Source organism: Narcine bancroftii, chromosome 3, assembly GCF_036971445.1.
Source record: "Narcine bancroftii isolate sNarBan1 chromosome 3, sNarBan1.hap1, whole genome shotgun sequence".
Taxonomy (NCBI): domain Eukaryota; kingdom Metazoa; phylum Chordata; class Chondrichthyes; order Torpediniformes; family Narcinidae; genus Narcine; species Narcine bancroftii.
Window position 1 is genome coordinate 225,342,654 of NC_091471.1, and position 72,089 is coordinate 225,414,742.

Genomic DNA, 72,089 nt, shown 5'->3' on the forward strand with positions numbered 1-72,089 from the left:
AGGTCCAAGAGAGAAGTTTCAAGGAACAACTTAACAGAGATGATTGCTGGCAAAGAAATTTGGAGTAGCTAATTCCCAGCAATTGGGTCAAAGTAGCCAGGTGTAGCCATCTAGAAACGAAAGGTACGTGGGAGGGAAGAGGGTTGGAGAAGTGAAAAGAGTTTGTGAAGCTGGAAGAATTTAGAATTTTTCAGAGCCAAGGGCGTGTGAGAACATGGAGTAATTTGAATGCAAGTCAGGAACATTGTTGCCTAGTCAAATGATAAAGTAAGCCAGGAACAAAGGGGGAAAGAGGCGGGCGGGTAAGGTGATATGAAAAAAGGACCGTCATAGATAAATTTTAAGTTTGGTTTAAGTAAATGTTTTTTTACCTTGGTGTTTTGTCAAAGTGGGGATAAATAATGTGATAAAAGATGGCCAAATATACCTGAAATCTTCTTCCATAATTTCTACTTCCTCGTTAATGAAGCCACCTCATTATACATCTGCTCTTCAAGGATTATTTATTGTCATGTAATGGTACAAAACATGTAATTTTACACAAAATTTCCATCTGCCCGTCATAAGACAGGCAGAGTCAACATTAGCCCAGAGCCCCTCACAGAGAAGAGAAAAATAAGCAAAAAACTGTCCCTTCACAGTCGCAGAGTGTCTGTGGATTTGCCTCCTGCAGCCTTGGCCCCTCAATTGGCTTTATCCATTTTCCCTGATTAAAATCAGCCAAACTCAACTGGAAATCAGCAACAGTTGGGCAATTCCCTGACCCAAACGTTAACACTCTTGCATAGCAGCAAAAAATTAGGAATAACATGAGGGGGAGCTTCTTCACTCAGAGTGGTGGCTGTGTGGAACGAGCTTCGGGAGAAGTAGTGGCGGCAGGGTCCATTTGGTCATTTAAGGAAAAACTGAATAGGTATATTGGTGGGAGGGGAGTGGAGCCTTATGGGCAAGGTTCAGGTAGGTGGGACCAGAGGAGAGTACTTGGTTCATTCGATCCGGACTAGAAAGTTCGAAATGGCCTCCTTCCATAATGTATTTATTATATGGTTATAGAAAAGTGTTCACAGTAAAACCACACTGCACGTTTTCCGCACTTACTCTTGATCCCTTGCTCCTTGCTACAGACATCGACTGGTGAACTATTTCATGAAAAGACTGGCATATATTTCTAATATATGTCACAGAACATAAAAATGCCTGCAATCGTTTATTTTGTCTGATTTTTTGGGGGGATTGCAATTCCTATGAGATCAAACTGGAGAATATGTTTTGTATTCTAGCAGAATCAGTTGAATATTGTGTGGAGAAAGCAACGCTCTTAATCCACGGGCTACAAATACTGCATAACTTGTCTATTGCAAACATGTCATTTCACATCCCCTTGGCTTTCTGGTTCAAGGATCAACATGTAACTAATTGTAGTACACTGGCAGTCCAATTCTTTATTTAGAATTGTGGCACTGTCTGAATTATTAGCTTGATCTTTCATGCAGAAATGGCATTTTTCAGGAAATATATTTTACAGTACACATAAACATAAACACTGGTAAGTTTCTAGGCTCAAGTTCATAGGGCAAGTGTCCTTTACTGCCTGACCAAGCTGCTTTTCAAATTTAACTTTTTAAAATAATTTATGCTAGAAGCTGATTCCAGCCATTGAAACCTGTGCCACCCAATTACACCTAATTAATCTACCAAACGTGTACTTTCTTGGAGAGTGGGAGAAAATCAGGACAGCTGGGGAAAATTCATGCAGGCACAGAGAAGAACGTACAAACTCCTTACAGACAGCTTCGGTGGTTCGGTGCACCAAGTTGCTGGTGTTGTAATACCATTACACTAACTGCTACGCTAACCACGCTGTCCATACTGTTGGGGGCCGGCACAGTTGACGTAGCAGTCAGCACAACGCCTTTGCAGCACCAGCGATCGGGATTGGACTCACGCTGCCTGTAAAGCGTTTGTACTTTCTCCCCGCATCTGGCGGGTTTTCCCCAGGGGCTCTGGTTGCCTCCCACCTTTCAAAACATACCAGGGGTGTAGTTAATTGGGTTCAAATTGGGCGGCATGGACTTGTGGGCCAAAATGGCCTGTTACCACGCTGTATGCTAAATAATGAATTATTTAAAAATGATAATGTGATACATTATCCAGCTGTATGCCACACCTGGATTCCCTAAAGAAGAAGTCTGGACCCAATTTAAGGAATTAGGTTGTAAAGTCACCAATCCTACGTCATCACATGAATATCATGCTTAAAAGGAAGGTCAGTCAATGGTAAGGACTTCCCATTGTCTCTTTTTCCCACTGAGTACTCTGCCAGGGAGTTTTTCTTTGAAAGGCACTAGAGCTGTTTGGCCTACACCGTTGAATGAGGTGACACCCTCATGGAGGCAGAAAGAGAGCAGCTCATAATTCTGACAACCTAATTTCAATGCCGTCAGCTTAACGTGAAGACAGTAAGCCGAATTTACAATTCATAAATATGTTAAAAAGGAGTCAGTAGATTGCTGCAATGCACGTAAAGAAGGAGGGAGGATTCAGTCCACAACAAAAGAATTTCCGAGTCAAGATCCAGTCCTAATAAAAGTAACACTGAAATCTACAACTGATCCCTTTTATATTATAACAGTGTTTATCAGTCAAAAATCTCTCCGAATAAATCTGACTCGCAAAAATATTCAAGTATTACTTGTTACACTTCTGGATAATTTTACCATGTAAACGGGTTTAAGAAGTAGGGAATTTCTTAGTTATTTTTCTTCCTAGATGTTAAAGGTGAAAAGAATTTCTGTAACAGCCTGCTGGAATTCCAATCGGACGATGACAGGAAAATGGAAAAAAAATGTCTCAGATCTCAAACTGTGAGTCTCCTATCTAATTAGATTTACGGACAAAGGAAAAGGCAACAGAATAACAAATAATGGAGATGAAAGGTGACGTAGAATGACGTAATTTCCATGAAAAATAGAGGGCAAGATTATATTGTGTGTGTGTGTGTGTGTGTGTGTGTGTGTGTGTGTGTGTGTGTGTGTGTGTGTGTGTGTGTGTGTGTGTGTGTGTGTGTGTGTGTGTGCTTGTGTGGTTGTGTGTGAGTGGGTGTGGACATGCATGCACTTGCAAGCATGTGTGCACATGTGTAAGTGCACTTGTATGCATGCAGGTGTGTACGTGTGTGTGTGTGTGTGTGTGTGTGTGTGGGGGGGGGTGGGTGCTTGTGTGCATATACATGTATGAATGTGTGTTGTGTGCTTTAGAGTAAGACAGTGCAACAAGAGGACAGAAAAATCTTTTTATTAGTCTAAAACTATCAATTTAGTACATTTAAATTCTGTAGGAAAACACCGGTACATACAACTCCATTAAAAACATCTTTAAGAGGCGGTGCCTCAGAAAGCAGCTTCTAACCTTAAGGACCCTCACCACCCAGGCCGCACTCTTTTCTCCCTGAAGATGCACACCCAATGTTATAAAAACAGCGTCTTTCTTTCTGCCATCAGGTTTCTGAATGGACAATGAACCTATGGACACTAACTCACTTTTTTTCTCTTTATCACACTAAATATTTATTTTTAAATATCTTTTATTTACAAAATTGTAATTCATAGTAATTTTACACCTTGCGGCAAAACAACAAATTTCACGACACATGTTCGTGACAATAAACTTGATTCTGATATGTTGAGAGTCAAAAGATTTAGAGATTTCATTTCTGGATCGAAAAAATTGACTGAAGTGTTCCATTTCAGGGCCAGAAAGACTGAATGAAATCACATTCATATTTTTACTTTGTAGAGAGGTACTATTGCTCTCAAGTTTGGTTTGTTCCATTACTGAGAACGAAAGATAATAATAGAAGGAAATTTGATGATGAAGAGATAAGATTGGATAGAATTTAATTTTTGCAGCCAGTGTTTATGACCTACAAGCAATAAACAAAACATTAACAATGACTGTCAAGAGAGAATTGGATAACTACAGGAAGTCAAAGAAGCTGCAAGACTGAGAAAGGTCAGAGAAACTGGACTAATTGGTCTGATGGGCTTAGTGCAGTGGTACTCAGCCTTTTTCTTTCCAATCACATCCCACTTTAAGTAATCCCTCTGCCATCGGTGCTCTGTGATTAGTAAGGTGGTGTGTGAGTGGGAAGGGAAGGTTGAGAACCACTGTTCTAGACCCAATTGTTGCTGAAATATTTGGCTTGAGAAAAATTGTCGTGGGCCCATTTCCTTTGGAGTTATGAAACTGTTCACATAACGAGTCAATGAGTTACGATTAAAACAGTGGTTTTCAAACTTTTTCTTTCACCCACATACCACCTTAAGCAATCCCTTACTAATCACAGAGCCCCTGGGATGTGAGTGGAAAGAAAAAGGTTGAGAACCACTGTCTTCATGCCTTCCCTTCAGTCTTTGACTCAATGCAGCCAAAAATGGTAACAGAACTGAGGGAGAATTTCAAAGCTAATATTTTCAAAGTTGAAAATCATGGAAACATGGCATGGAGGCAGGATAGTTGGTCTATCAGTCCACCTCAGTTTAGATATCAAAGGTATCATATCCACTAGAAGTGCAGTATACAGAAGTACTGGAGTAACTCAGCAGGCCACACAGCCTCTAATGGGAAGTAAAGAGTAGCCAATATTTTGGGCCTGAGCCCTTCATCAAGGTACGTGCAAAAGGCAGGCAGACACCGAAAGAAGAAAGTGGGGAGTAGAGAGGAGGAAAGAAGGGGCAGGCGGTGGGGGAGGAGCACAGCCCAACAGGCAAGAGGTCAGAGGTGGATATGGGTGGAAGGGAAGAAGATCAAAAGCTAAGGTGATAGGAGGAGAGGGTAGCTCCAGAATTCCAGGCATTATTCCTACATCATGGTCATGAACGGGCATTAATTTTTATTGATTGTTCTGGACATTGGCATGATCTGGTAAGGACAGCATGTATTGCCCATCACTAATTGCCGTTAACTGTGGTAATGAGCCACCGCCTTAAACTGATGTAGATCTCTGCTGAAAGCATTCCCAGAGTGTTGTATCCTTCCATGTGTACTTGCTGTTCTTGTCTTTCTTGATGGGGAAGTTGTGGGGAAGAATGGCCAACATGCACAACTGCAGTGCCTTTTGCAAATGGCAGGTACAACAGCCAAAGTGCAAAGCCCTTAGTGGTGGGTGGGCTGGCTGATCTTGCATGGAATTTTTTTAGCTTCTGGAGGGTTTCTGGAGATGAACTCATCCTGCCAAGTGAAGATTACTACATCAAGCTCTCATTCCCCAGATCCATTTAAACACAAACTGAGCTAACGTGAAAAATCCCAACTGACAAGAAGAGTACAGGTAGCTGCATTGACATTAAGGTTAATTACTCATTAACCTTGCTGGGCGCAAATGGGTCACCACGTAAATGTCTATAAAGGCAATGTGCATGAGGCTTGCTTTGAGCAATGATGGGAGGCTGTGCTCATGGGTTCTACCTGCAAAACAAAATCTCAGCTGAGTATGTAATGGCCAGCTTGTAAGTGTTTACCAAGCGACAAAGAATTGTCCTGAGAAAATAAAGGTTGTTGAATCAATACAAATCCTTTTTTTCCCCCCTTAAACCATAAAATGGGGAGGACCTGGCAATAGTAATTACCACTGATCAGCAAGCCTTGGATAGATTGTGCATGTTAAATTTTCAACCGTTAATCAAGAGGTAATAAGAATCAGAAACTGTAGGAGTGAAAGGGCGACATAGAGAGCTGGCTTGCCTTGGCATTACTAAGATGAAATTCTGGATTTCATTAGATTTAATCAGTAGACAGCATCAACCACAAGCACAGCTCTTCTCATAGCTGCCTTTTACATGCACCTCCCACTGTTTGGAAGTGTAACTATTTGCAAAACATTGCATGTACAGTATCTGTCAGATTTAGCTATTGGAGCCATGTGGCATAATTTAATCCTATATTATCTGCCAATTGCAGTGAAAGTAGAAGCAGTCTCATTTCCATCAGTATAATTGTACTTATCCAAGTGATATAATTATATATTGACATCACCTAAGAATTAGCAAACTTAGACCGTTAAGCTTGTAGAATAGAGAGGTTGTTGTCTACTAATAACCTGATGGATATAAGTAAAAATTATAAGCAAATAACCTTTCACATGCCTAAATATCTCATGTCATTAATGTGCATTTTTTCCACCTCATTAGATATGCAGCTATAGTAGGTTATGTCAGGAAAAGTAATCAATTAAAATTTCAGCGGCTTGATATGTTGGAACACAAAAGCAAGGCTTGTAGTTGCATTATTTTTTAGGCCACATCTGTCTTTGGATCAGCTTCAGGAAACAATGCTTGATTTTTTCTAATTAACTATAAGTTTTTAGTTTGCTTTTTTTAAAAAATAATGTAAATGGCCATCACATTCAGGTTCCTCCACTGAAATGTGCATCATGGGGTGAAATAAGCAAGATGTTAACTAATTTTTTTTTTAAATCTCTCTCCGCTGCTGAGCGTGTCACTCAAGCATCACATCTTCTGAAATTTCCTCGCCTTGTTCATGGAAACATATTGGAGCAGCATTTGCCAGCTGTCAGCTTCCTGTGCCTTCTGCTGCCATTATCCTGAGGCACCACCCCACCTTCTGGCTTGCGAGGCTGCAAAGAGATCATAGCAAAGGGGAGGGAAGAAAGAAAGGTGCCTCTTTGTAGATCTGGCTGTCTTCTCGTGATTTGTATGCACTGATGAATGAACCTGCTTGCCTTAAAGCTCAGTGGTGCAAAGAGAAAAGAATAATTCCCCAGTCGTGTGCCTTGTTCTCCTGTGAAGTGCTGATGTTCAGTGCTAATGAGTGGATGAATCAAACTGTGCTCCTTTATGATATCATTAGGCCATTTTTTTCCTCTTCCCAAAGTTTATTACAAGTAGCCCATAACTTTAATCCTGGAGTATACAGTTGATCACTGTTAAATAAGTATCACTTGGTGGGGTTTTACATTGGCTCACTTACCAACTAAAGGATTTTTCAATCCCAAACATTAATTCCTGTTAGGAGAACATCTTTTTCAATCTTCTTTACAAGATCCTGTTTTTTTTCATGATTGGTTTAGATTAGATATTGAATGTTTCAAAGATCTTAGTTTTGCATCATTTGAACAGCTTTCTAAAAAGTTCAATTTGCCATTTTTTTCAGATACTTGCAAATTAGACATTTCCTTAAATCTCAGATACGGGATTTTCCTCGAGCACCACCTGATGTGAACATTATTGATGTGACATTTTCGCACAGGTTTAATATCCATTCTTTATGATAAGCTGGTGGGTTTGAGACATGCCCCTCCAGTTAAAATTAAAAATGCCTGGGAACAAGCATCTTGTATGATAAATCTTGTATGATCAGATGAAGTTTGGGATCTAACTTTTAAGCTGGTTAATACTACATCTTTATGTGCCCGTCATTGCTTTTTACACTTTAAAGTTGTACATATGGCTCATAGGTCTAAAATTAAATTATCACATATTTATTCAGATGTAAATCCTAATTGTGATAAATGCAAGCGGGAAGAGGCTTCTGTAATTCATATGTTTTGGATATGTCCTAGCCTTGAAAAATACTGGAGGGAGTTATTTCAAACCCTATTCTTAATTTTAAATGTAAATTTGGAATCTAATCCTCTGGTTGCTCTTTCTTGGCACAACTGGAGAAGATGACGTTCCTCTAACTCCAATTAAGTGTCATGCTCTGCCATTTGCATCTCGCCTGGCCAGACGTGCAATACTGTTTAGATGGAGGGATGCTGCCCCACCCATTCATGCTCAACGGCTCAGGGACATCATGTCCTGTTTAAATTGAGAAATGATGCGTTATTCAATTAATAATTCAAATATAAAGTTTCAAATGTTTTGTGGACCATTCCTGAATCACTTTCATAACCTCAAAATATGACTATTTTTTAAATGTTTGTACTTGCTGTTTTATTCTATGACTGAAGAACATACTTTCTTTAAGGTTACGAATAGAGTTAGAATCACGCTGTACATGGAAAAAAATGTTATTTCTCTCTTTCAGTTATAATTTTGAATTATGGTTATATGTGCTTTATAGCTTGTTGAGTTATCAAGTTTTTTATTAATATTATATATCCCATAAATGTTTGGCATATGCATGATTATATTTGAAACTAATTAAAATATTTGAAAAGGAAAATTGTAGGTAAAGATTTCTTAAAGATAAAATGCAAAAAAGGTGTGTTCGTGACTTGTAACATGTAGTCGTGTATTTACGTTGATATAACACAGTTTGCGATTCACATTAATTTAAAAGTGCTGATACAGTTTGAGAGTTGAGATGTCCATCAAAGCCTAGCACCTCCATTCTCAACCTATTGTTGTGGCTGTGACCCCCTTTGGGACTCTGCTCAAGGTTTATGGGCCCCTTCCCCATGAAGCAGTCAAGTTTAGTTGGCTCTTACTGACTACTTTATATTTGAGAATGGCTGACGTAGAGCACTCGTAAGTGATAGCTCTGAAGCCACTTCCAGTAGAGAGTGTCATGCTGCCAGGGTTCAGACTGGCTATAACATGCTGCCTCCTCTTATATAACCCCAGCTTCAAAGTAAGCAAGCAACCCACAGCCATATATGTGGATTTAACTAACATTCTTCACAATATTTCTGATCTTAGCAGAGAGTTTTTACATGTTAAAAAAAAAGTATTAAATCAACCTTGGAATTCAAATCCATACATCCCTCAAGGTCGCAACAGAGGTTGGTAGGATAGTTAAGAAGCCCTATGGGATGCTGGGATTCATTAATGGGGGATTGAATTCAGGAGTAGAGAGGTCATGCCGCAACTCTACAAATCTCTGGTAAGACCACACTTGAAGAGTATTGTGTTCATTTCTGGTCACCTCATTATAGGAAGGATGTAGAAGCTATGGAGAAGGTGTGGAGGAGATTTACCAGGGTGTGTTGCAGGGAACTTCTTCACTCAGACAGTGGTGGCTGAGGGGAATAACCTTCCAGAAGAGGTAGGTGAAGCAAGGTCAATTCTGTCATTTAAGGAAAAGTTGGATAGGTGCGTGGATGTGAGGGGATTGGAGGGTTATGGGCAGAGTGCAGGTAAGTGGAACTAGAAGAGATCACTTAAATTGGTGCAGACTAGAGGAGCCGTACTGTAATTGTTGTATGGTTATATGGATTGGAAAACAAGTCTTATAAGGCCAGATTAGAAGAGCTGGGAGTTTTCTCTTTGGAAGGATGAGAGGAGACTTGACAGAGGTCCACAAGATTATGAGAGGCATAGCCAGCACCTGCTTCCCAGAGCAGGATCAACAAACACAAATCTACAAAGTGGAGGGAGGGAAGTTTAGGGGAGAAATCAGGGGTAAGGTTTTTTTACACAGAATTGTGAGTTTCTGGAATACCTTGTTGGAGGCTGAAACATTAGGGCCATTTAAGAGACTCTTAGCCAGGCACGTGGATGAAAGAAAAATAGGGGGTTACGGGGTAGGGAGGGTTATATATATGGGTTGGCACAACATCGAGGGCTGAAGGGCCTGCACTATGTTCAAGATTCAGATTTAAACATAAATATTCATCTGCTGAACTTGCTAAAAGATGATGATACATGGTAACATAGTTTGGAGCTTCACTGGTAAGAAGATAGGTGGAAGATAGGTGTATTGTTTTGATGAAGATGGAGAACGCTGTTACGTACTCCAGGTGGAAAGTCTCCCTGTTGGCAGAATGACTTTATGACAATAGACCCTCACAATATCTAATCAGCAGCATGGCTGAGTAGGTGAAAATCTCAGACCATATCTGTCCTCATAATTACCCATTTCCACCATTAATAATGGGCATTTTGTAAACGGCACATTAAAATATATTGCATTTTACCAGTGCTCTCCCAATGGAAACAGCCATGATACTTGCTGTCTGATCAGAACAAAAAGAACCTGCTCTGTAACTGCTGATGTCAGAAGATTTGCAAGGCCTAAAATTGCTGAACTTGCACAACCTTATGTAGAAAAGAAAGATGTGATTGTCATCTTATTTTGCTTTCTTAAAACTATAATGTCAAAATAATAAATTAGAAGCAGTAAGTTCATTCAATTGGTGCCCATTGTGTATTGCCCACTTACTCTGGGATCCTAAAATTTCCCAGAAATTCTGGAGGTCTTCTGCCCGAGCTGTGGTAGTACAGTGTAGGAATTCTGGGAATTCAATATGCAGCCAATTACTGAAGACAGAGAGAAGTCCCACGAAAATTCCTGCCTGACTAACTCTCTTTGCATTGACATGCAGCTCCTTAATCTAGGGCTCTCAAATGGTAGATAAACTCATCTGGGTGATGCAGGATTTCATAAACCATCTTTTATACGTAGATTAAAAAAAAGCTTAATTTGTTCCCAACCCTATTTATCTCTTGTTCTCTTTTTTTTATTTTTCATTCATATCTCCCATTCTAAATCCCAATGGTCCCATCTATAAGGGATTTAATTTGACTTTAGTCTAAACATGTGCATTGTTTGCCCTTTTTCAGTGCTCTTCAAAGTTGAAAATAATAGTTAATTTAAATTGAGCATTTTTGTTCATTTGCTTTCTTGCTAATCCTTGTTAAAACTCCAACGGAATTAACAAATATGTTATCAAATGGCATCTGTGAGATAGTATGGGATTCTATCACCACTGTATATATTTGTATATATTTGCATATAGTGATAATGATTGGCTGAGAGCTGTAGCCACGCCTACTGGCCAGGTCATAAAGGGCTTCACCTAACCAGACCCAGGTCAGTCTGGACTGGTCGACCTCGATGTACTATGCTCTAGTCTTTTGTTCATAAAAGCCTTGGTTTGAGTCCACAAGTCTTTGAGTCATTCGACACGCTACAATCTGTATGTCTTCTACCATGTAAGACATAAAAGAATATTCATACAATTTCAACTTAGAAACTTTTATTTATATGGTTATTACAAATTAAAATTTTACTTAATTTTAATGTATTACAATGTATCTATTCAGCACTGAAAACCTATTAAAATAGTTGTTTGGGTCTTTAAACTGCTCTGAAATGGAAATAGTTTTTTTTAATTGGTTACAAAAGATTCACTGTTTTCTGATTGGCATCTTTTTCTGCACCAAGTGAGCTATTTGGTTAAAAGACATTTTTCATCAAGCTGGCACAGAAGAATGAAGGAAAGAAAATCATAGGGAGATGGGGAGATTTTAAGTTCTACGAGCAGCTGGGTAGCGCAGTAAGTGAGAAACAAAATCTGCCAAAACAGTTAGTGGGTCGGAAATGAAATACAATCGCCAACTATGCGATTTAACCTGAGCATCTCAAGCAGCGACGGGGAACCCTCTGTGGGAATCAAAGTAAATTACAGCACTGAAACAGGCCAGTTGGGTCACCATGTCAGCAGTGGTCAAAAATTAGCAACCTTGGCTAATCTCCTGAGTCAGCTACATCAGTATGTTTATTACAGCACAGTGAAACCCCGTTATCACGCGATCGTTTGGGTACAAAAAAATCTCATCGCGAAAAATGCGGGATCATGCTTGATGCATGATCAATTACATAAAGGCTGAAGTTACTGGAACTGGAGGCTTTTATTAGCAAGAGATGGACAGCATCCCTTGTGTTGCCAGTTCACACTGACCCGGGCTCGAACTGGGGGCAGGGTTGTAGCATGACAGCCAGTGAGAGCAAGGACCAAATATAAAAGGTCATGTCATTTACATATAATAGTGGTTTCACCACGTTCACCTCCTCTTTTAACGAGAAATCCCAGATGCGGTCAGCCGATCTCATATGTTCTGTCTGTCCTTTGGCATTACCTGATCCATTTTGGTTGGTCCGGCTGGGGTACTTAGTTGCGTCGGGAGGATGGGTGCGTGTGTGACAATTGCCAGGTTGGCCGGGATGATGGGGTTAGGGAACTGAGGCCCTGGAGAGCTGGGGATGGGTGGGGGGGGAGGGGGGGCATGGGCGTACCTGTCAGCTGGTTTTGGGAGAGGGGTCCAGATGCTCTCGCATGTGCCGGGTCCTGAATGGATACCGTGTCTTCGCGTCTGTCCGGGAATGCCACGTAGGCATACTGTAGGTTAGCGTGGAGCAGCTGGACCCTCTCGACCAGAGGGTCAGACTTATGCATCCCCATGTACCTGCGAAATAGGACCAGATCAGGGAATGTCAGCCAGGTAGGTAAGCTAGGGGAATGTAAAGAGAGTTTCATGAGGTGTCTTGTTGGTGTCCATACATAGGAGGAACCGGACAGCGTGGAGGGCCTCTGAGAGAACTTCTTGCCAGTATGGGATGGGGAGGCCCTTGGACTTTAAGGCCAGTAGTACTGCCTTCCAGACCATCCCATTCTCCTGCTCCACCTGGCCATTCCCTTTGGGGTTATAGCTGGTGGTCCGGCTAGAGGCGATGCCCTTAAGCAGCAAATATTAATGGAGCTCATCACTCATGAAAGATGAACCCTTATCACTGTGGACATAGCAGGGGTATCCGAAAATGGTGAACAGATTGTTCAGAGGCTTTATGACAGTAGCTGTGGTCATGCCCGGTCAGGGGATGGCAAAGGGGGTCTGTGAGTACTCATCGATGATGTTGATGAAGTACACGTTGCAGTTCGAGGAGGGTTGGGGTCCTTTGAAGTCATGCTTAGATGTTCAAAGAGGCAAGTGGCCTTGATCAGGTGTTACTGGTTAGGCTAGTAGAAGCACGGTTTGCACTCCGTGCAGACCCGGCAATTTTTGGTCAGCGTTCTGATGTCCTCAGTTGAGTAGGGGAGATAATGGGACTTGATGAAGTGAAAAAAACAGGTGATCCCAAGGTGGCAAAGGCCATCGTGCAGTGCCTGCAGGCGATCCATCTGCGCACCGGCACAAGTCCCCCAAGACACGGCATCTGAGGGCTTGTTGAGCCCTCTGGGCCATTACAGTATGTTGTAATTGTAAGTGGAGAGCTCAATTCTCCACGTCAGGATTTCGTTGTTCTTGATTTTACCCCACTGCTGATTATAAACATAAAGGCGACTGCCTGTTGGTCAGTCAGCCTGGTAAAATGCTTAATGGTGAGATAATGTCTCCAGTGCCATACTGCTTGAACGATAGCCTGGAGGAGTACCAGATCTCTGGGCCTTGGAGGGTGTACAAAAGGAACCCCACATGCCTGGCCACCTGGTTAAGTGTGGCGGCCAGGGCAAAGTCTGATGCTCCGCTCTCTACTTGGAATTGGATGGATTCGTCCACTGCATGCATTGCGGCCTTTGCGATGTCAGCTTTGATATAGTCAAATGCCTCACGGGCTTTTGCTAACGGGGGAAAATGGTGGCCTTGATGAGGGGTTGGACCTTCTCCGCATAGCTGGGGACCCAATGAGTGTAATAAGAGAAAAAGCCCAGGCACCTTTTCAAGACCAGATAGTGGGGATGGGGTGGGGGGAGGGAAGGATGTTTCGGAAGTTCTAATGGGGGGGGGGACATGCAGTCGGGGTTGGGGTTAATGACACCATTGTCTACAACGCTGCCTAGTATAGCCAGGCAATGTGTGATGAAGACACAATTTCCTGTGTTATACATGAAGTTGAGGCATTTCACAATGTGGAGGAATTTTTGGAGGTTCCTATCATGGTCCTGCTGACTATGGCCACAGATGGTGACATTTTTGAGGTATGGGAAAGTGGCCCGCAGCCCATGTTCATCCACCATCCAATCCATCTTCCAAAAGTCTCCAAAAGGGACTCTCAGGAAATAGTCGAGCTGGTTATCCACCTTGAAGGTAGTGTTCTGGCAGTAATAAGGGTGTATGGAGAGCTGGTGATAAGCAGACTTAGGTCTATGATTGACAAAATCCTGTATTGAGCAATCTTGCTCACCACATCGGCTATGCAGGGTAGGGGGTATGCGTCAAGCCAGGTGAACCTGTTGAAGGTCTGGGATTAATCTATGACCATCAGGTGTTTTTCCCCACTCTTCACCACCTCAACCTGGACCCTCCAGAGGCTCATACTCTGCTCTATCATTCCCTCAGCAAGGATGCATCTCACCACTGACATAATAAATGCATTGTCCCTGGTGACAGGCTTACAGTCAGATTACAGTGTGATTAGCGAACAGGTACAGGGGCTGGGATCCGGAGCATGGAGAGGCTGCATGTTGGATGCGATGATTGGGTTTGGAGCTGTTGGTTGGCCCCGTGGGTTTGAGGCTGCTGGTCGGCCACGTGGTGAGGGAGGTTTAAAACCTGATAGTTACAGACCATGAAGGAAGGGTGGGGCCTGTTGTACTCCATGGTGATGCTCTAACCCCAGTAGGATGGGTGCACATAACTGTGGCAGTACGAGGAGTGTAAAGGTATGGTAGACCGTGCCTTGGACAGTCAGATTTACTGTACAACTGCCATGAACCTTTGCTGAGTGGGATTGGGACTCTAAGAAGACACTGCGCTTCATGGGAGTAGTGCTGTACAGTATCTGGGTGAATGAGGCTCTCATCACTTCTACTGTCAAATAGGCAAGTGGTGAGTTGACCATTTGCCTGGACGTCCATCATGGCCATGGAGAGTTGATGTGATCTGCATTGATTCATGGTTACCAATGCCAGCATCAGCTCATCATCCAAGGAGTTCTGTTGGTGTCCAGTGATCCGGTAAGATGGCAGTTAAGATGGCAGCCCCATGGCGCGCATGAGGCCCTATCATCATTTGTCGGAAAAGAGGGAGAAGACAGAAGTGATGTCATCATGGTCGGTGATCTCCATGGTGGACATGATGGTGGAAGTGACTGCATCAAAGATGGTGGCCCACACTTGCATGCAGTGTTGCTGGGCTTGGGGGTTGGCTTGGACTTACAGACCTTTGCGCAGTGTCCCTTCTTCCCGAAGTTGGAGCAGACAGCATCCCTGGCAGGACAGCATTTCCTCGGATGCTTGCCCTGTCCGCAGAAATAGCACATCGGTTGGTCGCTAACAGCAGTGGAGGTCAGCTCAGGATGGGAGCGGGTTTGTGGTCCCGTCCCCCAAGATGGCAGCGCCTGTGTCCCCCATGAGCCAGCCGCATGTTTGCTAGAGAATGATTCTGCATTGTGGATGGCTACTTCCAGAGTGTTTGCCAGTTCGATTATTTGAGGTAGGCTCAGTCTTTTCTGCTCAAGCAACCTCTGCCTCATTTAATCGGAGCGGGCGTGTGCTATACAGGCATCTCTGATCAACAGCTGAGTGCTGTTGTGCACTCACAGCCTAGCAGTTGCAGTCCCTTGCAAGCTCCTGCAGGGCCTTGACAAAATTAATTGAAGGTTTCCCCAGGTCGCTGCCTGCGCAAGTGGAGTATGTGCTGTGCACAGACTTCATTCACCTGTACCTTGAACTGGTCTTTCAGGATGTCCATGGCTTCTCTGTAGGTCTGGCAGTCCCAGACCATCCGGTAGACTCGGTGCCCGATGTACAAAAATAGCAGGTGGAGCTTGTCTTCATCGTCCTCGATCGCAGCTGCAGAGGCCGCGAGGAATCTTTCGAAACAGCGGCTCCAGACCGTGAATTTGGTGGCTGCTTTGGGTTCTCTTGGTTCGATTTCTACGCAGTCCAGCTTCATGTATTTGTTCATGTTCCGAGGAAAACAAAGTCCTGCCAATAAAATTGATGCACCATCAATTACGCAAAGACTGAAGTTACTTGAACTGAAGGCTTTTATTAATAAGAGATGGACACATCCTTGGGTTGCTGGCTCAAACTGACTTGGGCTCAAACTGGGGGCAGGGTTGTGGCAAGACAGCATTTATGGGGGATAAAGGGGAGGAGTCACGAGCCATCCAATGAGAGCAAGGTCAAACATAAAAGGTCATGTCATTTGCATATACAATAGTGGTTTCACCACAACTCTAAATCTTACATATATATATACTTGTTCAAACTGCCTCTCAGCCTCTTTATCGCTGAATCCCTGTCCTACCTGCACAACCTGGCCACACTCTGGCTGCATTACCTGGGCAACAGCTCCCTGCCGGAGCAGAACCTTCGGCAGCTGTACAAGCTGAGGGAGCTGGCCACAGTGGAAAGAGCGCGCTGCCCCCGGTCGTGCTGTGCCTGGACAACAGCCCTCTGTGCTGAGACTGTCGCCTGCACTGACTGCTGCAGACCAGCCCAGCTCTCAGCTTGGACCAGTGGCCACCAGTGACTTCGGGTGTCAGCAGCCGAGAACCAGACGGTGTACTTCAGGCACCGGGCAGACGGTGCAGACTAATCAGCAGGTCCAATAGCTCGGGTGAGGGTTGGACTAAGGTGACAATGTAGTTTTATCATCACCACTGAAGTTCAATAGGTATCTTCCTGATTGACACAGCTCATAAGCTTCATTGTGTTTGCTCTTTCCTTACCGAAGGCCCCAAACAATGGCCTGCAAGCCAAACCTAATCCATCTGGGAAAGTGCTCACAGGGAAGGTGACAGGAAGGGATGTTCAAGCAGATGACACTAAGTGCATTGAAGGGAGGGCAAAAGAGGAACATAGACAGACAATCATGTGAGGCAGCCGATGTATCAGTGGTGATCTCCAAGAGAAATGGATTATAGCCTCCTTATACGAGCACCTTTTCATGCAGATATATCTGACCAACGTAATAATGATCTACTAAGCCCAAGCTCTAGGGTGCCAGTCTATTCTTTTGACCCTGCCCACCTGTTGACAGTGGGCGTCCCCAAGCCTTGAGCAGGAACCCTTCCTCATGCACGGTGCAAGTCAGAGGATGAGCTGGCTGGACAACCACAGGATCAGCAGTAGTGTCCTGTTCACTCCTCTGCACTGCAGAGTGGAGATATCAGAGACTGCTCCATACACCCTGGAGCCCTACTGCCTCGATACAGTGCAAGCTGTGCCTCAGGGATTGGCAGATCCAGGCACGTTCTCTGCATGCAGACTGCTTCCTTGGGATTTACCGGGCACCACCTGCCTGCAGATGTCAATGTGTTCAAAGGCTTCCCCAAATAATGTTCAATTTATGCAAGAAATTATTCAGGTAAGCCACACTTACCTCATCTGCGGGAGCTGCCTTGTATCATGGAGATTGCCATCTGAAATGGAAGTGTCTCTGACCTGGTTGCTCCATCTGGATTGCTGAAGGTGCCCGAGATAATGGACTGCACAGATGACAAGAGCAGCTTGAGGTGTTCCCAGGCCAGGAAGAAATTCCCTTCATTGGTGTTCAGCTCATCTGAGAAATACTTTTGGAGATATGTGTGAGACATTAGGGCAGTTACCCTGCCCCCTTCTTTGTAAGGGTTTCCACCTCTGCCAACCATCTCAATCCTCTGAAGTGATGTGGAGATTTAACTGTTAGCGATGGACCTCTAACGGTAAACCTGATTTATGAGCCAGTGAGAATGCCTCTGAGCAACATCCCAGTTGAAGCTTTCCTACCACATGGAAATGCAGCTAAGCAAGCCATTGAGATGCTGAATTGAGAGTGTTTGTACTGGGAGATGGAGGGTCTGGCAGCTTCCTTCGATGTTGTCCTCTGTGGTGATTTTTTCTGGATGAATGAAAGCCCAGTAGGAGACAGAAGATGTAAATTAGAACTGGGGAAATCAAAGATATTCTTGCTTTTGCTTGCACCTCTGATCATTTTTCACCCACTGATGTTTTGTATGCAACTGTCTTGATGAGACGAAATTCCACCAAAACCCTCAACTTTCATGGCCCGCAGACATTCGTTATCCATCTCCTTGGGCCATCTTTTCAGCAGAGCTCAACTGGTTCCCAGCTGGAGTCACACCTCCAGTAATTATCCTGCACCATAGAGAGGGACCTTCATGTTTTTTTTTAAATTTAGACCTACAGCACAATTAAAGGACCTTAGGCCCACAAACCCATGCCGCCTAATTACACCCAATTAACCCACAGCCCCCAGTACATTTCGAATGGTGAGAGGAAACTGGAACCCCCCGAGGAAAAATGCATACAGACAAGGGGAGAACATACAAACTCCTTACAGACAGCTGGGATTCCGACCCCTGTACCGATTGCTGGCACTGTAACAGCATTGTGCTAACCGCTACGCCAACTGTGCCATCCCACGGTATTTTGGTCTTTTGGGTCTTTGCCTCTCCCTGGTGTTTTGTGTTCTCTTCACTTTTGGGGGAGAAAAACCATGAAATAACACTGAGGATGCTGAAAGGCCCACTCCATTTAAAATTAAATTAAATTAATGGATTTACAACATGACAGAAGACCATTGAAAACCCAAGCCTCCCAATTGCATTCGATTAACCTACCCACACCATGCGTTATTGGAAATTGGGAGGAAACCGGAGCACCTGGGGAAATGCCACACTGGTCACAAGGAGAATGTACAAGGTCGTGACAGACAATGTTGGATTCGAAGCCAGATCGCTGGTGCTATAATGTCGTTGCGCATAAAACTGTGCTGTTTCGACTGAAATTAGGTTGGGTCATAAGGGAATATCAACATTTTAACCGCAGTAGTTCTTCAATGATAACGAGTTTATTGTCATGCACATTATACAATGTACATACTGTTTGCACTGAAATATCTTACTTGTTTCAGCGAACAGTTACTTGTTCAGAAAAGCTATAATAGTAAAGTAATTGAATTAAGTTAAAAGGGACAATCAGAGACAGGCAATAAATATTCATTGTAATCCCAGTGCCATAAAAAGTCACTTGCATTAGGGGGCACCCCATGATTAAGGGGCCGTTCAAGAGTCTGATAAGTGTTGAAACAAAACTGCTCTTGGAAGTGGACATGTTGGTTTTCGGGCTTCTATACCTTCTGTCCGAAGGTAGCTGTGAAGTGATGCTGCAGTGCAATGGCACCGAACCTCCATTAAATGTACTTCTCACTTCAGCCAGTGGAATGCCACATCTTCCTAGAACCTGGCTAGAACAAGTAGGTGCAGCAGCCGGCAATTGCAGTGCTCGGCAAAAGCACCCACCTCAAAAACAAATTGAAGATGTGTGAACTGTTGGAGTATTCAGACGAACATGATTTTGCATAGTCCAATTCAGAAATGTCCTTTGCAAACTGAATGATAAACCCTGCGCAAATAAAAAAAACTATTAAAATAATGATCATCTACCAATAGAGTAGTGGGCTCTGACATGCAGTTCTGCACTTTGCAACGCAAATCCGGCAGGGTGGATCAGGCTCACACAGCATATCCTCATTAGGGTATGGGCTAGCCTCACTTTGCTGCTATCAAAGATGATCTTTGTTGTTTTATTCCAATCCAGCCCCAAGAAAGAATTCATAAAGTAGAACCCCTACAGGGTTCGAGAATAATCCAGGCTTCAGTGAACTCTCAGTTTAGGCTGCCCAGCCTTTTTTTTTGCTTTGTTTGTTTTGGTAGGTTAGACAGGGTTTTAACATTATATTTTTCTCTTTTGAATATTCAAAATTGAGGAGAAACGGACAATATTGTTCAATACGTTATAATGCTAGACATATTATGTACTACCATATATTGACCATTCTGATTTTACTGTTCGATTCTGCATTCTATTGTTTACGATAATACGTTTAAATAAAATGATTGAAAAATAAAGAATAATCCACACTCCTATCTGACTTCCAAAAATTATCCCTTTTGATCAGTCGAGTGGGAGTTATCAGTCTGAAAGAAATAACTACGAACGTTGAATCATGCAACCAAATTTCTCTATTATTGAAACTATTAGCATGGAACGTGTTACCACTTTGCACAGCGCTATTGAAATGCTCATTAATTATCATAAATAGGTAACTGCGAGTTATCACACCACAGTCAAGCTTGACCTCACTCACTCCCTGCTTGATTCGATGCCTTTCTTAGCTTTTATTTTTAAGTTAAAATCATCCTGCTACTCAATAGAAAGCCTCAAAGATTGTAATCAACTGTTGAGTGACTTCTGCATTTTTCACTACTTTTCTTTAACATCATTTTCAAGATTTAATGGTTCCATGTTGCCTGTAACATGTCTCCAATGCTTAATGTTACTGATGTCTATTACTCTCATGTCAGGTCAACTCACTCCACATCTGTAGTGTATGGAAGGGTTCGTGGGGAAAGCAAGGTGCAAGATTCAAATCACAATCGCCAATGGTCTATTAAATAACCAGTTGAACAATAAAATTGACTCTCCCATTCACGCACTCATACAAGCACTCACAGACTGACACTGACGCACCCAACCATGGAACCTGTGAGGGAAGGAAGGGGCTTGGGGAAGGAGGGAAGAGTGGAGGGTTTACTGAGTGTTCGACCCCAAGGGAAAATGTGCCCTTGCATCAGGGCTACCCATGGGGAATACACAGTCTCCCACCCTAAAGAATATGTAGGACTGTTGCTCTGCTCCAGTATCTCTGTGCACCGGGATACCCTGGCTAGCCTTAGGGAGCACAGTGCCTCATTATCTGTGGTCCTCATGGACAGCATCCACCGTAGCGACCATAATCCGGCAGGGAGCAGGAGCATCACCACGTGGAGGAAGAAAAGAGGGTGAGAAAGAGCCCACTCAGACTTAAATATGAGAAGGGGCCAGTTACCAGGGCCAGACAATGGCAGCGCGTGCTCAGGCTTGTGGGCGGGTATGCACCTGATTGGCTGGTTGCTGGACAGCACGGTGCAGCTTTTGATGAAAGGAGATTGCTGATTGGCCAGCGGTACAGCACCCATGACTGGCACAATTCCAATGCTATCTACAAATTTGCTGGATGACACCTTTCAATGATATAATGCATTTATAATCTTCGATGACCCAAATCAATTTACCACCATTTTAAATTGTAGTCAATGTTGTAATTCTCTGAACATTAAAAGTAGTCAATTTCCACATTCCAAGTTCCCAGAAACAGAGACGTGACAATGACTGGATCATTTACTTCAATTAGATTAATTGAGGCATGTATTTTGACTAGAGGACAAGGGATCATTTTATTTCTCTTCAGAATCACAGGTGGCAATGAGGAAGCATACAGGAGGGAGAAAGATTAGCTAGTTGAATGGTGTCATAACAACAACTGAATGTTAGCAAAACAAGGAGATGATTGTGGATTTCAGGAGGACATTAGGAGAACATGAACCAGCCCTCATCGAGAGGTCATTAGTGGAGAGGTTCAACAACTTCAGAAAGAAATTCCCTGGTGTTAACATCTCCATGGATCTGTCCTGGAGCCTCCCTATCGATACAATCACGAAAGTGAGGAGTTTGAGGAGATTTGGTAGGTCACCGAAGATTCCTAAAAACTTCTTCAAGTGTATCGTGAAGAGCATATTGGATGTTTACATCACTGTCTGGTACGGAGGCGCGCAATGCTCAGGACATGATTAAACTCCAGAGGATGCCTGTGGCATCATGGGCATCAGTCTTCACACCCTTGAGGACACCTACAAGAGGTGGTGTCTTAAGAAAGCAGCCTCTATGCTCAAGGACCCCACCACCTAGGCCATGCCTTCTTCACTCTGCTACAATCAGGAAATAGGTACAGAAGACTGAAGACAAGCTCTCAGCAACACAAGGACAGCTTCTTCCCCACTGCCTTTAGATTCTTGAATGATCAATGAACCAAAGGCACGGCCTTGCTTTGACTTTTTCTTTTTTCTTGCACTCTTTTTATTTATTTTGTACAGTGGTGTTATGTTGAGAAGAGTATTAGCTTCTGTGGGTTCACAGAGAGACAAGTCTGGACACAAGGATTTGTAATTACATGTAGCTGTTATTAACTCAACAATTTATAGAAGAGCATTGGAAAATCATAACAGAAATAAAACACGCACAATTTATAAAAGAGTGTGGGAAAATATTGAACAGTACACAATTACTAATTCACACAGGTGGTGCCGATATACACACATGATGATCAGGGGTTCTACACTCCCTCCCTGACCTCTGATCGTCGGGAGGCAGCTCTAGTACATACTGTACATGCAGGGGTATACACACACTCCCGGATGCCTGATTGTTGGGAGGTGCAGCTCTATTGATCTATAGCAACACTATGGCCCAGCTTCAATGCAGTGCACACCCTACCCATGACCCTTCCAAGCTATGCCCACAGTAGCAACCATAGCATGATGTCCAGGGCTTGGACCATGGGGCAGAGAAAGCAAAATGTGCTCTGTGCTGGTGCGAAATGCAATGCTAATCTATGTGTCTAACCAATGTTGATGCTGAGTAATTGGAATTAGTCCATTGCAAGGTCTGCAATAATTAATGGCCAGAGCCCAACCTTGACTGATGGGTGATGTGACTTATGAATAAGTTCCGGATGAGGAAGTCGTGGCCACCAGCAATACACACACTCCAGGCAGATAGGGAGTCCATGTTTCCTGCACAAACAACAGGTGGTTTAAATGAACCTTGGCACTGTGATGCTGCCACAAAGCCACAAATTTTGTGACATGTTCAGAACAATAAATTCTGATTCTGATTCTGAGGAAGAGATCTGAGCATTAAAATAGCCATCGGGACAAGTTTGGGAAGATAAATAGATCAAGGACAGAGAAATAACTGACCAAATTGTTACAAGTCCAGAGGACCCCAAAACCCAGCAGCAATAGATATACACCATGACAAATGGTTACTTAAACAAAAGTTGCTTTTAATTATCTTTGAACATGAAAATAGAATCAAACTTTAACATCTCTATTGACTCGCTTAACCCCCCTCTAATTCTAAGTGCACGTGTGTGTGTGTGTGTGTGTGTGTGTGTGTGTGTGTGTGTGTGTGTGTGTGTGTGTGTGTGTGTGTGTGTGTGTGTAAGTTCAACAGAGTTCTTTGATTCACAATCCAATTTCACTGGTTGCAGGCAATGCTTATACTGTGCACAGAAGTTAACATTAGTAAAGTTCACCAGGCTTTGGTGCTTAACAGGTAAATGGTTGCACTCAGAAAGGTTCTTGTTGGTTTTCGGAGAGAGAGTTTTTCTTGTTCCAGGACATCCACATTCCATGTTAACCTTTTTAATCAGCCACTCTCGTGCCTTTCCTCTGAAACTTGCCCCCTTCATGGTTCTCCAGATGATAACCTCTTTCTTTCAGGTCACCACAGAGTTCCTTTCTGTTTCTCCTATTCCAAGGGAAACATCGGACAGCCAGTCCTTTCCTTTGACCAGGCTGTCTTCCAAAACTTGCTAGCTTGCCCCTCTTTCTCTCTCACTTCCAACTCTGAGAGCAAAGCCAGTTTTTTCTCCACTCTCTCTGCCTGCAATGATCACATGACCTTCTAGACAGTACATTCTGTTTTCCAGACAAAGCTGCTACTGCCTGTTGTTACATTTGATCCCTTTTTGCAAATGACCATCCATCACGAGTCTCTCACAAAAGCTGCTCCAAATATTTTGTGTTTTAAAATGTTTGTGTGTGACCTGCTCTAACAAACCTTTTCCCAATTTATCTATATACTCTGTCACAATATCAACAGGTGATAAAAAAAATACTTTCAATGATATAACGCATTTATAATCTCAGATGCCCCAAAGCAATATACCCCCATTTAATATGTAGTTAAGGTTGTAATTTTCTGAAAATGGATGCATTCGATTTCCACATTCCAAGTTCCCATAAACAGTGAATTAGATTAATTGATGCATGCATTTTGACTAGAGTAGAAGGAATAATTTTTTTGCTCTTCAAAATAGAAGTTTTAGATCAATCAGACGGCACTGGCAGGACCATGATATATCTGAAAAAGTGAACTACATGACAGTGCAGTGCACAGAAAGTGTGGAGAATTTCAGCAGGTCATGCAGTGGCCAAAGAAAGTAAAAACATTTCAGGCCTGACACCTTCTTCCAGCGTCTGCCTGCTATTCAGCATTCATGAAGCAAAAGGGCTCAGGCCTGAAACGTCAACTGCCTTTTACTTTCTGTAACTATTGCACGACCTGCTGGATTTCTCCAGCACATTTGTGCACTGCATTAGAATCCGCCCTCTGCGGGTTTTATTGTTTAGCTACCTGACGGTGCATTCCCCACGTGCTGCATTAGGACATCACTCCAGATTTCTGGCTAAAACCTCCAGAACCCTTCTGACCTGCAGGTGAGAATGCCACCAATTGAGAGTTGGCTGATGGAAGACACATTAAATGGAAGGAGTGGTCAAATGGAGATTATGTTTAGGATGTTAACCTCTGAAATAAAGGAGACAAATCTGACTAAAACCTTCCAGATTATGTTGATAACTGACAAATAATGAAGTTTAAAAAAATGTAAAACACTGAAGATATTCAGTAGGTTAGGCCATACCTGTAAGAGGAGGAAATTGACTTAATGCTTCATGTTGGAGACCCTTTGCCAGATCTGAAATGGCGTCAAAAGAAGCAGGTGAAGAGAGGGAGAACATCTCTGACAGGATGGGAGATCATGCAATAAGCTGTAAACCAGGTTATCAACCAGGTTACCCATGAGTGAACGCAATCAGGTAGAAGGGTGAGAACTTAGACGAAGTATGTAAGAGTCGCAAAATGCCCAGGAAGAGGAGAAGGTGCCCAGAAGTTCAGACGGGACACACCTTCCTCTCTCAGAGAGAGGAAAAAAGGAAGGCTAAAAAAAGGAACAAGCTGAGTTACTATTACAGATGTAGGGCTGATGTAGACTGAGGAATCATGTTACCGGAAGTTGTGGAAGTGCAGAAGGCAGAAGATGAAGTGTTGGTCTCACTGAGACGAGTTGCTGATAATCATCTCAAACATTCACCTGTCCTGCATGATGTGGTTGCTTGAGGAAACGCACATGGTAATAAGATGTCAAGCAACTTGCTCATTCCTTGTTTCTGTAAAATAAACTGTGTTGCTAAGTCATTGCCATATCTTAGCATCTCTGCAATCTCCCTTGTTCTCTATGGAGGGATTTAATCGCAATGATCTTTAGTGACACATGCTAATAGTGTGTCCATTCTGTTCTCCTATAGGAGTATCGGTGAAACCTCTCCAGTCCAGTCCAATCACCCTTCCTTAATTTGTCTTCAATGCTGCTTCGGTATGCTAGCATTTGATACAACTGCAAGATCATTGCTCCAAGGCCGTTCTCTGAGGCACCCACCAATCGGATCAGCTCCATTAGTCATCAAAATACTGCAGAGCAGAAATTATGTTAGCGGAAGTTGTGGAATTCGACCTTAAGGAGCAGAAGGCTGCAATGTGCCCAGACTGAAGATTAAGTGCTGTTGCTACAACCAGCATCTTAATTAATTTGAATCTTTGTTCTTCCAATTAACCACGTCCCATCTTCTCCTATGGTATAGCTGTCCCATGGCTCACACATCTCGGTCAGAGCAGCAGAGGATTGGTAAAATAGTTAATCCTGAGAAAATTTAGAACAGTAGTTTCCAACCTTTTTCTTTCCACTCTCGTACCACTTTAAGTATTCCCTATGCCATAGATGCTCTGTGATTAGTAAGGGATTGTTTGAGGTGGTATGTGAGTGTGACAAAATATTATTTTTTATTGAGAATTACTGTGGCGGAGTTTGGAAACAGGGAAACACAAAGAAATACAGAGAACATTACATCATTTTAAAGCAGACGCTGAGACTCCATCAAGTGGGAGATGAAGAACTTATCCTTGTTCAGTTGAAAGCTGTAAACAGCCATAAACGACTTATGACTGTTCTCCATTGAAATCCTGAGACAATTAATTTTTGCTAAGAAGAACACCTGTTCAAAACAACAGCCATTCACTTCATGACCTGTGTAGACAAGTCGGACACCACTGCCATGAGTTGTGTTTTTAGACAAAGAGCCAGTGATGAGCAAAACAAGTCATGTGATTAAAGACATTTGAAATGCTGCATTTTAAGTGTTCAACCAAATTCATCTGAAGTCATAAATGCAGTAACACTCTGTGAGAAAAGAACTGCTACTGTATTCTCCTTGTCTAGGGAGGAATACAGAATCAAAGTGGCTTTGGGAAAAGAAAATGGTCCTTCAACTGTATTTCTTTGTGAAAAGAGAGAGCAGTGTTACTCTTTGGCTTGGCTTCGCGGACGAAGATTTAAGGAGGGGGTAAATGTCCACGTCAGCTGCAGGCTCGTTTGTGGCTGACAAGTCCGATGCGGGACAGGCAGACACGGTTGCAGCGGTTGCAGGGGAAAATTGGTGGGTTGGGGTTGGGTGTTGGGTTTTTCCTCCTTTGCCTTTTGTCAGTGAGGTGGGCTCTGCGGTCTTCTTCAAAGGAGGTTGCTGCCCGCCAAACTGTGAGGCGCCAAGATGCACAGTTTGAGGCGATATCAGCCCACTGGTGGTGGTCAATGTGGCAGGCACCAAGAGATTTCTTTAGGCAGTCCTTGTACCTTTTCTTTGGTGCACCTCTGTCACGGTGGCCAGTGGAGAGCTCGCCATATAACACGATCTTGCGAAGGCGATGGTCCTCCATTCTGGAGACGTGACCCACCCAGCGCAGCTGGATCTTCAGCAGTGTGGACTCGATGCTGTCGACCTCTGCCATCTCGAGTACTTCGACGTTAGGGATGTAAGCGGTCCAATGAATATTGAGGATGGAGCGGAGACAACGCTGGTGGAAGCGTTCTAGGAGCCGTAGGTGATGCCGGTAGAGGACCCATGATTCGGAGCCGAACAGGAGTGTGGGTATGACAACGGCTCTGTATACGCTTATCTTTGTGAGGTTTTTCAGTTGGTTGTTTTTCCAGACTCTTTTGTGTAGTCTTCCAAAGGCGCTATTTGCCTTGGCGAGTCTGTTGTCTATCTCATTGTCAATCCTTGCATCTGATGAAATGGTGCAGCCGAGATAGGTAAACTGGTTGACCGTTTTGAGTTTTGTGTGCCCGATGGAGATGTGTGTTACTAGGGCCATTTGTAATGGTCATTTTTGTCTATCACCCTTACCTGGGTTTGTGAGTTCTGTAAGGTCCATGCAAGAGAAGAGAATTGTGAAAAACATCATTCGTATGAAGAAATAGTTCTCTGAAAACAACTCGACAAGAATTCATGAGTTTTGAGAAGCCTCAACTACATAATTACTTTTGAACAACAGTTTCAAAACTCTAAGCTTCAACACAAAAGATTTCTAAGACTAAACTTCAAATTTGAATTATCTCTTCAGAATTGTGCCTAAATTATAATAATTTGGAAACTGCCACACACACAACAGAGAGAGAGAGAGAAAGAGAGAGAGAGAGAGAGAGAGAGAGAGAGAGAGAGAGAGAGAGAGAGAGAGAGAGAGAGAGAGAGAGAGAGAGATACACTTGCGTATAGTCAGGTAAAGTTTAGAGTTAAGTTAGAAATGTTATATTATTAAGAGTTATTAATAAAAATTATTGTTTTGAGGATACCATTGTCTTGGTGAATTGTACCTCATTGACTTGTTATGTGCATGGTTTCATAACTCCAAAGGAAATGGGCCAAGGACAACTTTTCCAAAGCAAAATATTTCAGTAACAGTTGGATCTAAAGCAGTGATTCTCAACCTTATCTTCCCACTCACATACCACCTTAAGTAACCCCTTACTAATCACAGAGCACCAATGGCATAGAGAATACTTAAATTGGTATGTGAGTGGAAAGAAACAAGTTTAAAAACCACTGGTTTAGAACAATCATTAAATACTGCATCTCCTTTCCTGCCTTGTTAGATCTCTGGTGATCACTATAAATTTACTTGTGCAACTGTAGTTATTTTTCCCTGTATCTTTCTTCTGAGAGCACATCCCAGGGAGTTTCAGCTATCTTGTTATATATAAACAACAGGCAATTTTCTGATTTTAATGGCTTGAAATGAATGGCTTACTTCAAGATAATATGCCTCATTGTTTCAGGAGATAAGCTGAAATGTCACTGGTAGTCCTTGCAACTTCGTGTAGATATATCTTGTATGTGTTTCTTCTTCAAAGTGACCTAATTTTTTTTAAATTACCATATATGTCAGCATATAAAACAGCATTTGAATCTTAAAAATGTCACCCCAGGCATAAAATCTTATACACCAGGCATAAAATCCAAACCTTAACAGCAAGCATCCATCCATCCAGTCCGACTGTACAGGAGCTGTCGGTGGTTTAAAATATGGGAATAAAATCTAAACGTTTACTGGGTAATTTGCTTTTAAAATATTGCGACACCCTCATTCCTCTCACTTTTGGTGTTTTTGTCTATATGCACTGTTTTAAAAAAAGTATTTTCCAATCCACATTGCACACATCTTTTTCCATACCGTGACATTCCTTTTTTTTTATTTTGCCACCCACAATACCATCAAAATGTAGGCAACACCATCTGCACTTCCTTTTATCACATCCTTCACTTCTGTTGGCCAAACATGGCTTTGCATAGATCCATAGATTTTCATGCCTGGAAGCAATTTCCTTGCATTAACTCTGCCTCATAGAAAAGCCTCTCCTCAGAATGGATTCCCAAAATCCACAAATATAGTAAAACCCCTGGTATCCGGCACCTATGGGGATTGGTAGATGCCAGATAAGCAAATTTTCCAGTTGCTTTTGACTTATTCTTACAATGCCTAACTCATAAACCTGCATTAGGAATAAACAATTTAAAAGACAAAAAATACTCTACCTACACTGAGCAAACTTCACTGAGGTGAAAACATTTCACTGTTGCTGAATCTGCAGGTTCCTCCCCCTCAATGGAGCTGCCCAAAAGATGAGTGACATTATACATAATTAGCCCTCCCCCCTCCCCCAGGTTTACAGTTAAAGCCTCTGACCAGGGTGACTCTTTCTAAGCAGGGATAAGGAAACCCTTTGAGGAGTCACCCCAATGCCGAGCAGCATCAACCAACTCTTCATCCTGGGTGACGCCACAGCTTCCACAAGCAAAGCATGACCGAGACTCTCCGCTGGCTGAATATTTGTTCCCTTCTTCACCAAAGGTTTACATGTTACTTCAGAGAACATTTACTTTTACAATTTTAAACACGTTTTTTACTTATTATTTAATTCTTTTTTTTTTCTAGTTGCTTGAATTCTGGATACCAGGGGTTTTAGAGTTATTCCATCACCAAAAAGTAAGGCTTTCAAGTAGTCCATATTGCAATTGGAAACACGTTAAGTCTACTGAGAAAGTGTCAATGGATACTCCATGTGTCCAGTTACAAGGACTGATTATGGGTAAAGAGTATTACTTCAAGGTGGTTTGAATTCTCCAGGGTTTCCTTTGTGCACTTTATGGATTAGTGCAATTATCTGCCCTTGCAGCCATGAGATTTACTGGTATAGCATCCTTTTGTCTATTTTGAATTATTATAAATAGAAAGATCAATGAATTGCAAGATGGTGCGTCTCCACCATCTCCATGTTGACAGTTACGCCTCACTAGCAGCAATTGAGAGATGCATAAATAGATGGGTTACGTTTAACACAAAATTTATTAACAAAATAACAATAATAGAATAACTACAATAAACTTAACCTCCCGAACATAACCCTTTATGGCAACTTCTACATTAATAACAGGAAAAAAAACCCAGACCATTACAGTCCAAGCCCAAAATGCCCCAAAAGAAAAATCCCAAGTCAGTCACATCGAGTCCGTCAGTCAAAAAGGAGACGCTCGCAGAGTCTGGTCTCCAGGCTTGGGATTCTTAGTTTCATTGCACGGTGGTCTTTTTGTTGGATGTGGAGACTGATGGCCATGATCACTCCAGAATTACGACTTTCCTGAGTTTTGAAGGTCGCAATAACCATCTTTAATTTCTTCACATGGGAATTTTCACCCAGTGACCTCTTAATCATTATACAAGGTTCACACCTCCAATGCGCACCTTTGGGTTAACAAGTGACCTTCTGTCATAAAAGGTCTTCCCCTCTAAACACCCTGTCTTGGGTTGTCCTGTCGCACGAAGTCCTCCTTTTGGAAGGGGATTGGGGAAGCCCAAGTCAGTCATACACACACTCTGAGTATCTAAGAGTGGCGCAAACTGTTGTCAGGACAACAGTGCTGGCACCCGCAAAGTAGCCAGTCTCCTTTCTCCCACTGGAACTACTGGGTGAACACACTGACAGTCTGACTTACTGCCCTCCAACACCCAACCAAATGACAACAGTTCAAAAATTGTCCAAGCTCATTGGAAAATACAGATATGGGTGGCATTGAAAAAAGGCCATATGGTAATTTGACATTGGACATTTCTATGCTATTTGATGTGTTGCCTTTTAGATTTGCATTGTGGTCAAGCGATGACCAGCAGCAGAGGGAAGATGAGGTGGGGAACTGTTGATAAATGGGGCATCGGAGGATCTTTCCTGGACTAGTGCACTAATGGCATCGTGAAGAAAGCACATCAGCACCTCTACTTCCTCAGGAGTTTGTAGAGACTTGATATGACATTGGAAACCTTGGCAAATTTCTACAGAGGTGTGGTGGGAAGTGTGCTGACCAGCAGCATCACGGTCTGATATGGGGACATCAATGCCCCTGAGCATAAAGTCCTGCAGACAGTAGTGGACACAGCCCAGGGCATCACATGCAAAACCCTCCCCACTACTGAGCCAATCTACAGGGAGCGTTGCTGACAGAGAGCAGCAGGGATCATCAAGGATTCACACCACCAAGCACACGCTCTGTTCTCGCTGCTACCATCAGGAAAGAGGTATAAGTGCCACAAGACACGGACCACCAGGTTCAGGAAGAGCTGCTACCCCTCCACCATCAGACTCCTCAACGGCAAACTCAATCAAAGACTCGTTTAAGGACACTTACTTGTGCAGTTTGTAGATTTTTTTTCTCTCTGCATTGCACAATCAGTTTGTTTGCATTTCTTTATTTGTTTACATGTGTAGGTTTTTTTTTGCACTACCAATAAGTGGTAATTCTGCCACGCCCGCAGGAAAAAAAAGAATCTCAGGGTTGAATGTGATGTCATGTGTGTTCTTTGACAGTAAATCTGAAATCTGACTCTGGACTCTGAAATCATGTGGAGTTATCAGAAAAAAATGTGTCCATAAAGGGGACCATCAATGTGGCCTCCTTTCTTCGCTCCCCTCCTTCTCCATTTCTCAGCCGCTTGCCGTGCCCTATCTGGCAATGTCAGAAACCTCATGAAAGTAAATTGTGCAGCCCATGGCAGATGATCATGAATCTCGACATTTGCTGTGCAAAACACTGAAGGACTCCTCCAGACTGGCACAGGCAGCCAAATTATGGTTCAAACACAGCAATCACACTTTATGTGGCAGTGGTGTGTGTGTGTGTGTGTGTGTGTGTGTGCGGAATAGACAAGGACTGTGAGAGCAGTGGATTAATTTGTTGCCCAACCAACAACTGGAACCAACCACTGCAACAGCAAGAACCTCCAAGTGACCAATTGATTCAATTCCATACACCATTGCCACATTGACATGTGCCCATGCCCTCATGACTGCCAAGCTGGGGCCAGCCACAAACTGAAGGAATCACACCTGATAATGAATCCCAGCAGTCTCCAAAGGGTTTCAGCATCAATGTTGGCTTCACCAATTTCCATTATTCCCATTCCCCAATCCCTTTCTTTCTCTCATCCCTATGTCTCCCTTCCTCCAGCTCTGGCCCCATCTTTCCTACCCTCTCCTATAGAGAGCTGTCTTTGTCAGCCTTCTGCCCTCTCCCCTACTACTTACTTCTCAGCTTCCTTCCCTTCTATCCTCCCAACTGTATCCACTTCTTACCTGTGCTCCTCCCCTTTCTCAGCCCCACTTTCCCCCTTCCCACACCTTCATCTGCCCGGAGTTTCAGCGCTCCTGAAGGAGAGCTCAGGCCCAAGCCGTCGACAGCCTTTTTACTTTCCATAGATGCTAGGTGACCTCACTGAGTTTCTCCAGCATTTTTACATACTGATCTTTGGTCTGTAGCAGAGACTGAATTTTAGATGTCACAGTGGCCTGCTGCAAAATAAATGCCCCGGCAGGTCACTGATCCATATGGTGAGTTGTGATTTGTCATGCAGCAACTCATCATTAAGGAAGTGGAATCTCTTCTACTGCAGTACATATGGAATTGACATGTGCTGCCTGCAAAGTGACATCCTTGAGGCAAATGATCAGTTGTATCTTGCAGTGAACTCTAATTCTCTCAAACCCACGTGGCAAAAGACAGAAAAATATGGTTTACTTCTCTGTGGATAGAAAGTGCCGATGATTTTCCTCATTTGTCAGTGAATATTGTTACAAGTCCAGAGGACTCCAAACCCCAGCAGCAATAGATATACAGCACAACAGAGGGTTACTTCAACAAAAGTTGCTTTTAATTATCTTTGAGCATGAAAACAGAATCAAACTTTAACTTAACTCTATTGCCTCACTTAACCCCCTTCTAATTCTAAGTGCACATGTGTGTAATGTGTAGATAAGTTTAGAAAAGTTCTTTGGTTCACAGTCCAATCTCACTGGTTGCAGGCAATTCTTGTACTTGCACAAGAACTTCTGTTAGCATTAATAAAGTTCACCAGGCTTTGGTGCTTAACAGGTAAATGGTTACCACGAGGAGGATACTTGTTGGTTTTCAGAGAGAGAGTTTTCTCATTCCAGGACAGCCACTCCAGTGTCTTGTGGATGAAACTTGCCCCCTTCAGGGTTCTCCAGATGATAACCTCTTTCTTTCAGGTCACCACAGAGTTCCTTTCTGTTTCATCTATTCCAAGGGAAGCACCAGACAGCCTGTCCTCTCCTTTGACCAGGCCGTCCAAAGCTTGCCAACTTGTCCCCCTGGAACTGAAGTCTCTGTCTCTCCTCTCTCTCACTCCCTCCCACTCTGAGAGCAAAGCTGTTCTGCTTCTGCTTGACAAGCGTTCCAGCATGAGTCTGTGAGCACTCTGCAAAACTCCTGCAAAAATTCTATGTTTTAAAGTGTTTGTGTGTGACCTGCTTTAACAAAACTTTCCCAATTTATCTCCCAAACCCCTCTATATACTCTGTCACAGTATAAAGGTTGCAACTAGCCCAGAAGGAAGCACATGGTTATACTGGTCTTGACAGTCCTTGGGAAACTATCCATTGTTTTGCTGTGAAACTGAAATTCTGCTGGATCAGATGGCAGCTTCCGGCCAGAATATATTTGTGGAACATTCCATTTGATGCAAATGGAATTCCCTGTGATTATTACCACGTTCTACTGCTGCTATAGATTTTAGATCAACAAGTGATGGCAACAAGAATTGGAATATCTCACACCTGTGGGATCCCGGCATCAACATTCATCAGACCCTTTGACATGATGGAGGAGGATGCGCATGCATTATTATTCATGGTGGGTCTTTTATCCTGATCAATCACCTTGTCTGCATTACGATTCGATTTAGTTTAATGCAAGGGTATTTTGAATTGTTTCTAGCATTTTCTCCATTAAAAACATGTGGACGTCTGCACAGTTTGACAAAAGCTAGTCAATAAAAATGTTTCCAAAGAAAACATCATTTTAAAAGAACTGACACATTTCCAAATGGAATTCAGGCAGCATCTAGCATTTCCCTTATGTTCATTTCTTTACAGCTGTTAGTTCTAAACAAATTTATGCAAAGGCCATTGGCCACTACCAAATGAGCTATTTTCCAAGATTTTACTGTCACCATTTGCTTATCTGATGAAAAATGATTTTGTCAGAATGCTCCATGATCTGTTTTATCCATGTGTAAGATATGTGGCACAAAATAGTGTTATTGGAGCAAGATCAACCTGCAGATGCAAAAGCACATTGACGTTATAGCTTTGCAGAACTGGAAATCTGTACCTGGCGAGATATCGAAAAAGCTGGATATAAAATAGAACTCTTATTAAAGAATTCTACAGCTGGATTTGCAATAATATGAAATTAATAAAAAATCCAATTTATTCAGGGTTTCAACTCAATCTGGTGATTTTTCTATTCCACATGGAATATGTTTAAATGAATTTTAAAACCATGTGGCATTTTTCCAACAACTCTCGCTTCCAAAATCGGTAATGATATTTGAGTACATCCCTGCTGAAGTGATTGTCTTGAAATCATTAAGGAATAGAATATTTCATATCTATTTGAGCTCAACTAATCTCTTCTTAACAGATAAACTGGTACATTCAATGAATAATCATCTAATGCTCTATTGTCTATAAACATAGAAAATGTGCATATAATATTGATTAAACCATATGAGTGTAACAAAACACAGTATGTTAAGCCCCACACATAATGATAGGCTAAATATAAACAGTGACAATTATGGTTCTAAAATCAAGGCATGAAATAATGTAACAGTCTGCCATCTGTCATTGGCACATTCATTTTTGCTAATTGTCATCCCAAGCTCAAATTGGGCTTTTGCTTTTAGCAGAGAAATTTTAAGCACTCCCTGGAACCCAGCAATTCTTTTTCATAGTCCTGACTCAATGCACCTCAGTACTTACAGTGGAATGAATGCTCTGTTCATTTGAGGGCCTTTGTTTCGACCAGTTCCTCTGGCTGATCATCAGTTTTCATTATTTATTTCAGAGTTAACATGAGCAGCTGGAGATAATTGGGGTCCTTAAAAAGAGTTTTGGATACTATTTCAACAGATTGTATTACGCCATCTTTTACCACACAGACCTGAATAAAACAGCCAACTATTCATAATTCTTCAATTGTGCATGCTCGTAACTTGCTATCACGGTCAGCGTCTCTGTGGAAGTGCTGCGTCAGCCCAGTTAGAGGTAGTTATTTGAACGCCAGAAACAATGCGGAGATCGTCCAAGGTATTGCCATGGATGAGGCAGTGAGGTAGCAAGGAAAGCAGAAAGCAAATGAAGAATGGAAAATTTGAAAGGACATGGCACCCCTCATTGGTTGTTCCAATATCCTTCATCAACCATTGATTCATTGTTTGGTGGACAAGCACGCAGAGCAGGTTGTTGCAGTATCATAGTGGTTTTGCCAGTTCTGTGGCATTACTAACATTTATTGCGGAGCCACTGAAGCCAAATATTCCGATCTACTCTCTTTTGACTTAATGTCACTGCTGCTGAAGCATTTAAATGAGAATTGATTCCTTGGAGAGTGGGAGTCCACACAAACAAGGTTTACAGTGCCATGCTTGTAATGGAAGGTAATGGAAGTCAGGCCGTAGCCAACCATTTTTCAGAATCAGAAATTATTGTCATGAACATGTCATGAAATTCATTGTTTTGTGGCAGCATTTCAGATGCAAATATTGCTATAAATTGCCTCTTTAAATTAAAAATAAATTATTGGAAAGTAGAGAGAAAGTGAGGTGATGTCTGTGGTTCATTGTCCATTCAGAAATCTGATGGTGGAGGGGAAGAAACTGTTTTTGTAAGACACCACCTCTTGTAAAAGTCCTTCTTGGAGTGAAGTTGGTTGAGTTCACAGCTCTCTGCAATTTTTTTCTAGTCCTGCCCATGGGCATCTCCATACCAGGCAGTGATGCAGCCAGTCAGAATACTCTCCGCGGTACGCCTTTAGAAACTTACATACCGAATCTCCTCAAACTCCTAACAAAGTGCAGCTGGCTGGTGCGCCTTCTTCATAATTGAATTGACATGATGGACCCAGGATAGAGGTTCAGAAATATTGACATCTAGGAATTTGATGTTCTTTACCCTCTCCACTGCTGACCACTAGTTGAATTTTTTTTTAATACATCTAAGACTATTTTCCCAACTCTGCATAAAAAAAATGCAAAGCAAACATTGCTTGGGAGTGAAAAACAAAGCCAAAAACCAAGGGCTACTGAAATATGTTGCCAGTACCCATTGATGTCATCTCTAGTATTGTAAAAGCATGCTAACATTTATTTTGCTGTCGAAAGTTTCTAAATACTTTTCAAGAAGCTACAAACTCTCAACCTCTGTATTCCCCCCCCCCACCCAGAAACTAGATCAACACAGGCGTACCCCAAGGATGCGTGCTCAGCCCACTGCTCTACTTATTATACACCCATGACTGTGTGGCCAGGCACAACTCCAATGCCATCTACAAGTTTGCTGATGACACCACAGTGTCGGCAGAATCACAAACGGCAATAAGGAAGCGTACAGGAGGGAGATAGATCAGCTCGTAGAATGGAATAAGGACAACAACCTTGTGCTTAACAAAAGAAAACCAAGGAGATGAATGTGGACTTCAGGAGGAAGTCAGGGGAACACAGCCCAGTCCTCACCGAGGGCTCAGTAGTGGAGAGGGTCAAGAACTTCAAGTTCCTGGGTGTCAACATCTCCGAGGATCTGTCCTGGAGCCTCCATATTGACGCAATCACAAAGAAGGCTCGCCAGCAGCTAGACTTTGTGAGGTGTCTGATGAAGTTTGGTACGTCACCGAAGACTCACATGAACTTCTATAATTGTACCATGTAGAACATTTGGGTGGGTTCCATCACTGCCTGGTATGGAGGCACCAATTCTCTGGACTAGAATAAACTCCAGAGGGTTGTTAACTCTGCCTGAAACATCACATGCACCAGACTTCACTCCATTGAGGACATCTACATGAGGCAGTGTCTAAAAAATGCAGCCTCTATCACCACCCAGGCCGCACCCTCTTCACTCTGCTACCATCGGGAAAAAGGTACAGGAGCCTAAAGACGAGCTCTCAGCGGACAGCTTCTTCCCTGCTGCCATCAGATTCCTGAATGATCAATGACCCACAGACACCGCCTCACTTTTCATGCCCAATTATTGTTATTTTAATTTTATTTCATTTTTACAGTAAAGTTGTAAGATGGTTGTAATATGAACGCTTGCACTAAGATGCTGCCACAATACACCGAATTTCATGACTTGTTCGTGACAATAAACCCTAATTTTGATTCTGACCCTGGAAGATATATTTTGCCTCAGTGAGGCCGTCAGTCACCAGTGGATGAAGAAGAATATTGTTTCCTCTTTCCAGGCACGCTTCAAAGTTGTCACATTTCCTCCAAGACTGAATCTCTAAAGGCTGAATATGTTCTGGCGGAGGCAGAGTGCGATGATAAAATATTTGTGCCCTTCTTACACACTTGCTATATTTATTAACAAAGGACAAAGAACAGTTCAGCTCAGATACAGTGTCTGTGCCGAATGTGATGCCAACAAAGGCTCTCGCATTTCAAAATCAGTGTGCAATGGCAAACATCTTAATTATGATAACAACCAACCCCTCTGAAAGCTGAAGGCCTACATTTAATGGCTAGTGAATTGACTGGTGATGACGATCCTCCATTCATGATTAAACATGCCCATATTTGGCACCCACAGATGAAGGAGCAGATGGGGATAATGAAGCCCATGAAAATGTTTAATTTTAAATTTATTTTAAATGTTAAATTTTTATATATTTTTTATTTCAGGTAACAGGCACTTTCAGACCACAAGCCCGTGCCGCCCAAATACACCCAATTAACTAATGTTTAATAGAGCACGCAACTTTTATTTCCAAATCTCATTTTCCGTAACTCGATAAAAGTGGTGAAGTTCTGCATTACTACTGTTCCATATTTGGGTTACAAATAAATGTTGTAACAAGTGGCTTTGTTCCAGTATAAATTCTTCTTCTTTGGCTTGGCTTCACGGACGAAGATTTATGGAGGGGTATTTCCACGTCTGCTGCAGGCTCGTTGGTGACTGACAAGTCAGATGCGGGACAGGCAAACACGGTTGCAGCGGTTGCAAGGGAAAATTGGCTGGTTGGGGTTGGGTTTTGGGTTTTTCCTCCTTTGTCTTTTGTCAGTGAGGTGGGCTCTGCAGTCTTCTTCAAAGGAGGTTGCTGCCCGCCGAACTCTGAGGCGCCAAGATGCACGGTTGGAGGCGATATCAGCCCACTGGCAGTGGTCAATGGGGCAGGCACCAAGAGATTTCTTTAAGCAGTCCTTGCACCTCTTCTTTGGTGCACCTCTGTCTCAGTGGCCAGTAGAGAGCTCGCCATATAACACGATCTTGGGAAGGCGATGGTCCTCCATTCTCTACCGGCATTACCTGCGGCTCCTACAACGCTTCCATCAGCGCTGTCTCCGCTCCATCCTCAACATCCATTGGAATTATTTCATCACCAGCGTCGAAGTACTCGAGCTGGCAGAGTCCGCAAGCATCGAATCCACGCTGTGGAAGACCCAACTGCGCTGGGTGGGTCCAGTATAAATACATCCCACCTAAATACCAAAATGTTCAGGAGGTTGAAGGCAGAACCAGATGCAGATCCCAACTCACCACCCACATATTCTAAAGAAAAGTGGAAAATATTAACCCGATTATCTCAAATGACTGTTTCAATTTCTGGTTTTTGAATTTCTGACTCCAAATAATCATTTTAGGTAATTGTGTTGTCCTGGAGAAAGTCGTAGCTAGGATTTAAAGCCTAGTGAATTGAGGCTACCATCTGGCAATTTACTTATGGCACACCAAGTAACCATCGAACCGTTCTCTGCAATATCTGGGTGTCGAAATTATGCTTCAAAGAACAAACCCATAAATGTCCATCACTTCATAAGTTTAGCATTGTAGCAGGCATAACACTGTTACAGCACCAGCGACTGGGACAAGGGCTCGAATCCCACGCTGTTTTTAAGGAGAGTGTTCGTTCTCCACGTGTCTGCTTGGATTTTCCCCACGGGCTCTGGTTTCTTCCCACCTTTCAAAATGTGGATAATTGGGTGTAATTGGGTGGCACGGGCTCATGGGCCGAAAGAGCCTGTTGCCATGCTGGATGTCTAAATTTAAATAAATAATTTTAACTTTTTTTAAATTGTAGAGGCATAAAAACCAACAAAGTGGCCTCTAAAATATGAAAATGCAGGAAATGCCAAAGAGAGAACTGTTTCATCACCAATGGGCAAATCTATTTAAGCTGCAGGGTCAAAATGTTAGTCTGTGACAGGGTGGAGACCAGGACAGGTTGAATGATGTGGCTGGATGTATGACTGAAAGAAAATGGCAAAGGTACGTCTGGAGAAGAAATAAAAATGAGAAGGTGATTGGAAACTGACATTGCGAAAAAAAGGAAAGAGAGAGAAAAGACAAATGCTAGAAATGTACTTTGGAATGTCTCATTATCTTGGGGGCTTGGCTTTACCTAATTTGAGACTTTATTACTGGACTGCAAACATTAGATATATCGTTATTTGGATACATCTTAATGAATATCCAGGTGCCTCAGGATGGGTTGATTAAATCCATTAAAAGACACTCTCTTATCTCAATTCCAGGAGCACATTAGCCTTTTTCGTTCTCCAATTTGGTAGTTAGACATACTTTGCATATTTGGTTCCAATTTAGAAAGCATTTTGGCTATTACAGATTTTTATTAATTAGTCCAATCTTACATAATTCCTTTTATTTTACCCTTGGTTCAAGACATTGGATATACTCAGTGGTCCAGTTTGTGTATTCAATCTTTCTTGGACTTGTATATAGACCATAACCTTGCTTCCTTTGACCAATTATCTACCCTTTTCAATCTTTCTATTAACATTTCATAATATGCACAGCATGAGGAGAATAGAAATAACATAATTAAAATGGTCTGTCCAAGTTTACGTATTATAAGTATCAGATATAAATTCCAAAGAGTGAAAATGTGACGTATTAGAAATAATTCTCCTAACAAAGAAAACAGATAAAAAACAATTATAATAATATATCTAAAAACCCCAACTAATCTACCAAAAAAAACATATAATAAAAAACAGCAAACAAAAATACCCAAGTGAGTGGCCTCTCCCTGATGATCAGTTAAATGGCTCTTCTAGCTAACAGTGTAGAAAAAACTATAACTTGATATGCAGAAGGTAAACAACCTGCATTTCTAATTCCAAAAAGAGCAGTTAAGGGAATAGGTTGTAATTGAATAACCAGAATCCTTAACAGAGTTTGAAAAATATCTTTCCAAAATTTTTCTAACACGGGACATGAACAAAACATAAGAGTCAATGAAGCCCCCTCAGTATTGTATCTAGCACAAGTAGAGCTCATATTAGGAAAGATGTGAGCTAGTTTATCTTTTAGACATATACGCTCTATGAACTATTTTAATCTGTATTAAAGAAGGATGTGCACCAACTTCGAATTTTAAATTTAGACACACAGCACAGTAATTGCCCCTTCCGGCCCTTGAGCCTGTGCCACCTAATTACATATAATTGACCTCTAATCCAGTATATTTTGAAGGGTGGGACGAAACAGGAGGACCCAGAGGAAACCCACTCTGACACGAGGAGAACTTACAAAAAACTCCTTTCAGACATCAGCAGATTTGAACCTGGGTCACTGACGCTGTAAACAGCATTGCACTGTTAGGCTAACCCTGCTGCCCCTTCAAACTTGAAACATTAATTTGAGATAATCTTGTGATGTGTTTTCGAAATTTCCCTCTGAATAGTGCTCCTCCTTTTGAATCCTTTTACTTGTTACATGGTGTTTCTCGAATATAGTTGCTAGCCTTGGGACTCTATGTATTAACATGAATTTGTCACATGCAAATTCATTTCCATTTTGTTTAATACCTTTCTCCTTATTCATAACAGGACAGATGTTTCAAATCATATCCTCTACTTAGCCTGATTTGTGCCCTGCTAGAGGTATCGGTGCTAAGAATACAAGGCTCAAACAGCTGCGGTTTGGAACTTACAATTCACCAGGACTTCTCGGACGAGTGGCTTGAGACCCAACTGTTTTTTCATCTAAATCGGAGAGATGTGAATTGTTAAACTTCTCACTAAGAAAAAAACATTCAGAAACTGGGTTTTCAAGACAGCAAAGTGACAAAATGTAAAGTTTTTTTGAACTCATATACTGTATGTGTGTGGATGCTAATGTAAACATGTGTGGTCACAGCATGTGGTATATACACCTTTCTTTAGCTAAAAACTCAGACTAATCTTTGAACAGCTGGACTCCATCACTTTTCATTGTCGGCTTGGGAAAGGCAGGGATGACAGAGTGATGCAGAGAGCCTGTCCCAGCTAATGACTTTGCCATTCCCCATCATTATCTCCATCATTAGGAAATTAGAAGGACAGAAGGTATTTACTGTAAACCTGCCACCTCCCAAGGAGAGATAAATAGAAACTGATAAATGGTATCTCACAACACTGTCCATCTATTAACCTTCTGCATCCCTGTTCAAACATATGCAAGGCTTTCTGTCATTAATATTCACTAATTAACTTTGATTTGCGCAAGTGTTTATTTATGATCAGAATAATTTAAATGCATGTTGCAAGATACTTAATGTAAAGGAATTCAGATCAAAGGTGACCTTAAGTAAAAGTAGCAGAGATATTTTAATAGCAAAGAGATAGGGATGCTTTTGGGTAAGATGACGGGTTGTCATTCAGTGCTGAAATGGGATGATTGGCTGCACGCAAAGATGCCAACTGGGCTCAGTGAAAGCATTGGGATTCTTTTTCTGCCAACATCTGGAAGGTCTCAGCTCAGCAGCACCGTCACTGATGGAGGTGAAGTAGATCACTTTCAATATTGTGTATGATTCTCATGGAACTACTAGGGTCAGGGATGCCATCTGGTCAAGCAGGCCATTAGTGATGGCTCCTCAATTCTCAACAAGGAATTAGCATGCAGTGGCTTGTCACTTGCCCTCTGAGGAGCCATGAGGCCAGAGATGATGAGTATTGTGCAAATTTCAAAGCAGGGTGCACAATCTCCTATTCTGTTCTTTGTGGTACCTTGATAATGAACAGAATATAAAAATGTGCAACTATTACGAGCTCCCGTTTCATTCAGCGTGACTCTCGCTTTAAGGGTTAGTACAGGCTGCAACTATTCTTGGTTCTGGAGAGACTGGGCGGCACCATCAAGTACAGATTATACCCAAAGTTAATACTGTGGAGGAAGAGAAAGAACAAGGGTTGTTAATTGAAGAAAACAGGCGGTGAGAGAGTCACATGAGTGGGATACTTAAAGAAATTGGATTTTCATTACTGATGACATGGTGGTGGAGCAAAGTGGACAATTTGGCTGATTCTCCCTGTCAGGGGAATTTTCAAACCACCGTGACTAAAGAAAAGGTCACTTTGATTAACCCGTATCTGAGTAAAGGAAGCAGGAGGATTGGTGCATCGAATCGTGACCAAGGTAATGGTTATTTTGACTGGCCCAGGCCTAGGTTTTGGAAGCCTTGTGGAAGTCACTTGTTTTGTTTCCCCACTCAAGGAAAAGGAGAGTTGTGACAGCCATTCATCCAAAAGGATATTTCTCAACAATAATCTCGACAAGGATTCATGAGTTTTCATCAGTCCAGTCACTCAGTCTCTCCCACCTCCTTTGTGATCACTTTTGGCATCAGTTTAAAAGTCTGAGTTTCAAAACAGGATTTCTAAAACTAAACTTTAGAATAACTTTCCAGAATTGTGCCTAAGCTGTAATGGTTTGGGTATCATACAGCCATATGTACACACACACACACACACACACACACACACACACACACACACACACACACACACATTCAGGCATAGTTGGGGTTAATTTAAGTAAGATGCTATATTATTATAAGTTATAAAATAAATATATTGTTTGCAAAGATAAACAATAACAGTCTCAGTGAATTTTTATTCCTGCTGGTCTGTTATGTGACAGCACTCACAAATTTCCTAATGTTTTGTGGAGAACATTTAATATCCATTTCATCAGTGAAAGTTTTCAATATTGAGATCATGTCAATAATATTTAAAATTAGACAAAATCATGTTACTTTTAGTCAACAATTGTGCAGAAAACCATTGGCTATCCACAGAATATGGATCACCTTACTGCTGGTCTGTGATGTAACAAATTGGGGGCTCATCTGGGATTTGACCAAAATTAGAGGTTATTGGTCCATTGATTTTCAGTTTGATTGGTTGAATTCCCTTTTTTAAAGCCAATTAAAAGGCTTGTGTGTGTGGAAAAACAACAGCAATGGATATTGATGAGTTTTTTTAAATTGCCATCCTCTGTGGGTTTGCAGAGGATGAAAAATTATGAGTTGGTGGATATAGCCCAAAGGTTTGGACTCAGTGCAATAAAATTGACCAAGAAAAAGGCAGAGATCTGGAGAATTATAGGACAATACTATATAGCAGTGGGGAAGTTTGGAGAGGGAAAGTTAGAACAATTTCCCAAGAGTAAATCTCTTGAGCAGTGATTGCTGTTGGAACAGATTGAGTTAGAAAAATGTAAGTTTGAGGTGGGGGAAGCAGAGAAGAAGAACTAGTTTGAGAGAGAGAGAAAATGAGAGACAGTGTTCCACCTTCTGGCCCTAGTGAGAGGATTGTGACCGGTAGGGAGGTTAGATTCATTCCTTCATTTGATGAGGCTGAAATTGATAAATACTTCCAGCAGTTCGAGAAAGTTGCTGAGCATTTGAAGTGGCCACAAGACCATTGGTCCCTCATGTTACAAAGTGTGATTAAAGGGAAAGCCAGCAGGCTTACTCTGCCCTTACAACTGAACAAGGAGCTGATTATGAGACTATAAAGCAAGCCGTAAGGCTTATGAATTGGATTCAGAGGCTTATAGGCAAAAGTTCAGGAATGTGTGAAAATTGGTGAACCAGTCTTCTATGGATTTTGCAGATGAAAGAAAAAGTGTGTTTTGACAGATGTTGCACATTAAAATAAAATAATGATTATAACAGAATGAGAGAACTGATGTTAGTTGAGGAAATTAAAAAGGTGTGTTCCTAATGACAAAAAAAAAGCATATTTCGACAAAAAGGGAGTGGAAAGTTGGCAGGAATCTGCTAAATTAGTGAACGAGTATGCTTTAACTCACAAAGTTAAATTTGTACCAAGTAGAACCTTCCAATAGGTTAATACGGATTATCCAAGTAAGCTAGAAAATAAATTGGGAAGTAGTGCAAGGGAAGGGAAGCAAGAAAAGGAAAAACCTTTTAGGTTCCCTTTGCCACTATTGTAAGAAACCTGGTCATGTGATAGCAAATTGTTCTGCACTGAGAAAAAAAAGCAACACCAGATGCTTGTATTCAAAGAGATGAACCACATAGAAATCAAAAGGGTTCCAGACCTGCTGATAACATTAGGGATGAATTCAAATAGTTTATGTTAGACAGTTTGGTTTCAGTAATGGGAGGCTCACAAGAGACAATGAAAATCCTTTGAGATTTTCACTGCCACCCAGTGACTCATTGGACAGTGCTTTAGTGTTCAGCAATGAGACTGCCATGTGTGAAATAAATATGATTCGAGGTCTTGGGGAGTGATCTGGAGTCGATACCTCTGCACAGGATAATCTTGAAATCAGAATTAGTTGTTACGATAGGGATCCGACCAAGTTTACCAGTGGAGGGGGTTTTATTGTTATTAGGAAATAACATAACATAATAACATAACATAACGATTTACAGCACAGAAACAGGCCATTAGGCCCTTCTAGTCCGCACCGAACCAAACACCCCTCTCTAGTCCCACCTCCCTGCACAATGCCCATAACCCTCCATCTTCTTCTCATCCATATACCTGTCCAACCTTTTCTTAAATAATACAATTGACTCCGCCGCCACTATTTCTCCCGGAAGCTCATTCCACACGTCTACCACTCTCTGAGTAAAGAAGTTCCCCCTCATGTTACCTCTAAACCTCTGCCCCTTAATTCTTAACTCATGTCCTCTTGTTTTAATCTTTCCTCCTCTTAACGGAAATAGTCTATCCACATCCACTCTGTCTATCCCTTTCATAATCTTAAATACTTCTATCAAATCCCCTCTCAACCTTCTACGCTCCAAAGAATAAAGACCTAATCTATCCAATCTCTCCCTATACTCTAGATGTTTAAACCCTTGAAAATGACCTTGAAGAGGGTAAAGTTGTTGCTGCAGTGCAGTTGACAGATAAGCCAGTCATTGATGAGACAAAGACAGATTCTGATATATAATTCAGCCTGCACAGTGACTCGAGCTGTGGCTAAAATGTTTGCCAGTGTAGACGGTGCTGTGCAGACTGATTTTACAGGGACCAGAATCTGTGATAGTACAAAACAGCACTCAGTAGTAATGACCTGCCAAAGACATTAGCTCCTTCTTTACTGGACCAGAGTTATGGTGTTAAACCAGAATGTAAAGATTTGATGTCATCGCAAAAAGAGTTTATAGAGGGGTAGAACAGAGATCCCAATGTTAATGAAGTGAGAGATAAGGCTCTCTCTGATAATGAGATTAGGAGTGTGCTAGTTGGATATTATTTCATGGAAGACATGTTGATGAGGAAGTGGAGACCATCTGATATCCCCGGCAGTTGCTCATCAGGTTGTGGTTCCTACACAGATTTGCGCATAGAACGCCCTTGGTGTAACGAAAACTATGTATAAGATTATGAAGGAATTTTATTGGCCCAATTTAAGAAAAGATGTGAGATTTTGCCGGATGTGTCACATTTGTCAGGTTATTGGTAAACCTAATCAGGGACCTCCAGTGGTTCCATTACAATCCATTCCGGTTTTTGACAAACCCTTTTCAAAGTTATTGTGGATTGTGTTGGTCCATTGTCCAAGACAAAGCTGGGAATCAGTATATGTTAACTGTTATATATATAGTCTCCAGGTTTCCAGAAGCAATACCATTTAGAAATATAAAAATTAAAGCTATGTCAAAAGCTCTCGTAAAATTTTAATAAGACTGGAAATTTGGAATGACTTCCCAATGGTTTGGGTATCACGCAGCCACATGCACACACACACACACTCACACACACACACACACACACACACACACACACACACACACACACACACACACACATCCACCTACCCACACACCCACACACCCCCACACACACACACCAACACACACACCCACATACGGACACACCCACACCCACCCACACACCACACACACACACACATCAACACACACACACCCACACACGCACACACGCACACACACACACACACACAAAGACCCACACATCCACCTACCCACACACTCACACACCCCCACACACACACACCAACACACACACCCACATATGGACACACCCACACCCACCCACACACCACACACACACACACATCAACACACACACACCCATACACCCACACACCTACACACACACACCCCCACACACATACATAAACAAGTATATTCAGGCATAGTTGGGATTAATTTAACTAAGATTCTATATTTTATTAAAAGTTATAAAATAAATATATTGTTTGCAAAGGTAAACAATAAGTCTCTTGGTGAATTTTTATTGCTGCTGGTCTGTGATGTGACTGGACTCACAACTTTCCCAAAGTTTTGTGGAGAACATTTAATATCCATTTCATCAGTGAAAGTTTTCAATATTGAGATCTCATCATTAATATTTAAATTTGGGCAGAATCATGTTGTTTTCAGTCAACAATTATGCAGAAAACCACTGGCTATCCATAGAGTATGGATCAACTTGCCCCTCATTTCTGGTCCTGCACGTTGCAATGGTGAGTAGTAGGGAATGGGCTGGGGGCTTTGCACTTACCTCCTGGCTCATTGCTGCCCTCAACACTCAGTCTAGAGCTAGGGCTCAGATTATCCACATCCAGTTTCTCAACTTCATATTTTCCATGAATCTCATTCATTTCAAGCAAGTCACCAGCCTTGATTGGAAAGATTTATTTTAGGTCGGTGGCTTGTTTCTTTCTTCATTTTATCTTGGGTTTTTTTAGTTAATTCCCATTACTTTCATAATTTACTCAATAATCCAAAGTACTGATCCATCAACTGAAGAAGTGCAATGGGTGATATTCAGAAGAATTTGGGGTCTATGTTTCCCCGTTACTGTAAGACTTCATGAAATCCCAAATCAATGTCCAAGGTGAGGCCATAAATTGGTATTTTTTAATTTTAGATATAGGCGGCATGGTTGACATAGTGGTTGGTGCAACACCATTGCAGCACCAACAATCAGGACCGGACCGGGGTTCAAATCCCACACTGTCTGTAAGGAGTTTGTGTCTGCGTGGGTTTTCCCCAGGTGCTCTGGTTTCCTCCTACCGTTCAGAGGTTGTGGTGTGCTGAGGTAGCAGCAGGCAAGCACAACTTGAAAGACTGTACAGCAGGCTTTATTCCAGTAAAAGTCTGAACACCAGTTCATGCCTCAGTGGCTCCCTGTGTGACTGGCTCAGGTCTATATTCGGGTCAGCTGATTGACAGCCGGCCAGGTAGAGTCAGCCCCTTAGATGGTCTTCCTGCAGGTACAGAGATCGCCCCCTGCAGTAGGATGGTGGTCATATCATCACAGGGGTGTAGGTTAATGGGGTGTAAATTGGGCAGCATGGACTCGTGGGCCGAAATAGCCTGTTACTGTTCTGTATTTATAAATTTAAATTTAATACAAGACAGTAGCAGGGCCTTTTGGTCCATGAGCCCTGTGCTGCCCGATTGCACCTAATTAACCTACACCTTTTGTTAATTTTTGAAGGGTGGAAGGAAACTGGAGCACCCTAAGTAAACCCACCCAGAGAACGTACAAACTCCTTACAGACTGCATGGGATTCGAACCCCAGTCACTGGTGCATTGCCCTAACCGAAGGCACTGCAGAAGGCACTGTGGGAAAAGCTGAAGAACCGAGTACCAACACAGACAGCCTGGGGCAGGAAGAAAGCTTGTCTGTCCGAAGTGGAGGAGCTGGTGTCAGAGATGGAGGTCGAGAGTGAGAACCTGCAAACGGAGAACAGACCTCTGTACGAGGAAGCCCCTGGCCTTCTGTCGGACAATGAGGAGCTCTGACTGAGACTAGGGATGGGATCCCTGGATAGAGAAAAGGAGAAGAAACGTCTACCACTCAGGGTGAATGAAATGAGCCTGTCTGCTGGATCAGCCGAGTCCTCGGCACTCAGACTGCAGGTGCCTCTGCAGTAGGTGCAGGTCCAGCTCTCCTCCAGGTTGACTCCTTCCAGTGGATACTGTCAACAATGACTCTTCACACTCTGAGTCTGACCTCTTCCTGGGTATTCTAGACCTCTGTGACCCAAATAATTGGTTTCAGTTTCTTACTGTGCTCATTTTGGCAAGTTTAACGAAACCAGTTTTTCTTCCTCTCTACCTTTCTACCTGCCAGAGGGATTGGTAGAAACAGTTCCAATTATGATAGTTGGACAGTCACATGGGTAGGAAAGGGTTAGAAGGATATGGGCCAAATACAGGCCCATGAGTACCTCAGATGGGCAACTTGGTCAGCTTGGATGAGTTGGCTGAAGGACCTGTTCCTATGCTGTGCAGCTCTGTTACTTGCTGTATATTGTTTACTTTGAGTACCAAAAGCAAGTGGTTCTGGAAATACCAAAAATGGATAATGTTGCCCTTGAGTGTTGGGGTGGGTGACCCTGAGCACTACTGTCTTACAGCTTGAACCTAAAGTCCTAAGTTATCTTTTAAATTATAAATTAAACAGCACAACCTATTTGGAAGTGCGAACGCCAGCACACAGCAAGGGCTTGCAAATTGCTAATCAGAGAATTATTGGTTCTGATCATCTTGCTTCAGAGATACACATCAGAGTGACACCAGCAACATGAAATGGCTGCCAATTCGCACAACAGCATCAATTCCATGGGTTTGTAAATCTGTCAAAAATAATAACACTTCAAATTAATATTTAAGTAATTATTTGTTGAGAGTGAACAAGGGACTTGCAAAGTACTGGATTGGAATTTTTAAAAAAAGATGCATTTATATTTTCATAATACTGGAAGTAAACGGCAACATTGATTGGGCAGGAATTAGAATATCTGCTGATGACCCTTAATGATGATAATCTAGATATTAATTTACAGCCCAGTGGTGACTGGCAGAATCTATCAATTACAGCATTAAACTAGCCACCAGCACCAGCTGCAGCACACTGAATTACTTCTCAAACTGCTGTCAATTCTCTTGAATTTTACAGACACAATTAACACTTAGACAATCCATACATTAGTGGGCTGTCTCAGGAACCATCAACAGTCCAAAAACAATTCACCAGTTCATTGATAAATATCAATGTTTTATCAAATATTTCTTGCAAGTTCATCAAGGCTAATTTTTAAAACAAAAACAGAAACAATGTTTAAAAATCTGATTCGGAGGAGAGTGTGTTGATATCCAAAGCGTAGCCTTCATCCAATTAGGTTAATGGCCACAATTTTAATCTGGCTGTTAAGAGTTAGGGGGTGGGGATTGTGGGGAGAAATATTGATAGCCAACTGAGGAGGTCAAAACCTGCAATCTCTAACCAATTGCGCCAATTAATATTGACAATCTGCCTTTTGTACTTCCAGGCCGTGGGGCAGCCAAGATTCACACCCAGATAACACACGTTCCGCTGTCTTTAGGGGGCTATAGCGCAATTGAAATGGGAGAGATGCTGAGATGGATACTGGAGGTGGAAGATGTCAGCACCAAGTTTGCATGATGGTTGATCTATTCACAATGATGGGTTTATGTTTCATAGATACTGGGAGAAGAATTGCTAGGAAGGAAGAAGTGGTCCTGCAAAATGAGGACCTTAGCAGGGAGCTTAGAAGAAGGACCACTAAGGGTGTAATCTCTGGATTACTTCCTGTGCCACACGATAGTGAGGGCAAAAATAGAGTCAGGTGGAGACTGAATGTGTGGCTGAAGGGGTGGAGTAAAAGACCGGGTTTCAGGTTCTTGGGCCACTGGGACTGTTTCTGAGGGAGATGGGACCTATACTGTAAGGATGGGTTACATCTAAATCTCAGAGGTACCAGTCTCCTGGCAGGGCTTTAAACTAGTAAGGTTGGGGACAAGGGTTCATGTCAGGGAGGATAGCAAGACAGATTCTTTAGGCAAAGAAAAAAGGCTTTTTCACACAATCTGGAGGTGGAACAGCAGCAGGTAATAAATAGTGGCCATAGTAACAATTGTAGAGAGGGTGAGAGGCAGAGAGTTAAATGTGGAAGATCTCTGAGATGCATTTATTTCAATGCAAGGAGTGTGGTAAACAAGGTGGTTGAACTAATTGTGTGGATTGACACGTGGCGTTATGATGTGATAGCAATTTGTAAGACATGGTTGAAAGAAGGTTGTGACTGGCAACTAAATATTCCAGGATTTTGCTGCTTTACACGTGACACAATTGGCGGCGTACGAGGGGGAGGTGTGGCGTTGCTTGTCAGGAAAGATATTACAGCGGTGCTGGGGCAAGATAAACTGGAGGACTCATTGAGGGAGGCTCTGGAGGTTGAACTAAAAAATAAGAAAGGTGAGGCTACAAATATAGGAGTATATTATAGGCCACCAAAAGAAGATAAGGAACTGGAAGAGCAAATGTGCAGGGAAATAGCTGAGATGTGTAGTAGAAATAGGGTTGTGATAGTTGTGGATTACAATTTTCCTAACATTGATTGGGAAACACAATCAGTGAGAGGGCAGGATGGCTTAGACTTTGTACGATGTGTTGAGGATTGCTTTTTACAGCAGTATGTTGAAGTGCCTACTAGAGGGGAGTCAGTGTTATATCTATTGTTAGGGAACGGAATAGGGCAGGAGACAGAAGTGTGCGCTGGTAAGAACTTTGGATCCAGTGATCATGGGTCCATTAGCTTCAACTTAAATATGGAAAGGCATAGGTCAGGTCTGAGGTTGAAGGTATTTGAGTGGGGGAAGGCCAGATTTGTAGAAATGAGAAGGGATTTGCAGAAGATTATATGGGCTGATCTTTTTTCTGGAAAGGATGTAGAGGAGATTTGGAGGGTATTTAAAGAAGAGATATTGAGAGTACAGGATCTTTACGTGCCAGTCACATTGAAAGGCAAGGCCAAACGTTTAAGGGAACCGTGGTTTTCTGGAAAAATTAGGAAGCTGGTTTGGGATAAGAGGGGGGAATTAACTAAATTTAAGGTAAAAAATGGATAAGATGTATGATTATTACATAGATTGCAGAAAAAAATTAAGAAGGAAATTAGAAAGGCAAAAAGAAGGTATGAGGTGTCAATAGCTGATAAGGTACAAGTGAATCCTAAGGGTTTTTACAGTTATGTGAATAGTAAAAGGGGGGTTAAGGATAGAATGGGACCGCTGGAAAATGAGAGCGGTGAACTGTGTGAGGAACTGTATCAGATGGGAGAGATATTAAATGATTTAGGCAAATGACTTAGTTATGGAAAAAATAGGGATTAGTAAAGAGGGTTTTGGAGTTTCTAGGGTCGGTTAAAGTGGATAAGTCTCCTGATCCCGATGGAATTTTCCCCAGGACGTTAAGGGAGGTCAGGGAGCAAATAGTGGAGGCACTGTCAGTGATTTTTCAATGATCACTGGAGGAGGGTGTGGTGCCGCGGGATTGGAGGGTTTCTAATGTAGTTCCATTGTTGAAAAAAGGCATGAGGTGTCGGCCAGGTAATCATAGGCCTGTAAGCTTGACTTTGGTGGTAGGGAAAGTTATGGAGGGTATTCTTTGAGATGTTGTGTATAAATAAGCAGGATTGATCAGAAGCACCCAGCATGAGCTTGTGAAGGGGAAGTCATGTTTGACGAACCTTGAGTTTTTCGAAGAAGTGACAAGAAAGGTGGATGAAAGTAGGGCAGGTGATGTAATCTCTCTGGATTTTAGCAAAGCTTTTGAGGTTAGTAAGGAAGGTTCAGTCACTAGGGATTAATAGAGAAATAGTAAGATGTGTTCAGAGGTGGCTGGAGGATAGACAGCAGAGGGTCATGGTGGACAACTGTCTGTCAGGATGGAAGCTTGTGATGAGCGGCATGACTCAAGGATTGGTGCTAGGTCCCCTGTTGTTCATAATTTATATTAATGATTTGGATGATGGGGTTGTTAACTGATAAGTAAATACGCAGACGATACAAAAATTGGGGGAGTGGTGGATAGAGAGAAAGGTTTTCAGGGATTACAAAGGGATTTGGTTTGTCTGGAAAATTGGGCTGAAAGATGGCAGATGGAATTTAATGTAGAGAAGTGAGAGGTGCTTCATTTCGGTAAAAAATAATCAAAATAGGAAATATGTAGTAAAGGGAAGGACATTGGGGAATGCACAAGAACAAAGAGATCTTGGAGTTATGATGCAGGGTTCTTTGAAGGTGGATTCTCATGTTGACAGGGTGCTTAAGAAGGTATTTGGTATGTTAGCCTTCATAAATCATAGCATAGTGTATAGGAGCTGGGAAGTGATGCTGCGACTGTTTAAGGCGTTGGGTGAGGCCAGGTTTGGATTATTGTGTTCCGTTCTGGTCTCCAAATTATAGGAAGGATATAGATAAGGTGGAGAGGGTGCAGAGAAGATTTACAAGGATGTTGCCTGGCTTAAAATACCTAGAGTACAGAGAAAGATTGAAGAGGTTAGGACTTTACTCTTTGGAACATAGACAGTTGAGAGAGGATTTGATAGAGGTGTTTAAAATTATGAAGGGAATAGATAGACTAGATGCAAGTAGGCTCTTCCCCCTGAGAGCAGGGGAGGTTGAAACAAGAGGACACAAGTTGAGGATAAGGGGGAAAAATTTTAGGAGAAACATTAGAAGATGCTTCTTCACTCAGAGAGTGATGGCTGAATGGAATCATCTTCTGGAAGAAATAGTTGAGGCAGATTCAATTCTTTCATTTAAGAGGAGGCTGGATATATACATGGATAAGAGGGGGTTGTAGAGTTATGGGCGGCGAATAGGTGGGGGAAGATAGCGGAGTAGTTTGATTAAACTGGCGTGGACATGAAGGACCAAGATGGCCTGTTTCAATGCCATAAACTGTTATATGGTCATATGGTTATGTAAAGAAAGCATGGAAGCATTGAAAGTATTGGAAACGCATATATTCTCTTGAGTGGGCTTCAGCGTGAGATGATCCCCATCCACCACCGAGGGGATGGTGAAGAAATAAGGTTGTGAACAGAAACACAACAGCAATAAGATGCCTGTCCTATATTTACTATATTTAATGTAAATGCTGAGCAATAGATAGGAGGTGGCTTCCTCTTATCTGAATATTACCTCAGTGGTACTCAACCTTTTTTCTTTCCTCTCACATACCACTTTAAGTAATCCTTTACTAGCCACAGAGCACCTATGGCATACTTAGGACAAGTTCTAATAGAGCTCCTACCCTGGTTGGATTTTCTGCATGTTGACTCAAGAAATTTTCAAGGATTCATCAAACAAATTCTGTCCCAGAATTTCTAAGACTCTGGCACTGTGGATATTCCAATCTACACTATGGATAAAGTCACTCAAAACAACAGCATTGTTGATTTTACATCTTTCCATAATCTGTCTGCACATCTGTTGTGGATCCGACTGGTTATTGAGAGGCCTATAGTGTTTAATATAGTTAAAGAACCTTCTTATTATTGAACTCGATCCATATTTCCTCTCTGGACATCCTCATCAGTATGTCCTCTCTAGGAGCAGCTCTGGCATTCTCCTTGATCAGTCATGCAACTCCCCCATTTCATATGCATTCTTCATTATTGCATCTGAAACATCTAAACCCAGTCCACAACCAAGTCTCAGTAATGGACACAACATTGCACTTCCAAGCACTAATAAGACCATAAGATGTAGGAGAAGAATTCGGTCGTTTGGCCTATCGAGTCTGTTTTACCATGGCTGACTTATTTTTCCCTCTTAATCCATTCTCCTGCTTTCTCCATGTAACCATTGACATGCTTAGTAATCAAGAACCTATCAAACCCTTTTAACCTAACCAATGACTTGGCCTCCATAGCCATCTCTGGTGACAAATTCCACAGATTAAATACCCCCAGCTAAAAAATTCCTTCTCATCTCGCTTGTAAAGATACATCCTTTTATTCTGTGGCTGTAACCTCTGAAACAATTTTTCCATTCCACTCTATCCAGCCCTATTCAAAATGTTTCATTGAGAGCCCCCCACTCCCCATCATTCTTAACTCCAATGCATGCAGGCTCAGAGCCATCAAATTCTCCTCATTTATTAATCCTCTCATTCTCAGGATCATTCTTGTAAACCTCCTCTGGACCCTCTCCAATGCCAGCGCATCCTTCCTTAGATATAGGGTCCAAAACTGCTTGCACTAATCCAAATGTTGTCGGACCAATGGCTTATTACTCCCCAGCTTTGCATCTCTGCTTTTATATACCAACCCTCTCAAAATGAATGCTAACGTTCCATTTTCCTTCCTTACTTTTGACTTAACCTGTAAGTTAACCTTTAGGGAATCCTGCACCAGGACTCCTAAGTCCCTTTGGACCTCTGTTTTCTGAATGATCTCCCTATTTAGAAAATAGACTATGCCTTTCTTCCTTTGACCAAAGTGCATAATAATATACTTCCCTGCACTGTATTCCACATGCCACTTTCTTGCCCAATCTCCCAACCTGTTCAAGTGCTTTCTCCTCAGCATTACCTGTATCTCTATCTTTGTATCATCCACAAACCTGACTACAAAGCTATTGATTCCTCCTTCCTGATCATGAGCATATAGTGGGAAAAGTAGCAGACCCAAAATGTCCCCTTGCTGACTAGAGAAGCCCCCCTTTCTTGCCTCTGCCTTCTGCCCGACAGCCAATCTTCTATCCATGTCATTACCTTTCCTGCAATACGGTGGGCTCCTATTTTAGCAGCCTCAGATATGGCACCTTGTCAAAGCCCTTCCAAAAATCAAAGTTAAAAACATCCCCAGACTCTTTTGTCTATCTTGCTCGTTACTTCCTCAAAGAATTCCAACAGATTTGTCAGCCATGATCTCCCCTGAGAAAACCCATGCTGACTTTAGCCTATTTTATTTTGTGCTTCCAAGTACCTGAAACCTCATTCTTAATAATATAACCATAGAACAATTACTGTACGGAAACAGGCCATATCGGCCCTTCTAGTCCGCTCTGATTTAAGTGAAACTCCACTAGTCCAATCTACTTGCTCCCTGCACATAACCCTCCAACCCCCTCACATCCATGTACTCATCCAACCTCCTCTTAAATGACAAAATTGACCATGCTGCCAACACCTCATTCCACTCAGCCACCACTCTCTGAGTGAAGAAGCTTCCTCTTATGTTACTTCTAAAGTTTTGCCCCCTAACCTTTAACTTATGACCCCTGGTTGCAATCTCTTTTCCCCTCAAGGGGAAGAGCCTATTCACATTTACTCTATCTACTCCCCTCATAATTTTATATACCTATCAAATCCCCTTTCAACCTTCTACATTCCAATGAATAAAGACCCAGTCTATTCAATCTTTCTCCATATTCTAGATACTGCAATCCAAGCAACATTTTAGTAAATCTTCTCTGCATCCTCTCCACCTTATTGATAATGGATTCTAAAATCTTACCAGTCAGGCTAACCGGGCTATAATTTCCTGCTTTTTGCCTCTCTTCTTCCTTAAAGTGTGGAGTGACATTTGTAATGTCCCAGTCTACTGACAAAACATAGATCACAGGTTCTGACCTCCCATCCATTGCAAGGTATTGCCTCAATAAAGCAACCAACATAATAGGACTTCTGGTCACAACCTCTTCTCACTGCTACCTCCAAACAAAATGTACAGAAGACTGAAAACCAGAACCTCTGAGATCAAGAACAATTTCTTTCCAATAGCTAGCAGCCTCTTGAACCTCCCCTTGCGCTCTTTATGTCTGAGGATCATTGTGAATATTTATTACCCAACTATTTTATGTCTTTTTAAATTTAATTAAGTGCACTATTATAATTTTTTTTTACCAATACCTCTTCAGCCACAGCATTTTGGTGCATACCGTATGTACACTGTACATACACTGCATATTACAATAAACTCATTGTATCTGGAACCATCCCTCACCGATTTGACTCTGGAAAGATCACTACTAATGTCTCCACAATTCCTTTCAGAATGCTAGGGTGCAGTTTAACTGGTCTAGGTTCAGACTTCTCCCTTTCTCAAGCATATTCCCCTTAGTTGGATGACGACACACACTTCTGCTCCCTGGCTCTCTTGATTTCTGGTGCGTTATTAGTGTCTTCCACAGTGAAGACTTGTGCAATATATCTGGTTCATCTGCCATTTCTTTGTACACCATCCCCTCTTTTCCAGCGTCATTTTCCAGTGACCCAATGCCCTCTCCTGCCTCTCTTTATGTACTTGATCACTCCCTTCTTTACCTTCAGTTCTTTCATAAATCCAGAATTGCCTTTTCCCTCAGCTACAATCTGCTCTAAAAAGCATCTCATATTCCACACATTCTTACTTTCCCAACCTTACTTTCCCAGTCTACCTGCATAGTGAAATCTCTCATGACGACCATAACATTGCCATACTTTTTATGCTTTTCTCTAATCCTGTTGTAGTTTGCACCCCATATCCCGGCTGATATTTGGAGGCCTGTATGCAACTCCAATCAGGGTTTTTTTACGCTTGCAGTTTCTCTGCTCTGCCCATAAGGATTCTCATAGAAATCTATAGCACAATACTGACCCTTCATCCCACAGTGTTGTGCTGCCCTAATGACCTACTCTAACAGCTGCCAAAGATTTCCCTACGGCAAACCCTCCACTTTGAAAACTTATTTTATTTATGAATTTTAAACCACAGTAATAATTGCATTACATTAAATTCAAAAATTATTTCAAAAATTACACGTGGCATGTAACCTCATGCCCCCTCATCCCACCATCCCACCTCCCTCCCCAGCAAACCCCTCAAAAGAAAAAGAGAAAGAAAGAAAATAGAAAAAGAGAAAAAAAAGAAAAACCATACAATGCCAAGGGAATAAAACAGTTAGACCATAAAGTCTATATTGGAGGTCTTCAGAGAGTCTATTAGACATGCAAACCCACATTTTGTAAATATTGGCACCATATTTTCCAAAACACATGATATTTATTTCATAGATTATGTAATTTTCTCTAATGGTATACAACGACAAAGTTCTGCAGGCCATCTTTCCATACCTAAACCTATTTCTGACTTCCATGATATTGCGATACATTTCCTAGAAATTGCTAAAGCAATTAACATAAATTCAATTTGGTAATCATTTTATTTTAGTTTTGATCTTATAACCATAAATAAAAATAACATCAGATCCTGTGGGAATTTGACCACGTAATTCATTCCAAAAATTTACGCAGCTCTAACCAAAAATGTCTAACTTTAGGACACTGCCAAGTTGAATGCAAAAATGTTCCACTCTCAGATCTACACCTGAAACATAAATCTGATACAGCAGGATTTCATCTTTTTAATTTTTGTAGAGTCAAATATAATTGATGTAAAAAATAATATTGAACAAACCTATATCTTATATTTATAACTTGTCATATTATTCTGGCATAACTCCATCCAGTCCTTTTCAGTTATTTGTGTCTGTAAATCTACTTCCCATCTTAATCTTGATTTATGCACCCCAATATTGGGGGCTTTCATTTAAAGTAAATTATACATGACAGAAATAAATTTATTTACACTAGTGTTACAAATCAGTAATTCCAATTCACTTTGATTAAGTAACATCAAACTAGGACCTATTTTACCAGATAAAAAAAGCTTTGATGATAATAACAAAATAAAGTATTATTAGGTACATTAAATTTTTCCTTCATTCATCAAAAATATTATAAATTTCCCATTCTCAAAGCAGTTCTCAATCTTCTTAATACCAACCTGTCTCCAAATCCTCAAACGTTGTTTATCTATTGAAAATGGAATAAGCCTATTTTGACATAGGAGCATTTTCTAGATATTAAACTGTTACAGAGTTCTGCCTATGAGTTGTGTGGTTTTGTGCTGGAAGGTGATAGTTTGCCTTTGAGAGCCAAGGTGAAGGTGGACTGCTGAGAGTGAGAGAGAGAGAGTGGGAGACAGACTGGGCATGTGCAAAAGATGATCTAGAAATTTCTGGACTTGGAAGACAAACCACCACTGGGTGTGGGTGTGAAGAGGAAGGAGGCCCAAGCAGAGTCATTGTCTGGGAGGCAGTTTGGAATGTTGGACATTTTAAAAGGGAAGAACATTCCAAAGGCAGACAGAAGGATCCAGACCAAGTCCTTGTTCCTCTCTCTGCAAGAAGGCCTCTTTGAATTTTGTGCTCTCTCTCTCTCTCTCTCTCTCTCTCTCTCTCTCTCTCTCTCTCTCTCTCTCGCTCTCTCTAAAAGATCTTTTGGCTTCATTTTACCAAAGAAACTGAATTTTGTTTATGATCTTTACTTCGATTGTAATCAAAGTTTTGTGAGTCTTATGTGTTTTGTGCCTAAGTTTTTTTTCTGTGGGCTGGTTGGGAATATAACTTAGACTTTGATTACATATGTTATATTTAGGCTGGGGAATTTATTAGTTTTACACTGTTATAAAAATTTGTATATTAACCAGTGGGCATTGTTATAAAAGGGGGATTTTGAATTAAAGTTTGAATGTGAAATTTTGTTAATAAAGTCATTGTTCATCTTTACCCCTATGTGATATGCCACCTTCATGGTTACTGGTTTGACCTTGTAACATAATTTGGGGGATTCATCCAGGATCAAACCAATTTGGAAGCTTTAGGGGTGATTGACTTGTGCTTAGTTATCAGTCGTCTGAGTTTGACTCAACCTCCAGCTTGAAATTAAAAATAAACGGTGAGTGTATAAATCACCAACAGAAAAACCAGCAACTATGAACATTGACCAGTTCATAGAGAACCCTTCAGTGGTTAATTTAAAAATGGCTGAAAAGTCAAAAGTGATGGTTATAGTTGGCAAGTTAAAACTTCTTACAGTAAGAACTGGGATGAAAAAGAAGGAAATTGCCCGAAAGATTGTTAAGCACTATGTAGGAAAGGGAGTATTTGAAGAAGCTGCATTAGAACAGTTTCCCAAGGAGAAAATTTCAGAGGAAGTAAAGTTGGCTTTGAGAAAACTAGAATTAGAGGAAAAAAGAGAGGCAGAAAGGAAAGCTGAACAGGAAGCTGCAAGGGAAGAGAGAAAGAAACAATGGAACCATGAGATAGAACTAGCTAAATTGAGGCAGACCCTAACTCAAGGAGAGGGAGAAGCCCAAAACCCATGTGCTGGTCAGGATGAGAGGTTTCTGGTCAGTAGAGAAGTGAAGTTAGTTCCTCCATTTGAGAAGCTGAAATAGACCAGTTTTTTCAGCATTTTGAGAAAGTAGCTGTAAATTTAAAATGGCCACCAGACCAGTGGTCACTCCTGCTACAACATGTTCTTAAAGGGAAAGCCCAACAGGTGTATGTGTGTTTCACGGTACAACAAGCAGCTGATTACGAATTTGTAAAGCAGGCTATACTCCAATCTTATGAACTAGTCCCAGAGGCTTATAGACAAAAGTTCAGGAGTTTAAAAAAAGCAGCAACCCAATCTAACCTGGATTTTGCTTATAGGAAGGTTGTGTGTTTTGATCAGTGGTGTGCGCAATGAAAGGAGAAAATAACTGATTTATTGAGGGAAACCATTCTGATTGAGGAGATTAAAAATTGTGTTTCAAGTGTACTTGGCAGAGAAAAATATAAAAACTTGGCAAGAATTGGCTAAATTCACAGAGGAATATGCTTTAACCCACAAGCCTAAGTGGACACCAGGGGAAACTTTTCAAAGGAATACTTCTGATAATCCAAGTAGAGTAGAAATAAAATCTAGAAGTGAGGTAAAAGGAAGAGAGGAAGAGAAATGGGTGAAGAAAATTTTTTCGAGTGTTATTTGTCACTATTGTAAGAAGCCAGGGCACATAATAGCAAATTGTCCTGTACTGAAAAGGAAGAAAGAGAAAGGGGTGGTACCAATCGCCTGTGTTCAGAGTGAGAAAGTTAGGGATATTTTTAAACCATTCATGACTGAAGGTTTCATTTCAGTTAAAGCCTTTCATACCAACTTCATCATCAGTATTATTCCACAACTCAATCAAATTTTGCAAAATAACTAACAATTTAGAATTCTATTTATAAATAAAACACTAGGGATTTTTAACAGGTCCATGTACCTATTTAATAGTCTCTGAAAAGATCCTGTGATATCAACCTAGCACCATTGCTGGCAGCACATTTCATACACCCACCACTCTCTGTGTGAAAAACTTACCTTTACCACCCCCTATACTTACACCCAAACACCTTAAAACTATGTCCCCTTGTGTCAGGCATTTCAACCCTGGGAAAAGCCTCTGGACATCCACATGATCAATGACTCTCATCACCTTATAAGCCTCTATAACACACATGTCAAACTCAGGCCCCTGAGCCAAATTTGGCCCGTGATATAATTATATTTGGCCCCCAAGTTCATATCAATTATGTATTAGAGCTGGCCTGCTGGCTGCCGCGCCAGTATAGCGCATGCACAGCTAATGCTACAAATCCCAGAATGCTTTGCAAATGCGTTGGTGCCGGCCCGTCAGCCTGCTAATCGCCCCTACCTCCTCTCTTTACTTTCATTAGCATCTGTGACCTGTCGCCCAACTCACACGTAATAAACCCCTTATGGAAAATGGCCAAACGAAAGACAGAAAACAGGACCTTTCAAGACAGGTGGGAGACAGACTATATGTTCATCATTTTAAAAGACAAACCTGTTTGTCATTGAAGCAAGTTGTTATTTTTTGACTTGTTGGCTTGTGAAAAAAAAATACATTTAAAAGGAGCTTAAAGGCTATAGAGAAATATTATTTATTGAATATTTTATTTCTCATTTGTTAATGCTTCTTCTGGAAAGAGTTTAACCAAAACTATTATTAAACATTTATTTTAATAAGAAAAAGTTTAACATTACATATGTTGAAAGAAGAGAAAACATGCAGATGTTGTTGAAAATTTTCAATAAATATTTAGTTTGGCCCACGACTTAGTCCAAGTTTTTAATTTTGGCCCTCTGTGAATTTGAGTTTGACACCCCTGCTCTATAACAGTGGTTCTCAATCTTTTTCTTTCCACTCACATACCACTTTATGAATTCCTTATGCCATAAGTGCTCTGTGATTAGTAAGGGATTGCTTAAGGTGGGATGTGACTGGGAAGGGAAGTTTGAGAATCACTGCTCTAGAGCCAAATGTTACTGAAATATTTGGCTTGAGAAAAATTGTCATTGGCCCATTTCCTTTGGAGTTCTGAAACCAGAGTTGTGCCAATGGAAGTCAAAGAAGCCATTATGAGGCTGAAAAGCAAGAATAAAACTGTAAGAGACATCTCTAAAACCTTAGGATTTCCAAAATCAACTGTACTAAACGTCAATGAGGTACAATTAAAACATTGTTTTTCAAACTTTTTCTTCCCACCCACATACCTCCTTAAGGAATCCCTTACTAATCACAGAGCAACGATGGAATAGGAAATACTTAAAGTGGTAGGTGAGTAAAAAGAAAAAGGTTGAGAACCACTGATCTATAAGATCACCCCTTATCCTCTATTGCACCAAGAAAAAAACGATCCTCGTAAGGCATGCTCTCCAATCCAGGCAACACACTTGTAAATCTTCTCTGCTCCCTCTCCACAGCATCCACATCCTTCTTGTAGTGAGGTGACCAGAACTAAACATAATATTGTAAGTGATATCTAACTAAGGACTTATTGAGCTTCAATATTACCTCATGGTTCTTGAACTCGGCCCCATGGTTAATGAAAGCCAACACACTATACTCCTTCACAACGTTATCTACTTTTTGCAACAGCTTTGAGTGTCTACAGTGCCCTTCATAATGTTTGGGACAAAGACACTGTTTTTCCTTTAATTGCCCCTCACTTTTAAATTTGTAATCAAACAATACACATGATTGAATTGCACATTCCAGATTTTATTCAAGGTTATTTATATACATTTTGGGTTGACCATGTAGAAATTTCAGTACTTTTTATACCTAGTCCCCTCAGTTCAGCGTGCCATAATATTTGGAACAAAAGTAATGGTATGCACACTAAAACAGTCATGTTTAGTACTTGTTGCCATATCCCTTGCTTGAAATCTGGTGATGCTCTTCTAGGCCTGTAATGCAGTTCTTGCTTGTTTCGGGGCCTTGCTCCCTGATTTTTCTCTTCAGCTTAAGGAAGGCATGCTCGATTGGGTTTAGATCGGGTGACTAACTTGGCCCTTCAAGAATTTTCCAGTTTTTAGCTTTGAAAAACTAATTTGTTACTTTAGCAGTATATTTGGGATTGTTGACTTGCTGTAAGATGAGGCATTTTCTATTGAGTTTGGAGGCATTTTGCTTGAACTTGAGCAAATATTTCTATACACCACAGAATTCAATTTGCTGCTGCCATCAGCAGTTCCATCATTAATGGAGATAAGTGTGCCAGTACCTGTGGCAGCCAAACACGTCCCAGGCCATAACATAGATGAGGTGGCATGTTTTGAATCTTGAGCAGTGCCTTCATGCCTCCACACTATGCTCTTAGCACCACTCTGATACAGGTTAATCTTGGTCTCGTCTGTCCACAAGACCTTTTTCCAGAATTCTGCAGGCTTTTTTTTAAAATACTTCTGGGCAAACTGTAATCTGGCCATCTTGTTTCTGGCTAACTAGTGATTTGCATCTTGCAGGGTAGCCTCTGTATTTCTGTTTGTGAAGTCTTCTGCAGACAGTCCGTCATTGTCACATCCACACTTGCTTTCTGAAGGGTGTTTCTGATCTGTTGGACAGACATTTGGGGATTTTTTTTCCATGATGATCAGAATTCGTATGTCATCAGCAGTGGAGTTCTTTCTTGGCCTACCAGTCCCTTTGCGACTGCTGAGCTCACCAGTATACCCTTCCTTCTTAATTACGTTTAGTACAGTTGATTTTGGAAATCCTAAGGTTTTAGCGATGTCGCTTACGGTTTTATTCTTGCTTTTCAGCCTCGTAATGGCTTCTTTGACTTTAATTGGCACATCTCTGGTCCTCATGTTGAAAAATGGCAAAGGCAGACTCCAAAGGTGATCAAAAAGTTTAGAAGCAAACCCAGCTCTCTTATACCTGCACCAGCGAAACAATTAAACTTAGCTGAGTACCAACAAACACCTGTGAAGCCAAATGTCCTGAACATTATGATGCCCTGAAATGGGAGAACTATGTATAAAAAGTGCGTAATTTCTACATGGTCAAATCAAAATATATACAAATAACAATGAATAAAATCTGGAATGTGTACTTTAATCATATATGAATTGTCAGAATCAGAATCAAGATTTATTGTCATGAACAAGTCATGAAATTCGATGTTTTGCGGCAGCGTCACAGTGTAAACATTCCTATTATAACCAACTTAAAATATTACTATATATAAAAAAATAGTGCACAAAAAGTAAGGCAGTGTCTTTGGTTCATTGATTATTCAGGAATCTGATGGCTGCAGGAAGAAGCTGTCCTTGCGCCGTTGAGTGCTCGACTTTAGCCTTCTGTACCTTTTTCCTGATGGTAGCAGAATGAAAAGGGCATGGCCTGGGTGGTGGGGGGGGGGGGGGGGGTCTTTGAGGATAGAGACTGCTTTTTTAAAACCATCTCATGTAGATGTCCTCGATGGAGTGAAGTCTGGTGCCTGTGATATTGTAGGCTGAGTTAACGACCCTCTGGAGTTTATTCTTGTCCTGAGAGTTGGTGCCTCCCTACCAGGCAGTGAAGCAAACATCCAGAATGCTCTCCATGATACACATGTAGAGGTTTTCAGTGACATAACAAATCTCCTCAGACACCTCACCAAGTATTGCCATAGGCGAGCCTTCTTTGTGATTGCACTGTGATTATTTGATTACAACTTTAAAATTGTGGAGCACAAAGGAAGTTGTGGGCAAATAAAGGGGCAAGGTCCCTTAGTCCCAAACATGATGGATGGCACTATATGTCCTTTCTTGCTAAGGATTTAATTATTTTTTTCATGAGAGCCATCCCACCCTTTGGCCCACCAACCAGTTTTTTTGATAGAACATGTATCATTGGATGTTTAGCTCCCAGTTGTGATCCACTTTCCGTTGCTGCTGTGTTATATGCCAACAACGTCGTACCCACCTATTTCTAATTGCACTTTAAACTCATCAATCCTGTTTCATGCATTTCATGCTTTTAAATACAATATCTTCATTCCTTTATTCACCACCCTTCTCCTCACATTTGGCTCCATGTTGCCTGAGGTTAACTTTTATCCCTTTATAAATTCTTTGTCCTTTTTTTTAAATTCGGGAGACTTCAATAGACCTTCTTGTACTCGCCTTCCTGTAAGATTTATCCACACGTCTCCAATCTCATGAACCTACTCCACTACTATTTAGTGTCAAGCCCTATCCACGGGCCTAGTTATGCCTTTCACCAGGACCCTAGTCCCAGAATGGTTAGGTGCAGCTCACCTCATTTGTCCCACAAATTCAAAACCCTCCCACACACACATTTGACTCTCTAATCTTATCGACCCTCTGCCCATTTGCACATGGCCTCAGGTAACAACCCAGAGATTATGGTCTATTCGGTTATGCTTTTTCACTTAGTCCCTGGCTGCTCAACAAGGTCTGAACCAATAGCTCATCTTCTTATCATGAACAAAATCAAAATATAATTAATTGGGCGTCCAGCTTTTCAAATCCTTAGTACTCAACTGCAGCTCATATTCCAGTAAGGTAACAACTGATAGGTTGCAATAGGGGAAGGTAAGCAATGTGAGCATATGGAATATTCCAAAATAAGATTTATTCAGTAACCACAATTAGTGTTGATGCAAGATGGCTCATAACATCCATCCAGAAGTAAATGACAGAGGGGAAGTTCTCTTGCAGGAGACGTACCTTCACACATGATTCCAAATAACTCAACAAGCCAAAGTGCAAACAAGTAGCAGAGCCATGGTCATACAATGAACACCATTCTTTATGGGTAGGACTTTATTCTTATATTATTCATCTTAGGTGTCCTTAACTCACTACACCTGCCGCAAGATCCCTTTATAATACAGGTATTCCCCGACTTGCAACCTATACAACTTATGTCTATCCACACATATGACCAAATATTTATTTAAAAATTATAAAGAAAGAATATAAAATTTACATGGTTTATGTTGCATTTGACAAACTATAACAGGGATACAGGGCATGTAAGAGCCAAAATATGCATACTTACCTTGTTGGTCACTGTCCAGAGGCTGGGCACAGCCATCTTGATTCCTGTGCGCCTGTGGAAGTCTTCAGTTGGTGCATGCATGGTGGGTTCGCGTATTGGAGTTTGCTTGGCGCATGCACGAGAGTTAAGGGCACTAATTCAATATTGTTAGGATGTTTAACTCTTGCGCATGCGCCAAGCGAACTCCAATGCGTGAATCCACCTCGCATGTGCCAACTGAAGACTCGCGCAGGAATCAAAATGGCCATGCCCAGCCTTCAGATCCCGGTACGCCGACTAACAAGGTAAGTATGCAATTCTGAAATATGTCTATCCTGAGATATAACCAATCCTTCAGTCCGAATTATGGTTGTAAGTCAGGGAGCACCTGTAAGTGAAAGAAGAAAGAGTATATACCCTGCAGCTGGTGACAAAACCTTGCTGGGCGGATGACTCTTTGTTCAGGGACACATAAACAGGATTGTAGGACACATACTCAGTTGAGCAATAAATTATAATTGGAGATAAAGGATCGTTCAGACAAAAATGAGATGATTCTTTAAGTGGGTTTCTCATTTTGACATCCTCACTTCCAACATTCTTCATCCTGATGAATAATTTCACAATATAATTTCAGAATATGGTTCACCTGAAATCAACATAGTCTGAAATATATCAACATAGTGTGTGCATTAAAGTAAATGAAGCATAAAGTTCACATTATGTTGGATATCTTTGTATAAAACTGTACCGTTTTACATGAACTACTATAAAATGTGAGCGGGTAATTGACAAATGCCTGTCCCATCGATGTGTAGATTCTTCCAATGACTTAACACAAATTATTGAGCTTGTGGCCCACCCAAACTATCCAGGAAAGTCACACTTTGGATTCCATGTCCTGCTGCGTTAGTTGAACCCATTTGACGTTTCGGAAATGGTCAATAAAATTAGACTCTGTTCTCAGTTACAGAGGAGGATTCGCAATCCCGTTTTTTAAAATCTAATAAGCCCTGCTAAGAATCAGAAAGGTCTGAAAATTAAGAAGGAGATGATTTTTCTTCTTCAATTCACTGACTTCACAGTCAAATAGCTTGATTCTCATTGTAAACCATCACATCAGGATAAAGATCATTGGAACGAAGGGAGAATATGTTACGTGAGATAACATATAAATAGCAATAACAATAAATACCTGAAATAACAGTAAGTAACCTCCAGCCACAGCTTGATTTGGGGAAATGTTACATGCGTTATTTGAGACTTCTTCCAGCAGAAGTTGACTCTTCAAGAATTTTTGCAGTCACAAGAAGGAAATTTCAATTGTTTCATTTCTCATCTCTTTTTCCATTCTTTGAATATCAGGTTGCATGGAATTATCTGACAGATACTAATCTCTGTCTGGTATTTCAATATTACCCACTCAACTGAAACACTTAGCAGCTCCATTAGTAAAAGGAGAGAAATTCAACAGATGTACAGAATTTTTATGATGATATCCTGCAGAATAAATTTCAGCTTCAAAAATCAACTAACGACTGAATCAAAGATAGCAGTGTGTTGCTGGTAGTCATTGGATCAAGCCATCTTGTCTTTGAAAATATAAACCTGTAAAGGACAAAGAAGAAACACATAAACAGATTAAACTACAATTCATAGAATTACCTTTGAAACTGAAACGTCAAATCACGGAACTGTCACCATATACAAACAACTTGAAATAAGCAAACAAAATGAGCTTTCATTTTGAATACTAATAAATATGAAGACCTGTACCATTATCCCAATCTTTCAAAAATCAACATAAGTACATGAATTGACAGTAGAAGGAATTTTGATCTATTTCTGTCAACCATAGGTGTGACCCTGATAAAAACCATATAACCATATAACAATTACAGTACGGAAACAGGCCATCTAGGCCCCTCTAGTCCATACTGATTTAAGTGATCCCCACTAGTCCCACCTACCTGCTCCCTGTCCATAACCCTCTAATCCCCTCACATCCATGCACTCATCCAACCTTCTCTTAAATGACAAAATTGACCCTGCTGCAACCACCTCTTCCGGAAGGTCATTCGACTCAGCAACCAAAGGTCATAGATCATGGAGTTTTGCAGCCCCTTCAGCCCAACTTGACCACACCAGCCAAGTTGCCTGTCTTTGCCGGTCATATTTGCCTGTGTTCAGCCTCTATCTCTCCAAACGTTTCCTATCCATATACCTGTCTAAATTTCTTTGAAACATGGTAAATGAACCGCCTTTACCACTGACTCGGAAGCTCATTCCATGCACGTAGCACACCTTGTGTGGAAAAAGGACCCCTTGGGTCCCCTTCTATTTTTTTTTCCTCATGCCCTAAATCTGTGCCGTCAGTTTTAGATTCTCCATTCACTGGGAAGGTGGCTTTCTTCCCAGAGTAAACACTTCTAATCCAGTGTTTACCTTTTATCAATATTCTGTAAATACATTTAAAGTAATCAATATTAAACAAACATATTCATTAGTACGGAATGTTGCACCATCAGTAGGTTAAATCTTTTCTCTCCCTCTCACATTCATCCTGCATTAACAGTGAAACAGCCTGTCTATAATTGACTTATCACCACTCATGTGGTGTAATAATAATATGCTGAGCTAGTTTTATCAGCTCTGATTTACTACAGGCCATATTGGACATCATGCAATGGACCATAAAACCAAGAAAAATTTGCGTGAATCCAAAAGTTTTTGAGGAGCAGATGAAGGAGGTACAAACGGAGATCAGCTGGCCACGGCTCTCTGGTGAGTGTCAAGCTGTCTGATTGGCTGGAGGGCTACCTAGCCATCTTGTCATTCTGGCAGGCAATATTCTGACAGTTTGAGGTAAAAATAGAGCTGCTGAAATTGGCAGAGAGAGAGGGAGAGAGAGGGAGAGAGAGGGAGAGACAGAGACAGAAAAAAATAATGGACAACAGAATTTTAAAAACATTACCTAGTAATTCCGGCTCAGTTAATTTTGTACTGGTACAAAGAGATACATATAAACTGCACTAATTTTCATTCTCAGGTTGAAAAGTGCATTTAACAAATTGGGTTCCATCACAGTTTGCTGCAAATATAGATACTGACAGCATTTCATAGGATCACACATTGAATGTCACCTTAAAATGTAAGCAATAAAAACATCAAACATTTTCATGGAATTTCTCTTTCTGGTATTTTAATTGCATATATCTTAAACAAAAAGGGTTAAATTCTTTCTTTAAATAGTGCAGTATATAATGTCAGTCAAGTGAAATGTCTCTTTGCTTTACTAATTCTGCCGAACACACTGGCAATGTTACAGTGAACGTTTTCCATCATTGCTGCACATGATGTGGTTTTGCCAGTGTCCTTATGAAGGATGAAGATCAGTCTTGCCCAGAGCTTTCTGGTGGGCCATCAAGCTGACCAATCTATGCTTCTGGACCTACTGTGACTGATTTTGTTATATTTTATATAGTATATAGATATGTTTTAAAGGAGATAAATTTTGGGATTTTTAGTTAGGTCACACACAGATACAAATACTTCAAAACAGATTTCATTTAAAATGCCTCCTAGTTGGGCCAAGGTGGAGTTAGTCTGTATTTCTGAATTTGATGTTCACCAGTGGAATTTGAATTTATTGCATGAAAATGATATGTGGGTATTAAAAACATTTATTAAAGATATGGATTAAAAAAATGATGTTATAGGAACAAAGGATAAATTATCAATCCAAACTCCATTATATCAAAATCAGCTTTTTCCTTTTGCAATGTTTAATAGGTATTTAAAGAGATGGTATTCTCAGAGTATAAAAATGATTCAGGATTGCTTTGAAGAGGGACAGTTTCTTTTAATCAATTGAGGGAGAAATTTGGTATACAAGTAAATTCTTTATTTGTGTATTACCAACTTAGAGCTTTGATAAGGGATAATTATGGTAAAGAGATGAGTTTACCTGAGTTAACAAAATTTGAATCTTTGATTTCCTTTATACAAAAGAGAGGTTTTATTTCAGATATGTATCGATTGTTACAGGAAACTATGGATAGACCAAATTTGGAGAAATCTAGAAATAAATGGGAAAGCGATTTAACTTATGTTATACCTCAAAAGGATTGGGAGGTTATGTGTCATGAATGGGTAACTAAATTGACTAATGTAAGATATGGTTTGGTTAATTATAACTTTAATTGACTCCTGAGAAATTGAAAAAATACAGATTTAGTAATTCAGATCTTTGTTTCAGATGTGGGTTAAGAACTGGAACTTTTTTGCATGCAGTTTGGTCCTGTGATTGGGTACAACCATTTTGGGAAAAAGTTAGGTTGGTTTTGGAGAAATTATTTAAAATTAAATTACTATTAGATCCAGAGATTTTTTTGTTGGGTTATATGGTTTCTTTGACTGGTTTGGGGTTGGATAAGTTTCAAATAGCATTTGTACATTTGGCATTATCTGTGGCATGAAAATTACTTGGAAAGACAATGTAGAGATTAATATAGCTTGTTGGCATAATGAATTGAGATTTTGTATTTATATGGAGAAAATAACATATAATATACATGATAATTACTCTTTTTTGTTAAAATGTGGTCATCTTATTTAGAATATATGGGTTTGGAAATATTTAAAATATTGTATATGTTTTATGTTTTATTTTTTGGCTCCCATGAGGGGGCTGGCTGAGGGAGGGGGAGAGGGAGGGGTGTTTACTATATTGTATAAAAACCTCTTTTTTTGTTGTTGCTATTGATTTTACATTGTTTTTAAAAGTTTTTAAAAAATGCCAGAGCTCTGCTCAAGCCAGACAGTCTAGGCTCTGAGTGCCTTTTCAAAAATTTTGAAGAATGCCTGAAAGGACTTCACAAGTAAGTATTAATTGGACATGCGGTGGAGTAATGGATTATTGTTTTGGAAAGCAACAGCTGAACAGACTCGAAGATTAGGTGGGGTGCTGCCATCTTTCTGAATGTAGTTTGCTGTTCCAGGAAGGTCATGTGGTTTTGCAAGCAGAGAGAGAAAAATAGACTTTTCTCTGAGTGAGAGAGAGAGAGAGAGAGAGAGAGAGAGAGAGAGAGAGAAGAGAGAATTCAGTTCTACAGTTCAGTACCAGCAGAAAAAACCCATTTTGAAGATGGGTTGTGAATTTTTAGTTCAGCCTGGTCAAAGCCCTTGTGGTCCATACAAGAGGGAATTGCTGGCTGTATAATGTTTCACTTGAAATAAAGGAAACAAAAAGGAACTCTGTGGTGACCTGAAAGAAAGAGGTCATAATCTAGAAAACCCTGACGTGGCTGCTTGGAAGGAATCAGTTTGAGTCCAATGAGCAACAAATCTCTCTCTCTCTGACAACCAACAAGAACCTTTCTGAGCGGTAACCATTTACCTTTCAAGCACCAAAGCCTAATGAATTTCATAAATGTTAAATTCTGTGCACAGTAAAAGAATTGCCCGCTACCAGGGAACTTGGAAGGAGTGAGAAGTGAGATTGGACTGCGAATCAAAGAATATTTCTGAACTTACACACACACACACACACACATTGCATACATGTGCAGTTAGAATTAGAAGGGGGTTAATAGTAATAAGTTAAACTTTGATCCTGTTTTCATGTTTAAAGATCATTAAAAGCAACTTTTGTATAAGGAACCGTTTGTCTTGGTGAATTTCTATTGCTGCTGGATTTTGGGGTCCTCTGGTCCATCACACTACAGACTCCAATTATAACACAGCTCAATGTTTTGTGCAGCACAATGTTCAATGATGTACTTTTTTAATATAAAATAAAGAGTGAATAAAGCATTCCATACCTGCAATGAGGGTGTAATTCGACATCATTGAAAAAGGTATCCTTAGGATCAGAATGTCCGTTTGGTTAGATACAGGACATCCACACGATTAATCCTGCCTGCTCATTTTTTTATGAATTCAATGACCAGGAAGTGCCAACTATGTTGTTTATGGCTTTGCCATCACCATAAGTTACTGGCACTAGTTGAGGCTAACTAGCACTGATTAAAACTAGCCAGCTCTGTGGCTAGAAGCAGAAGTGAAGGTCATTCCCAAATGGCTGAGAACTGACACCCAAATACTCCGACCACTTACACAAGGCCCTTAGCAATGATGGGAGAGAGGAGGGAATATTACAACATACGAAATCGAAGCAGGAGCAGGCTGTCAGTCATTCATACCTGATCCATAAGATCATGGTGATCTTTTAACTCAGTGTCCCTTTGTTGCTCTGGACTGTATGTCTTGAGCCATTTAATGTCTGTTGATTTCTGTTTGGAATATCCTCAACAACTGAGCCTCCAGAATCCTACAGGCTGGTGAATTACACTACCCTCTGGGTGAAGACATTTCTCTTTATATCAATCTTGAATGGTTAAACACTGAAGGTGAGCCATGAAGTGAGCAGCATATCAAGAGAATGGATACAGAGAAGCGAGAAGTTTGATATCTTCAAATATACAGCCAATGTCAGGGTATGTAACTTAAAAATGGGATTGTAGGGCACCACCAGTAACCACAGAGACTAGGCTGAGGGAACGATAGGCTTTAATGTGCAGACGAAACTTGCTGGCCCGGATCCAGGTACAGGAATGGTGGGAAGGGAGAGGTGGCTCGACCTTTATGGCCCAGGACCACGGGGGAGGAGTCATAGGGTATGAGTTATCAGTGGGCGGGCCAGCTCCATATATAAATAGTCAGTCATAACGATATACAATGGAGGAAACATATCACCAAGGGACACATACCCAAAATGCACCACAGCTCCAGGCACTTCTCAAGGTAACACACCCTTATCATTCAGCTGCCAATAACCTTGATAATTCAGCAGGGGGTGGTTTCCAACTTCCATCATGCCTCTAGATTCACACAACTATATCAAGCTTCATGGCAACATTCATTTGAACATTGATTTTTCCAATTTTAGCTAACTCCCCCACCGATATCTGGTTCCCCTGTTCCCAACTCTTCTTTACCTACCAGTGCAGAGGGGCAAAGGGGTCCATATACAGGAGAACAGCAATGAGAAGGTTTGTCAGCAAAGAGAGGAGGCTTGTAGACAAAGTTTGGGGGTGGAAAGGGCAGGTGATCGAGAAGGGAAAGGACCAGTGCCATGATGGAGAGGGGTGATGGTAATAAATAATAGAGTTATCCGAAAAGATGGGGATAAGCAGAAGGTTGGGGGGGATTTGATAGAGGTATTTATAATTATGAGGGGGATAGACAGAGTAGACGTGAATAGGCTCTTCCCCTTG

General features: G+C 41.3%; 1 long non-coding RNA gene across 1 annotated transcript; it reads left to right on the forward strand.

Annotated features, from left to right (window-relative positions):
* Nucleotides 1-11,164: 11,164 nt before the first annotated feature.
* LOC138756389 (uncharacterized) lies at nt 11,165-40,696 on the forward strand. Its single transcript, XR_011353041.1, has 2 exons — nt 11,165-11,239; nt 40,388-40,696. It is a non-coding gene; the product is annotated as an uncharacterized lncRNA (long non-coding RNA).
* Nucleotides 40,697-72,089: the final 31,393 nt, after the last annotated feature.